The sequence below is a fragment of the Silene latifolia genome, chromosome 5, assembly GCF_048544455.1.
Source record: "Silene latifolia isolate original U9 population chromosome 5, ASM4854445v1, whole genome shotgun sequence".
Lineage (NCBI taxonomy): Eukaryota > Viridiplantae > Streptophyta > Magnoliopsida > Caryophyllales > Caryophyllaceae > Silene > Silene latifolia.
Genome location: NC_133530.1, coordinates 27,617,927 through 27,690,015, shown reverse-complemented (window position 1 = coordinate 27,690,015; position 72,089 = coordinate 27,617,927). Strand labels below are relative to the sequence as shown.

General features: G+C 37.7%; 5 protein-coding genes and 1 non-coding gene across 6 annotated transcripts; 3 read left to right on the top strand and 3 right to left on the bottom strand.

The window, feature by feature from the left end:
* Positions 1 to 3,264: 3,264 nt before the first annotated feature.
* Positions 3,265 to 4,338, bottom strand: LOC141655124 (uncharacterized). Its single transcript, XM_074462219.1, has one exon. It carries the CDS (start codon positions 4,336 to 4,338, stop codon positions 3,265 to 3,267), a length of 1,074 nt encoding a protein of 357 aa, XP_074318320.1.
* A 24-nt stretch (positions 4,339 to 4,362) lies between these two features.
* LOC141655123 (uncharacterized) lies at positions 4,363 to 5,442 on the bottom strand. Its single transcript, XM_074462218.1, has 2 exons — positions 5,204 to 5,442; positions 4,363 to 5,134 (listed from the first exon to the last, which is right to left on the bottom strand). Exons 1-2 carry the CDS (start codon positions 5,440 to 5,442, stop codon positions 4,363 to 4,365), a joined length of 1,011 nt encoding a protein of 336 aa, XP_074318319.1.
* Positions 5,443 to 28,362: 22,920 nt separating this feature from the next.
* On the top strand, positions 28,363 to 37,076 carry LOC141657120 (uncharacterized). Its single transcript, XM_074464255.1, has 13 exons — positions 28,363 to 28,508; positions 28,595 to 28,705; positions 29,019 to 29,171; positions 29,278 to 29,393; positions 30,430 to 30,584; positions 31,557 to 31,645; positions 32,010 to 32,556; positions 33,497 to 33,628; positions 34,436 to 34,566; positions 34,664 to 34,743; positions 35,320 to 35,431; positions 36,539 to 36,613; positions 36,698 to 37,076. Exons 2-13 carry the CDS (start codon positions 28,616 to 28,618, stop codon positions 36,836 to 36,838), a joined length of 1,821 nt encoding a protein of 606 aa, XP_074320356.1. The 5' UTR covers positions 28,363 to 28,508; positions 28,595 to 28,615; the 3' UTR covers positions 36,839 to 37,076.
* A 2,013-nt stretch (positions 37,077 to 39,089) lies between these two features.
* Positions 39,090 to 44,417, top strand: LOC141657118 (uncharacterized). The gene is made up of 6 exons (XM_074464253.1): positions 39,090 to 39,757; positions 40,786 to 40,997; positions 42,837 to 43,110; positions 43,202 to 43,287; positions 43,574 to 43,665; positions 43,754 to 44,417. Exons 1-6 carry the CDS (start codon positions 39,335 to 39,337, stop codon positions 44,008 to 44,010), a joined length of 1,344 nt encoding a protein of 447 aa, XP_074320354.1. The 5' UTR covers positions 39,090 to 39,334; the 3' UTR covers positions 44,011 to 44,417.
* A 1,724-nt stretch (positions 44,418 to 46,141) lies between these two features.
* On the bottom strand, positions 46,142 to 51,096 carry LOC141657119 (protein DEHYDRATION-INDUCED 19 homolog 4-like). Its single transcript, XM_074464254.1, has 6 exons — positions 50,897 to 51,096; positions 50,704 to 50,797; positions 50,080 to 50,219; positions 49,125 to 49,202; positions 47,797 to 48,059; positions 46,142 to 46,640 (listed from the first exon to the last, which is right to left on the bottom strand). The coding sequence occupies exons 2-6, from the start codon at positions 50,771 to 50,773 to the stop codon at positions 46,535 to 46,537; spliced, it is 657 nt and encodes a 218-aa protein (XP_074320355.1). The 5' UTR covers positions 50,774 to 50,797; positions 50,897 to 51,096; the 3' UTR covers positions 46,142 to 46,534.
* A 1,037-nt stretch (positions 51,097 to 52,133) lies between these two features.
* TRNAT-AGU (transfer RNA threonine (anticodon AGU)) lies at positions 52,134 to 52,207 on the top strand. Its single transcript has one exon. It is a non-coding gene; the product is annotated as a tRNA-Thr (tRNA).
* The last annotated feature ends 19,882 nt before the right edge of the window (positions 52,208 to 72,089 follow it).

Here is a 72,089-nt window from a genome sequence, read left to right as displayed (position 1 = left end):
GAAGTGTATTTTTAGGTTTATTTTGAATTGTATAATGAGGCGTCAGACCATGTGTACTATGAGATGCGTCCGCATCTTGATTGGGTGGGTAATAATTGGGTTGAGTTTTTTAGGTGATTTTTAGTTGGGGTTGACGTTTTGCTTTGAGCTGGGTTACAATTAGTTTGGTTAGTTATCTTTTTTGTATTGACTTTGTTCTTGCGAAAAGAAATGAATAAAATTTTAATTTTGCCACTTGAATTCCTATTTTGCAGCTTTAATTCATGTTGACCGAAATTATTTCAACAGGAATACCATATTGATTTGATCAAGTCCTCTATTTCGTAACAATTACGGAATACAAACCGAAAGGGTTTGCTGAAACCGCGGAGCCTTTTTACTGATCAAGTAATCTTTTTGTTTATAGTATAAGTTGCATGTACGCATAAATTCAGTAGTCCACGTTTTCGTGCTCTAATTTCTTGTTTAAAAAGGACCACCTAATTTGTCAACTATGAACTCATATGCGCATTGCCAAGTAGAATCTATCTCAGGTAGTCTTGTAATTTGTTCAAAAGAATTGATCTAATAAATACTTTACCATGAAATTGTCCCGTTGAAAAAGACTTTACCATGAAATTGTCCCTGGAGAGTAAATAATAAAACCAAGGTGAACATCACCATTGCCAGGTTCTTGATGAAAAGCAAAGAGCAACTTTTAAATTTGGTACATAATCATAAGAACCCCAAGTTGTTCCACCCAACATGTTTAGAGCTCATACTCCTATTTATGCCAAAACGAGTTGGTACGAGTATCAAATTAAGGTTCATTTCATCCTTCAGTAGATATCATTAATCTTTATTTCAAAAATAACCTTTCGGCAACTATACATAAATGTGTACAAGTGAAACTGCTCTCTGAAATAATCCTAATTTAATTTGTATGTTATTAAGCGAAAAGAAATAAACATTCAATACGGCATCTTACTTTGTACATAACCCGTCTTTATCACCCTTCACAAACTTGTTTTCCAAAAGAAGGCAAAAGCCTGTATTTCAATAATGGATATAGGTATTCATATATTCGTTGTACTGGTGATACACAGTATAATGTGAGACATCATTTGAGATGCTCCCAAATTCTTAACAAAATAAAACATTATTTAAAAATGTAGCCAACTGAAGCTGCACTCCGACGCTTCATGAATTGCTACGACGCAGCTGAGTGAGACTATGCTTGACAGATGCAACATAATGCGGAAAAACATTCATGGTTTCATATATGATCTTCACACCAGACAGACCAAAGTAATAGCGATCCCTAGGGTATCCATTCGAGGACATCCGATAAAGGAGCTTAAGTGCTTTGAGCAAACCAAATAGCCATTTCCGACTACTTCTTGGATAAGACAGTTTTAAACATTTCTATTGGAGACTTGCCGGAGTAGAAGCTAGCAAACTCAGTTTTTGTGAAAATCATTTCCGCAAGGTAGACCTGCGAGATATAGCATCATAAGCGTTTATTAATGTAAGGCATCTGAAGTTCACGGAAGTTTTATTTTTCAGTAGCAAGACTCTGACTTGTGCCATATAAATTTATGTTGTGTCATCAATGTTTCTACTTACGAAAAATACTAAATAGTCGAAACAAAAGGTAGTGCAAGTGTGCAGTAAAAAAAAGTAACTCGTAAATCGAGTGGAGGCGGGGGGGTAAATAGAAAAGGGTGAGAATAAGATGTGTTCTGAAGAGTGTTTGTGGTGTGGTTGAACGTCCGATATCAAAGTAACAGGTATCACACAAAATCAGATGCTGTCAGAAAATAGACAAAGGATAAACTCAGAAACTAACCGTAAGATGGACCCGTTCCATGTATAGGCTGCCAACAGGTGGAGGAGGATCAAAAGCCTTGTCCATTAACGGTTCAACGCCTAGCTTCATACCCAAATAGCAATCGTATATGGACACGAGGCAGGTAACAGGAGTTGTAGCAACCAGAAACTCCAAAGGCAATGCAGCTGAAAAAAGGCAGCGTAATTTTAAACACAACTATTGTGGAAAAACCTATACACATTCCAAGAAGACCATACAGGAAGTTGTAACACAGAACACATCAGACATTGTCGCTAAATTAATAACTCAGTACCTGTAAAAATTAGCACAGACAGTTAATTTTTAAAACTACATGCTACATCCGTATGGGTGTTAATCAATAAAATTTCCCGTTCTAAATTTAATTTGGCAACTATACAGACTAAATCAACTATCCATCAGTTCCTACAGGGCGGGATTCGAGTATGAAAACTGGCCAAACATTACCATACTTCACCAAAATAGACCTCCAAGGCGCCAACCCCCACAACTAACCTCGACTAACCTGCCCCTGCTGGCAGAGGCTAAATACCACCTGATTATTGGGAGTATATGTGATATTGTTTAGGCTTAATTAGTTGATAGCAATGCATTGATGTTGTGTCACATTGGTTTTCATTTTACAAGAAGTTAGGCCAGAAGAAAAGTAGATGTTACCTCTATTAAACAGGTAGTCGCTAGGTTGTTTTGTTTTTAGAGTTCATCAAAAATTTCTTTGTAAACGACATTTTTGGTTTCCTCCTCGCTCATGTCCAAGTCCTTTCGTGGAATACATATTTTCAACCCCTTGCGAGAGGTGACTCGTGATACTGCAACATACAATTGTCCGTGGCTGAAAACAGGTTCAGGTAAATAAACACCTACTTGCTCAAATGTCTGGCATTGACTTTTGTTAATCGTCATTGCAAAACAAACCCTAATAGGACTGCTTCCTCTTTATTGTAAAGGGCTATTTAGTTTCCGTTAGAGTCATTTCTATTCGTGGGATTGCAACCAATGTACCGACATTACTCCCCGTGATGACTTTGGCTTACAATGTCCGTGATCGTATCCGTACAACAATCAGTCTAGTTCCATTGCACATGCCGACAACTTGGTTTATATTCCACATCAATATTATTGGGCATCCAACCTTCAAATGTATCTCGTGGTTTGGCAAGCCTTGAAACCGGAGGGAATTCAAAAATTCCGTTGGGTATAAATTCTTCATGTTCCCTCCGTTGGTGAGTGGACAAATTCTATCCGCACTTTTTGCAATTACCTCGTCACCTAGTATTAGTCGTAGGATATATCGGTTAATCTCATCGACCACCTCATTTTGGGAGGCCAAAATTGCTCTACCTTGCAAATAATTGGGGTTTGTGTAGTTTTTAAGGAGTGCAGAGTAAATTGAATTGACGACTGTGCCGATGGGATCATTTGAAGTCGGTAGTAACAGATCTCTCGGTATTCCAATCCATGTTTTCTCGTCCTCCCCTTTCCTTTGCATTTGCGGGGATATTACCGTCACCAATATCTAGAAGCCATTTTGCAAAATCTTCCAATTCTTTGACGTCATTTTTTTCTTTGTCTTTTATAAGTCTTATATTCTTTTGCAGCTTAAGGACTACACAGTGGGGCCATATCTGTGCTGATTTGCTTATTGAGGCATCCATGATGTCTGCCCGTCCCTTGCCTGGAATGATTGGGAGTATTTGTCTAAAATCTCCACCTAGCACAGCGGTTTTACCTCCAAAGATTTTTTCCTTTGCCTCGGGGTCGTCTAGTTGCATGATATCACGAAAGGCTCTGTCAACGCCCTCAAAGGCATAACGGTGTACCATTGGTGCCTCGTCCCTTATAATTAGTGAAGCTTCTCTAATCAAGTGTGTGAGGTCTGTTCCTTGTTCTATTCTGCAACTTGTTGTGTCGGTTAACTTTATTGGTATCACGAACCTAGAGTGGGCTGTCCTACCGGATATTAACAGTAATGCAGCAATTCTAGAGGAGGCTACTGCAAGAACAATACGTCCTTCAGATCGTATCCTGGATATGAGTGCTCCCCAAAGGTATGTCTTGCATGTACCTCCGCTTCCATACACGAAGAATAGGCCACCAGTCTTTTGGTGAACTGCATCTAAGACACTGTCGTACACTTTTATTTGGTCAGCATTCAACCCAGTTTCAAGTTGTTCAACTTGAACTGCCATTTCCTCAGCATTATAATTTTGTTCCTCTAGTAGTAGCCTATTCCCACAATACTTTATCAAGGATTTATCCGGGGTTGGAAAATCTGCATATTGTTTTAAGCTACGGCTACTTCTATTGAGAATGATTTCAAGTTCCAACAGAGCGTAGTTTTGGATTTGTTCATCATTTAGTTTCACGTCTCTGTACCCGAGACGCCTTTGATCTCTAGGTAGAATGTCGTCTGACAAATCTTTCCAATGTGCAAGCCATAACTGCTTTGGGTCTGTGATCTCACAGAATAATAGCAAAGTTACAAACATTTCTCGTAGTTGTTGAGCAGTTGCCTAGCTCACTGTTTCATTTAAGGCAACATGCCATTCATCATCTCCGTCTAATAGGCCAAGAGCATTGCAAGCTGATTTGTATGTAGGGTGAACGACTTTATCAACAGTGCGAAGATCTGAAAAGCATTTTTCCCCCTTCACGATGTTCAGTAGTAGCCGTAAGTAATACGGCTCTCCGGAATTTGGATTAACAAAATATATCCTCCCGATTTTGAATCCCTTCTGCCGTCTTGTCCATTCTTTTCCGTTATTGTCCCAAACCCATTTGGTCAGGAATTCAGCGTATGTCAACTTGCATGCATCCTCGTGTTTTTGGTTAGTAGTCATCCACTCGGTAAGGGTGGTTCTTGCATCTCCCACCCTGTTTAGGACGTCATCGGGCGCCTTTGAGTCCTCAAAGAAGACATCTTGCTCGGATTCTAGGTGATACGTCAAGCGTTGGACAGGTGGCTGCTTATATTGGATTTCAAATGCAAACATCCGCCAACACGCTTGATCTTTGAGACATATCTCGCATTTAAGGAATGTTTCAATTTCATCCACTGGCTGTGCATTCACATTTCCATCATTTACACGGACTTCTTGTACACTTGCATGGGCCATGTCCGGTCCTTTAGACATATACTTGAATAGATATTTGACGGACCTGTGTTTGTTACACCATTCCACGTTGAAGTGTGCTTGGTATTTCACTAATAGATCAAGGTTGCGAGGGACCACTGATCTGTTATTAAGCGTATGCCTATTCTTCTCTGTTTCTCTGCCATCTTTTCTTCGACGATATATAGGGTATCAATCATCACTAACGGATGTATAAGGGCAAAAATCTCTCGGGTAATACTTTGAGCACTTTCCAGCAATCATACATGGGCAACTCGTGTTAGCTTCTCCACAAGGGCCGTGCAGCATGAATTGCACCACTGCCTCATATCTGGTTGGATCTTCACCTTTGTCCGGTAATTCGGCACCAATGATTTTATCAATATCCGATGGGTCAGTTTGCTTACTTTCAGGTCTCAAAAATAAGCATATGTGTGCATGCGGCAACCCTCTCTTCTGGAACTCCTGTAACACCCCCATATTCAGAGGAGCCTTAACTAGGCCTTTCTTAGCATATAAGGGCGTTACCATCTCGGTTGCCCGAGGTAAGTAATCATCAAAAGTCGATAAAAGAACATTTATAGTTATATTACAAGCGTTACAACTAACTTAACAAAATAAAGGTACAACTCATAGGCTACACTCTATTACTATCAAATCTCGTGAAGACTCATCCCTGCCCGGACTCCAGTTATCAACGACATCAACACCTGCTAAGACAGACTGCTCACCATAAGGGATCACGGCAGACACATAAAACAACAAGACAACTACACAAGGTCAGTACTGAGATAAGACATGACAAAACCAACAACATCTATCAACACGACACAACACAATCAGTCACACACACAAGCACACCCACTCCAATCAATCTCCGTCACCGACTATCCACTAGACCAGCCCTGCCAATGGGAGACCGCAGCCATACCCACCAAATCCCCGCTCATCATACCGAGCGATAACCCTTTCCCATTAATGTGCACATCCCCTCCCGTGGCGGGTTCCACAGAGGGTGAAACTAGGGCGTGAAGCCACTCCCGCAAGTGACTCCACTCAGCCGAGGGCGCACCTCGAGAACTAGAGACAAACAATCACAGATAGCTGCAATACAACAACGACCAACAGACTGTATACACCAACCGACTACCGCATATACGCTGCCACACAACACAACTACAATACAACAACCACAACACAACAAACGACACACTAGACCATCCACAGAAACTGAGTAGGCGAACCTACCTTTAAGCAACTGCAACCACTCCATGCCAACATACGAAATATCCAGCAATCAAGCAACACCTATATCCACAACACAATCATCTATCACTACCAAGCAAACCCTAACTGCAAAGACAAGGATACGGATGATGATGACGACATACCTACAAGAAGAAACCTGGCAAAAGACCGCTACCCGACTCAAGCTATGCTCTCCTAAGGCACATGAACTTTCAAAGGCTTCCATGGAGGTTATATGGTGAAGGGAAGGGAAAGAGGCGACCTAAGGATCTGAAGGAATTAGGCGGAAATGATTTGCGGATTTAACAAAACACGATTATAAACCCTCGCTGAAAACTCGTTACTCGATCGAGTGGCCCACATACTCGATCGAGTGTCCCCATACTCGATCGAGTGTCCCCTACTCGATCGAGTATCCAAGCTACTCGATCGAGTAGCCTATACTCTATCGAGTACCACACAACTCACAATCCAAGGTAACTTTGGTACGCACTTCTAAGGACTATTACCGCTCCCAAGGTCAGTCAATGCTGGTCAAAGGGTCTCTAAAAGGGCGGGTATTACAGTCTTCCCCCCTTAAAAAGAATTTCGTCCCCGAAGTTCAACTCACCCAACCAAGGCACGCAAAACGGAAACGAAACAACATCACTATCTTTTTTTTTTTTTTGCATAGGTTACTACTCCCCGGAGATACCATCCCCATGTCATAATCATCACTGTCTAACGCTTCATATAGATCGACCTCTACGAGCTACTACCTGAAATACCAACCGGCACAACACTACGAGATTACCCTTCACAAGCGACAACCATCAACACGAAACATACTATCAACACACTGTATGATTATACCACCATGTTACTCAACAACGTGATTCCATTCCAACACATGACATCATAGCTATCTCTTTGTGACCGTCTTTTAAAACTTACTATCAACTTTCACTTTGACATACAAGTTACTTCCACTAACAAGTGCAAACAATTAAACTTCCATACAAGAAATGTGACCAAAGTCGTAAAAAAAAAAAAAAACGTTATAAACAAACAACATAATTTCAAAATCGGCCTTTTTATTTTGCGACATTACTCTTCCCCTCTAAAAAGGAACTCCGTCCCCGAAGTTCACCATCAAATTACTACATATGTTACTTACTACCTATATCTTGACATATATCCAAACCATATTATTCATTATTGACATTACTCATAATACTCGTACAACCAGTAAACCATAAAGATATATGCAACCATATTCGAATAACTAGCCACCGTCAAGAAGGCATGTGTATAACATTTGCATATGTATATATGGAAGGACGCACTCCCGGTGAAATATAACTAGTAGACAATACGGATGTAAAATGAATGCAATAAAAACAATTACAACTTCACGATTCGTTACAAATACGCCTCTAAAAACCAAGCACGACCTCCAACATATGAAATTAACGGTTCAAACATGCTACTAATCATCAATAAACATGTTAAACATCAAAACATGTAACTATATAATCATCAAACAATTTTAATTCGTGAAAAGTTCCTGTAACAGTGCTACTCGATCGAGTATGTAGTGGTACTCGATCGAGTGCCCGCTACTCGATCGAGTGTCTTGTCTACTCGATCAAGTAGCCCTGAGATCAGAATACCTAATTTCTGTCACACTTGCAGCTACTCGACCGAATATGGGTACTCTGTCGAGTACCTACAGGTCAAAATTTTGGAAAATACATGTCATAACCCACATATATGTATATATAAATGTCACATAACGTGAGTCGGGATGACTTCCCGACTCCCAAAATCCTGCAATAAAGTCAAAGTAGCAAATCCGGCCTTATGGCCATCCATACAAATCCAAAATAAAAAGTTCTAACTAACAACAACTACCAACATCCAACACCATCGACCATAAACAAGGATAAAGAATAGGAGTATCACTCATGCTGCTGCTGCTGCTGCTGCTCCTCCATCAGCTCATCTCCACAACCATCTCATCCCGAGGTGCCCGCTCCCGATGACCCAATACCCGCATCAACCCCCGCTCCAGCTCCAGGACTCACATACCATGGGGTCAAGCCACCAAAAGCAAAGGACTGAGGTGTCCCTCAAGCTGACTGGTCCACCCTGTAAGAGTGGAAAACCCCACTATAGTCCCCAACTCCGCTCCACCACACTGGATGGGGTCCCTCGGTCCCAATCCCCTGAACATACGCCATCTCATGCATGTTCCGGAGTGTCAAGGTGGATGACACTCTCTCTGCCAAGTAGCTCGAACGCGTCTCCGGGGTGTCGAGGTAGGGGTAACAAGGAAAAGGGTGCTGCTGCGGTGGTGCTTCCGGCCGTGGTCTAGTCTCAGCGGTCCTCTCCCTCACTCGACGAGGTCCTCTCCCCAACCTGGGCCTCTCCTCCACTGCCGTCGCGTTCTCCCCCTTCTTCGGCTCGGGCATCACCTGGAGGATCGTGTCATCAATGAGGTACGTCCGCAACTGTCGAGGTCCATCATCATCCTCCTCCTCCTCATCGGAGTCCACATCTACTACCAGCGGGTCTAACGGCTCTGTCGGTGGGAAGTGCTCAGGAGCCGGAATCTTCATCCAGCTCATGCCCCACACCCTCCAAGCTAGGCTGCCATCAGCTAAAGTTCTCAACCATTTCAGGTCGAGGTAGTAGTCTCGGTCCATAATAGGCACCGGTGTAGCCAGAGGAACATACTCATAAGAAACCTCAAAGGAGGCAAGCTTTTCAGCTAGCCGAGTGGCGATATCACCACAACTCAAGTACTGGGTAGTGGAAGTAGCCATCAAGGCAAGGCCAGCACAGACCATGGCAGGAGCATTAAAGACCACCCTCTCGGTCCGCTCCGGGTTGAGGTAAGACATCGAAGCGGCATCTCATGATTGTTCAGTTTACTAATATCCGGTCTATCATAAAGGAGGTTCGAAATAGAACGAAGAAAGATCCTCAAGGTAACATGTTGAACATCATTAATCAACATGTTGCTTGAGGTGGGAGCTGGCTTTCCGGTAAGACAAGGCATTAGGCGGCAAACACCGCACCCAGAAGGGATCTCACTGATGGAATCCTTGGGAGGCTTGGCCAACCCAAGGCGAGACGCAAAAAGGTCCATGGTCAACAGGAAACTGGTGTTCATCAACCGAAACTCAACAGTTTGTGCAGCTGGCTCGTAATTAAACGAGCTCATAAACTCCAAAGTAAGAAAAGGGTAAGAATGCTTCCTCAGCCGATACAACCCCGTGAATCCCAAAGTCTCAAAGATGTGACGAACATTCGTCTCAATTCCCAAGTCAGTAAGAAGTGTGGTATCCACACAACGGGTAGGCCTCATTTTGCGTTTCTGTAACGCCACAAATCGCTCTCTCTGCTTAAAATATACAAACACCACCGAAGGGTGCTCCGGTACCACGGGTACTACGGGTCCACTACCTTCCCCAAGCTCGGGCTGTGAAGCCCTCCCCCTCTTACTCTGACGGGTCCCTATGCTTAGTCTCGGCATCTGTTTCAGCATACAATTTAAACAAACTTGCATAGGCATGTAAAGCACATAATTCATACAATCGAACTTTGAATACTCAGGTAGGTACACACTTTCACCAACAAATTCCCAATTTGATATGTATAAGTTCAGTTTATGGCATTCAGACAATCTCTATGACTGTGAAAAGTTTAACCTAATAAACATAATTTACTCAATCAATTCATCTATCATGGCTTGGCTCACATGCTACTTCATATACATACTTGATAGCATGTGAAATGTTCATATATGTTCATAGAAAGACAACTTAAAACATGTCATCATCGACCTTCAACTTTAGAAGCAAACAATTCAATTAGATTAGTCAGACGGTCTCTACAGCTGTAATAAATTGACATATTCATCAAGAATTAACATCACCATTACTATACTAAAGTTCATATCTTGTATATACATTTATACCCAACACTAAATCCCAAATATAGAAAACGAATTTCAATTTGGGGCACTTTTAAGACGGAGTTTTAAGGCAAGTTTTAAGATGAAAATCACCAAAATCCAACTCCTAGCATAGTATGTGTAACATATAGTACTTAATTACATCATCCAACATGTAGCAAACAACCAAAAATCAATTTTGATTTGGCAAACCCTAGAAAATTCGTCCCCAATTTTGCAATTTCTAGTCTATTTTTACAGCATTTAATCACCAACATTCATGAAAGGGAAGCATGTGAATCATATTACAACAACTACAAGCAATTTATGTTCATATAAATCAAAAATTTCAGATTACACCATCATTCTAACAAATTCAAAGTAATAAAAACATGTAAATAGGGAAGAAAATCATACCTTGATTAGATGGAAAGTAAAAGAACGAAATTAACAAGCAAACAACTCAACTAATCACCACCAACACAAGAAGATATGAGAGTTTTGTGAGAGATTTAGGGCTTAGGGTTCGAAATAAGGGGATAGAATGAGAGGAATAAGAAGAAATAAGGATTTTAAGAAACCCGTAAGAGGCTCTGTACTGTAGCCTACTCGATCGAGTGCCTAGGGTACTCGATCGAGTAGGTGCTATTTCGTCGATTAACTGCATAAAATTTCTATATCCCGACGTCATAGCTTCCTAACTAGATCGAGTGAGGTCTACTCGGTCTAGTAAGCACTCGCAGTCGGTCAAGTAAAGTTGAGTACTCGGTCAGAAATACGAAATAAATTGAAGATTCCTGCAAAAACAATATCGCGTGTCGATTCCAAACTATGTTCGGAATTCGTCACTAGTTATCATACTTGCTCATGTATTAACATTACTACTCAAGCATATCATACCGTCTCATCAGATAAGATTCATGTCATATTACGCTACAACAAGTTTACCCAACTCGGTTTACCTGCTACCGAGTCATTCATATGCATAATCACGTCATCATACCATATGTAAACTCGTTTTACCACATTGTTATCGGCTTATTCTCATGTTAATGCAAAACATATATTTAACGATAATTACTCTCATGTCATCCAAGTACATTCTACATAAACAAATTAAAGCTTAGCATGTTCCAGTTCCAATATAAACAATTTATTCCACACAATTAAACACCACGCAAGCGGAAAGTTTTAATCATCAAGTATTGTATATACGCAACACTAATTACCGATTCTCGTACTATATCTCAACACTTCCTTAAGTATCATCATTATAGCTACGGTAGAAATTATAAACTCATATAAGTTCGCTATTACTAACAACTTAAAGTAAACACCAACACGTCCACCTTTCATATTACAGCATACACTCCCGCACTTTCACGCATTTCTATTAAATAAAACTCTTTTTACATTTCTCATAATCATCTTATAAGCTCACTAATTCAACCAAAACTTCACCACACACAATCTAAACGCAACTACCATGCACATATCTACTTTAGCAAAGACTCGACCACAAATAGTTCCGACGCAATCAACATACACATTACATACATACACACGGACTCCACATTCCCATACCCTGTGACTGGCTTAAGTACAATGAGGCCAAGATTTTGAAAAGAGGGCGCATACTCACCCAAAACCTAGCATCAGCTCGGGCTCTCATCATACATACACCAGGTTCATCTTATTAGACTCACTACGTTCATTATTTTTATTGGTTACAGGTTCAAAAATCGTCTCTCTGATACCACTTTGTAACACCCCCATATTCAGAGGAGCCTTAACTAGGCCTTTCTTAGCATATAAGGGAGTTACCATCTCGATTGCCCAAGGTACGTAATCATCAAAAGTCGAAAAGAACATTTATAGTTATATTACAAGCGTTACAACTAACTTAACAAAATAAAGGTACAACTCATAGGCTACACTCTATTACTATCAAATCTCGTGAAGACTCATCCCTGCCCGGACTCCATCTATCAACGACATCAACACCTGCTAAGACAGACTGCTCACCATAAGGGATCACGGCAGACACATAAAACAACAAGATAACCACACAAGGTCAGTACTGAGATAAGACATGACAAAACCAACAACTTCTATCAACACGACACAACACAATCAGTCACACACACAAGCACACCCACTCCAATCAATCTCCGTCACCGACTGTCCACTAGACCACCACCAGCTGGGGACCGCAGCCGTACCCACCAAATCCCCGCTCATCATACCGAGTGATAACCCTGTCCCATTAATGTGCACATCCCCTCCTGTGGCGGGTTCCACAGAGGGCGAAACTAGGGCGTGAAGTCACTCCCGCAAATGACTCCACTCTGCCGAGGACGCACCTCGAGAACCAGAGACAAACAATCACAGACAGCTGCAATACAACAACGACCAACAGACTGTATACACCAACCGACTACCGCATATACGCTGCCACACAACACAACTACAATACAACAACCACAACACAACAAACGACACACTAGACCATCCACAGAAACTGAGTAGGCGAACCTACCTTTAAGCAACTGCAACCACTTCATGCCAACATACGAAATATCCAGCAATCAAACAACACCTATATCCACAACACAATCATCTATCACTACCAAGCAAACCCTAACTGCAAAGACAAGGATACGGATAATGATGACGACATACCTACAAGAAGAAACCTGGCAAAAGACCGCTACCCGACTCAAGCTATGCTCTCCTAAGGCACAAGAACCTTCAAAGGCTTCCATGTAGAGCTGATCATGGGTCGGGCCTATGCGGGCTTGGGCCGGGCCGGGATGATAAAAATGGCCCACATGTGCGGGTTGGGCCGGATCGGGCCAAATGAGAGGGCCTATTTAGCGAGCCCAAGCCCAGCCCTTATGGGCTAAATCGGGCTTTTCGGACCTAAATGGGCTTTTCGGGCCCTAAAATTTACGACTTACCGAACGAGATAAGTAATATAATACCTTCAACTTGTACTTTAAATGTGCCCTTAGTATAAAAAATCGTACAAAATATGATGAAATACATATGAATTAATCTCCAAAAATAGAATAAAAGACAATCATCGACACATTATAATGTTTTATCATATCTAGTAGATATGATTTATGTTACGTGAACATCGCTTTTAAATCTCAATAAATATATACATGAGTTTATAAGGAATTATATATAAAATTTACGCTACTTAAACAAATTTAATAAATATGGGCCGGACCGGGCCAAAATTTGGGCCAAATGTTTGGCCCAAACCCGCCCAAAAGTACATTGGGCTTTTTTGGGCCGACCCATGGGCTTTTTTGGGCCAAAATAAAAGGCCCAAGCCCTTCGAAAAAGCGGGCTGGACCGGGTCGGGTTAATGGGCTTGGGCCATTTGATCACCTTTACTTCCATGGAGGTTATATGGTGAAGGGAAGGGAAAGAGGCGACCTAAGGATCTGAAGGAATTAGGCGGAAATGATTTGCGGATTTAACAAAACACGATTATAAACCCTCGCTGAAAACCCGTTACTCGATCGAGTGGCCCACATACTCGATCGAGTGTCCCCTACTCGATCGAGTATCCAAGCTACTCGATCGAGTAGCCTCTACTCTATCGAGTACCACACAACTCACAACCCAAGGTAACTTTGGTACGCACTTCTAAGGACTATTACCGCTCCCAAGGTCAGTCAATGCTGGTCAAAGGGTCTCTAAAAGGGCGGGTATTACAAGTCCGCTGTATAAATAACTGGGTAACATTAACAAAGTTAGTGGTATTAAATTATTAGACACACTTTCTCCACTTAGACGATGCAGTTTTTGTTTAGGAAAAGTGAAGGGGATAAAGGCAATCAATTTAAAAATAGGGTTGGGTGAAAAGTTAAAAATCTGGGAAATAATTGAAATATTGCTTTATCCCGGTTTCCAGATGGTTTGTTTTGAAATAGATGGGTTAGTTCGTTGAACTTGGGATTCATCTAGTATAGTACTAACAGAGAAAAATGAACTAAGTTATTAAATAGTGTAGACACCTTTTCGTTACGGTGTTTTTGATATTTAGTTGTTGTATTTTTTTACTGAAAATTGTACGATTGCTGCAATATGGTATATAATGTGATGAGAATAAGAGGTATTACATATAATTGATGATAAATATGATACCTGCGAGAGTTTCACCAAAGAAAGCTCTTTTTGTCAAGTCTAGTATGAGTTCGTCTTGCTTTATTTTGAACACTCTAGAAAGGATGTCAGGACGATCCTCCGGCCGTTGTCCAGGGATAGATTTTAGGAATTCCGAAATCTCCTCCCATTTTGGGTTGCATGTGAAAGTGATGAACAAATTTGGAGGGCCTGCCCATCGTCATATAGCCAAGCCATCTTGGTATAGTTGGAAGAGATTTCTAAAACAGTTCGGATAAGATGGTGGAAGGATAATGCGTTGACCAATTGATGCAGGCGTTACTTCTCCAGCGGCTACTGCATCGGTTAGCCCACAGAGCGTATATTTCCTAATTGCTTTTTGGTTGTGTCGAACATAATCCAACCGAGTCTCCTCAACACACGTAAATGCATCTCACATGAACTGTTGCCTTAACCTACCGCACAGTACGCAAATCCGGTCAGTAAGTTCCCCATCTTTCCACCGTTCTTGGAACCTGTAAGCGTAGTACTCGCGCATTGTAATGGTTTTCCTTTTCTTTCTACTAGTAGTTGCCGCATATGAATGCTCTATCCCTAGTCTATACCCGTCCTCACCGTATGGAAAAATTAATGGATACTGCATTGCCATAAATTTAGGGTGAATTTTAGAGATTCGTTGAAGCCCTGTTGTGCGTTCTTGGATTACGATATCTCGGGCACCTTTTTCAGTTTCTCCGTAATGGCAACAAACTCGTCCCCTATTGGCGGATTAAATTGTCAGTCATCTTTGCTACGGCCAGCGTAGAGTCGTAGTTGAACAGGTTCTAGATCCACGTCAGACATCCGTTCTCTAGCCATTTTGCAGAATTTTGCGATGTCGTTGTGTTCGTACATCATTTCGGATAAGCTGTCAACAATGTCCGGTTGCAGGTTGTTTTTCCCTTCGCCACTCAACGATGTCACACAGTTTGTTAATTCATTTTTGTGTCGTGAAAGTATAATTGCATGAACCTTGATTGTTTACCTACTGAAGGTAGGAGGGAGCCAATATTATGGTGGTTTTGGCCACCAAGTCTAAAGCAATAAGACGCACCACCTTTGTTCACAGCGTTGTCGACCCTTCCACCCATGGATGTGAATGCGTATATAGTGTTGTACGAATGGATCAGCCTTCTGAATTCGGTGCAGCGTGGCCCTCCCAACGGATTTAATAAGCTCTTCAATAGTTCAGGTGGTTGTTTGAGTACTGTGAGTTTGACTTTCCCCTTCTGGCAGCATATATTGAACTTTGGCCTTTTATTTTTGGGTTTCTCGCCTACATATTCTTTTTCCCAGACCACGGCGTCATAGAACTCACAAAGTTCAGTTGGCAGCCCAAAGCACCAAGCTTTTAAATATTTCCTTGTCATTTGGATGGAGTTAATATTTCAAGTCTGATGCTTGGTTAATTTATTATAACTAAGGAGAATCAGATGACTGATTACATCATTGCTTTAGCAATAGCTAATGTTGTAGTTTATTATAAACAGGAGTAAATATTGAAATAGAAAAAACAAATGAAAGGACGGGAATTTCTTATGAATGCTTACTGAAGTCTTGGAAATGAAACAGAATAATTAGTCAGCGGCCATAAAGGTTAAAGCAGTAATGAGTACTCAGACTTAACTGTTACTCTTATAGGTCGGTGTTCCCCTAGGCGGAAAAAGTAGTAAATAATGCAGGGTAAACAACATACTTGTGTTTGAGGTGCTCGATGTCTGGTTGAGGACGGAAATTGCATCTGCGGGTCCTGTTTTTTGCGCAAAAATTAATTAAAGTGATTTGTTCATTAAAGTAGCTCACTGAGTCATTTATTAAGTTTGGTAATTGTTGTAGATTATACCTCCTGCGCTTATATCAGGTCGTAAGGCTTCTGTTGTCTCGGGGGCGATCTCTGTGGCACAATGTTGTGGGTTTGCAGAGAGTTTAGCCTTTCGTGGGCGGCCAATCCGGCAACGACTGAGGCCCTTCTGGCGTCTACCTATTTAATTTAAGGAGCACAGGAAAACCACGGCGAGTGAACGGGTTAAGGTAAAATAGCCTTTACTAAATGTCGGGTGCCAAAGGGTCCGGGATAAATGAAGTAAAACGTACTTGTAGCGTTCTTCGTGGTCGGAGAAGAAGGTGGTTCGCCCTTTGTAGGGGCGGTATAGTTCTCAGCAGCACCTGTTATTTGTTATTCATTACAACTATACTCATTAACTGGCCAAATTGAACTGTCACGCATAAATAAATTTTAGTCACTTACCAGTTTCATTCATGTCAGTTTCAGTTTCATTCATGTCACCTATGGGATTCACAGCTGGTTCAGTTCCGCAGAAAACAGGTTTGTCAACAGGTACACTTGTTCCAATGCGTGGTCGACCTCTCTTACGGGGTCTATAATCCGGGTCATGAGCGTCTTTGTTTGGTTTACTGAGCTGATATTTGGATTGGCAGAAGTGTTTGATGACATGTCGTAGGTACTTTGCCTCATGGGTGGGAGGTGGGAGGAATTCGCGGAGTTATCGGTTTTCGAGGAGTGTCTTGGTTCAATGTGCATAGGGTCGGTAGTGGCAGTTGTTGAACCAAATTTGTATTACCAAGTTAGGCTGTGTTGGTGACTAGTACATAATGTATAACAAATTAATAAAGTTGTACGAAAACCGTACCTGGGTATAGGTCGCACATTGCAGCAGCCGGGGGTAACATGTCAGGGATGAACGGATCTGAAACGTTTTCAGGCCTTGGTTTTCGTGGACGGCCTCTTTTACGGTAACTTTGTTCCATTGCAATTCTGCCTGATAAATTATAGACAAAAATATTGATCAATCTCATTCCGCATATTATATATCATTTGTCTTGCATTCGGAAAGCCAAAACGTCCATCATATTTTTTTACTTATTTTGCTTTTTTCCGTATTACCCTATTAGATTGATGGCCCTGTCCTTTACCATATCTAACCTCATTTCTCCATTTTTCTTCTCAATTTCCTCCTTATTCTCAAGTAAATTTGTTTTTTCTTCAATTAGTTTAGTAAGTTTGTATAATTCTAACCTAAGTAAATCAGTAAGAGGCAGAGTACTAACCCGCTACAAGTTTGAAACAGGGAGTCGATAGCCAACAGAATTCGAATTTATTTGCTTCAATTGTTCTCACGCTGATTCTGTCCGGATTTTGTGGCACTGCAACAAATTAAAGCGAAATAACATATAAGTTTGCGCCTTAAATTTAGAAAAAAGCAAGCTAACTTAAAATTACCGGCACAAGTTTGGTTCCAGCTTCAATTCCATCCTTTCCAATCTTGAAAGCTGTCTGAACAACTGCTTTAGAAAAGCGGATATAGGTACGACGGTTAAAACATAACAGCTGAAATCAAAATAGTTTTTAAACAGAACAGTAAGCACAGACAGATAGCAAGGTCAATATGGCAGTCACAACTGGTCGACTGGAACGCCCTAGTCCAGCATCTTTCGAACCCCAACCCTCCACATCCCGACCCCTTGTAAGTGATAGTAACTTTGTGTGTAGTCGAAAAAGCGGGTGCCCAAACACAATCAATGCCATATTCATACAGCATAATCAATTAAAACCACATACTGAACTTGGCAGAATAATGGACCATCAATCTCCCAAAATGTAATTTGGTCAGAATGCTCTATCCTATATCAATTTGCCACCCCTTAAATTCCACACTCAGTAAGGTTGGCTATCAATACCCTCCAAATAATCCGAAATACGGAAAAAAGAAAATAAAATCATAATACTCCATCCGTCCAAATCATTTGTTTATCTATGATTACAATATCCCTCACGAAGAATTAAAAAAAGGTAAGCAAATGATTGGGACGGGACGGAGGGAGTATCAATTACTAAATTACACCATCAAACCGTAAAATTGTTATTTTCACCGGAACATAATCCAGTTTAACTCATCTGTTGTATGCATCAGAAAACGCATATAAGTTTGCGCCTTAAATTTACCGTAAGTCAAATTCAAAGAGCACTAAATTACAACTACAAAATTATAATAAGCATTTACATGTCTATATCATATACGAAACAAAGGAAGGCAGAGTACTAACCCGCTACAAGTTTGAAGCAGGTAGTCGATATCCAATGAAATTCGAAATTATTGGCTTCAATTGTTGTCACACTGTTTCTGTCCGGATTTTGTGGCACTGCAACAAATTGAAGCGAAATAACTATCAATCAATTTCAATATAGAAACAGATGAAAGATTGGGGGATATTGTTGTGACTTGATAGCGACTAATGGTGATTTCGGTTTCGGGCAGAGGTATACGAAGAGGTTGAAGATTAAGGGTCGTTTTTTGTATTGTTTTATGAAATATAATAACTGTGATTCTGATGAATTTGACAACCAAACCATTATAATTAGTATGCACTCAATACGAGCATTCAATTGGATTTAGCAGTTTAACTGAGGAGGAAGATGAAGGAACAAAGGAATATTGTTTGGTTTAGGCGGTTGGTTTTTTAATTTTAATGACTTTCCTTAAGTAGTAGGAAATATAAGGTGGCAGTTGATGTGGAAAACACGTGGGAAACGGAAGTCCAGCTGGCTTTTTTCAATCCTACGTGGATTTGTCCGCTTGGCGTTTATTAGCCATTTTAGAGGAGGCTTTTAATAATATTTATAGATAAATAGGGTCATTTGATAACCAAAGTTATGAGATGTAGATAAAAGGTTTGCATCATTTTTTTTTTATGTATGTGTGTGTGTTTGCGACTTCTATATTTTTTTAAAAAAATTTATTTAGTTATAATCATGTGACACATGACAATCAAAAATGACTTTTTTTTATGGCAAGTGGCTTAGTGAGAGTTAGTATTGCCTTTTTATAATATTGTATAGATAGATGTGACATGGAACTATTTATTTGAAAATTAAAATAGTGGTACAAAATTAACTCTATTAGTTGTATAGTCAATACTTCGGTAGTCCGTTTTTTTTTTACAAAGTATATTACGAAAGTACGTAATTGTATTGACAATTCTAGTGTCACAACTTTAACATCATCGTTATATAAACTTAAGAATACAAGGATCAATATTCACATTAGCTAAACATAATTGTACTTTTGTATTATATTTTTAATTTACATACCTTAAACTTAAAAACCAATAAAATATTTTAACACTCAATTCTTTAATAAAAAATAAAACCTCAAAATTCTACATACCCTAAACTTATAAACCACCAAAATATTTTAAAGCTCAATTATGTAAAAAAAAACTCAAAATTAAAATTTCATCTGTTACTTTTATATTTTATTGTTGTTAATTAATTTACTCTTAAAATGAAAAGACAAAGCTTAATGTTTCTTATGCTCACACATTTATGTTTAATGTTCCAAATTCTTTTTTTTTTCTTTTAAAAAAAAAGATGGTGATGATATGGCATGCTAAATCTCTATTAAAAAGGAAAATGCTAAGTTTTGATGCTTTTGATTGTCTTTTTATAATATTTATAAAAACCAATGAAATAATTTAAAACTCAATTCTTTAATAAAAAATAAAACCTCAAAATTCTACATACCCTAAATTTAAAAACCAACAAAATATTTTATAGCTCAATTCTTTAAAAAAAAAACCTCAAAATTAAAATTTCATCAGTTACTTTTATATTTTATTGTTGTTAATTAATTTACTTTTAAAATGAAAAGACAAAGATTAATGTTTTATTATGCTCACGCATTTATGTTTAATGTTCCAAATTCTTTTTACTTTTTTTTGTCTTTAAAAAAAAGATGGTGATGATGTGACATGCTAAATCTCTATTAAAAAGGGGAATAATGAGTTTTGATACTTTTGATTGTCTTTTTATAATATTTATAGATAGATTGTCTTTTTATAATATTTATAGATGTGACCAAATACAAGAGTAAGGCATTTGCGTTTAAATGATGGATACTATCGGTAATTCATGTAGATTTGACAAACAAGTCGGATCATGTTCATGTCTGTATCAACTTTAAATGGGCATCACCCCCTCATCCCGAATTGGGTATACATAAACATGCCATTTTGTCTTAACCTAACCCGACTCATTTGGTTGTTCTACAACCCAACCCACCATGTCTGTATCGACTTTTTACCCGCTTAACTCGTTTAACTCCTTAACCCCCCAAAAATGTCATTTTACTTTAAGTTTGCTTATTATCATCCAAATAATACGTTACATAATAATTTATTTCTCTGACATGATAAATGTTGACATAACGTATACTTATAATTTCGTTAAGACATCCTAGTGCATTTTATATTTATATAATTTTAATATAGTTAAATTACGTTAAAAAAATGAAGTATAACAAAACAAATTGAAAAGATTGGATTATGAATTTGTTGGAAACTTTCATACACAATATAATTAGGGTTGGGTTTGAATTTGGGTCCAACATGTGCATATGGGTTTGAGTTTTGTCATGTAAGAGCATCCGTAAAGGTGATGTGCCTCATATTTTATCTATCTTTCTCTTATCCGTCCATCTCATTTTCCCATAACTTTTTCATTTATCCTCCCCAATTTATATCTACATTTATGCAACAATGGGCTCTCCAATAATATTAATTTACACCTAAAATTTTGGGAACCTCTCCAAAAGTATACAAATTATCCTTACTTTTTTCTTGAGGACCTTCCAGAAAAATAGTGAAACCTCATATTATGGGAAGGTATGTGTAATGGTGAGGTTCCCAATTTAATGTGAGAGAAGGCATTTGGGAAAATAAGTTTCCTATTGTAACATCCTCTTCTTATCCGGCCAAGGTAATTGGGAGATATTACCTTCTCGGTTTTCCGAGGTGGTGAATCGGAATTACAATAAAGAAACATTTATTATAAATAACAAGTTTAGTGATTACAAACCATTAACTAATGAATAAAATACAACTCAATGCTACTATGCTCATTTAACTAGCTACACTCGTCTCGTAACTCATCAAGCTCGTCCCGTCTCCCGCGTACTATCCAACAATTTGTACCTAACCTGCTCCCCATATGACCAAAGGATATCACATGGATCAACACAGGCCACCCCAAAAGAGACAGGTGACAAATACACAGACACAATAAAAACTCAGTTTCAATAAACAAATAAAAGATGACACGACTCAATTGTGAACATGCAACATGACTACTAATGTGAATGAGATGCTCTCAAACCACTACCACTACCACGGTACCGGGACACGCCCAGACATACCGACAACCATAAGGGTACTGGGACATGCCCAGACATACCAACAACCACAAAAAGTGCCGGACACGCCCCGGACGTACGGTCCGAAGCCAACCGGATCCCCTGCCAGACGTTGTGTCTCAACCACACGAGTCCCTCCGCAACTCAATCTATTAATGTGCACATCCCTCTTGGAGTTGGAAGCTCTAAGAGGCGACTTAAGCGTAAGACAGTCTCCCAAACGTCTTATGTCTCCAAAACAACAACAACAATAACAACAAATCCTCCAACATATATGATAATAACCAATACATTAACCACAACCAACATATCATCATAATCATCCTCTTAATTATGTGATTACCACTAAACATGTTATAATGCAAATACCCTAATTATGCAAGACTAACTACAACATCACATAAACAACATCACATTATTGAAACCGAGTAGGATTAACCTACCTTTTAGCAATCTCCTTAAGCTACTCGAATCCGGACCAAAACCGTCTCATCCTATACAAATCACATAATAATTATCACAATAAATCCTATACTAATATACACTACAAAGATCCTTATTATTACCCCTTAATTACCCCAAATACACATACTAATCACTAATTAATTACCCATAATGAATTCCCCAAAAGTTAGGGTTTAATAGACTAGAAAATGGTAGATATTTACTTACTAGGTGAAGAAGATGAAGAGGAAGGTGGTAGATCTTCCAACCCTAGCTTGAATCCCAATTCCCAAGATGAAGGTGTTTGTGAGGGTTTAAACTTTAGTGAATTTTGTAAATAACCCCCAATTATGTTCTAAGTTTTACAAATAACCCCCATTTATGTTCGTTTTTACTAATTACCGCCTTAAATACTACTTAATCCCCTAAATTACCACCTAATATTGATTACGCTCACGACTTTTATAAAACCCGATCTATATACGACATTCCGTCTTAAACTTTTACAATATACCTAAACTACCCTTATTATCCTATTAACTCCCTCTCCCCCAAACTAACAGCATACTTCTTCATTTACCCCAAATCCATCATCGATGAAAATCCCCAAATCCTTCATCGTTCAAAATCCCCAATTGAAATCGACAAACCCTAATTGAATTTCATTTACTTCCTCTCCCAAATCAAATCGACAAACCTGACTCAACTATCAATTGTTCATCCATCTCTTTATCACAGGTATTTCTTCTGCGTTTTCCCCAATTTAATACCTAATTTCAATTTTAATTGCATTTTAAATCCAGTAATTTCGGTATTGAAGGTCGCGTGTTAAGCAGATATTTGATACCATATATTCAGGTTGCAGATATGGCCTTCAATACCACTTAGAATAAACGTATGATTAGCTCTATAAAAAATTAACAGCATAAAAAAAATCACGAATTTGACGGTCTAGAATGTAGCTAGAATTTGACACGAATTAATTTAAGTTAGCATATTTGTCTTCCATAATGTAAACACAGGCCATGTTCAGTTGTGAAATGGCTTTAATATTCATAACTCGAGTTGATTTCTGTAGTTATCATTTCAGGTGATTGTAAATGGCGTCAAGAATTAAGGTAGAAAATTATAGTGTTGGAAAATGCAAGTGTGGAGTCCCAGCTGCTATTTGTACATCTTATACACAAAGAAATTACGGGAGAAGGTTTGAGGGATGCAAATTTTACAAGGCAAATTCCGATATGCGCGGTTGCGGACATTTCAAGTGGATTGATGAAGCAGAAAAGCAATGGGAGAAGGACGTAATCATGGAGATATTAGCATCCAAGAAGAATATGGACAAGGCTTACATAGATTTGGTTAAGAGAAATGAGAAACAAGCAAAGGGTTTGATGATCCTATGTATTGCAATTGTCTGTGGATGTGTTCTTGTGTGTATTAGTAAGCTAGGCTAGTTACTTTTAGGTTTGTCTGTGGATGTGTTTTTGTGTATTAGTAAGCATGGTTAGTTACTTTTGGGTAGCAATGTAACTGTTGTGTAATCCACTTTGAATGAATGACAAGAATTTCATTTGCACATTTTTTGTCATTGAACCTCACAGCAGTAAACACAGGCCATTCATAGCATTGAATGACAACAATGTTCAGGTGACTTTTATTTTGCCATTCATAGCATTGAAAGTACCAAATGCTTTAACTCAGCTCCAAAAAGCGTAAAAAGTTCACAAAGAATATGATTGTAAATGAAGAAGAGAGTTGTTCATTAAGTGAAAAAGAGAGTTGTTCATTAAGTGAAAAAGAGCTGCAATGATCAAATTGTACTGACAAATGTACAATTCACCACGAATCTGCTATTACAAATCACAACACCTAACAAATTAAACAAGTCCTATTACATTCATAGTTGAGTTCCGTTGCCACTCATTTGACTTAGAAATTCTCGGTGTTGAGCCTTAGTTGCTTTCCTCTGTTCCCTTTTGTTCCTTGCAGCCTTCACCCATTCTGAGTTACTAGAAGGTCTACCACCTTTGCTTCTTGTGATGGGGTCAGACAAAGAATTCTTACATCCCTTGATGTTATGTCCTAGTGTACCACACCTACTACACTTGTTGGACTTCTTGATCCTTTTTACTTGTGACCCTTCACCATGTTCTTTTCTCCTTTTTTTCTTTGACGGTCTGCCCGGCATGCGTCTCATTAGCGGTGGGAGAGGCTCCTCTTGGTCGGCTTTCTCCCAATGTGCTACCCCAGGCATAGGGTCTATTGCAGGTGTGTAGGCTAATAAATATTTGTCCTTTGAATAGGCTTGGTCAACATAATCTTCAGGAATGTGTCTTTGTTCAAGTATACAAGCCATTGCATGAACGCAAGGGATTCCACTCAACTCCCAGTGTTTGCAATTACACACTTGATTTATTAAATTGACTGTGAATGAACCACCCTTGTAGTCAACCTCAAAATTGGTGTTTATGGATGGGTAGATTTGACAATACCTTCTCTCAGCTATAAGCCTCTTAAAGCATTTGTCAATATATGGCATAAATGGCTTCGCATACTTGCTAGCCCCTTCCCTTTTTTCATAGTGTCTCTTCATTATATATCTTCTCATCCACTCCATTTGAGTCAGAATCGGCTTATCTCTTGCATCCTTCAACACGGCATTGAAGGATTCACATAGGTTATTGGTAATCATGCTACTCTTGCAAGTGGTTCTGAAAGCATGTCGGCTCCAATGCTTGGGTGGAATGGCCTTGACATACTCATAGGCAGGCTGACTAAGAAATTTGATGCCCTCAAGAGCTGCCAAATACTCAACCTACAACATTGAAATTTTTTTCAGTAGCTATTCAGTAGCTATGCAGACAAACTGAAATTTTTTTCAGTAGCTATGCAGACAAGCTGCTGGGATAGACGCTCAGACAGTTGCACAAGAAACGACAACTGCAGCTACTTTCAAATATTCCCTGTACACCACCATGTAACATAGCCACCACTTAAAGAACAGATGATCGTCCCTTCCCCCAAAATGTTCTAACATTTCAACGAGAATACATGGGAAACAAACACGGAGTTCAGTGCTTTACTAACTCCACATCTCCACCTCAATATAGGTTCATATCAGACAGAGTAACTAATACTGACCATCATAAATAACTGAAGTAGCTATAAAGAGGTAATTTTTTTCAGTAGCTATAAAGAGGTAATTTTTTTCAGTAGCTATAAAGAGGTAATTTTTTTCAGTAATTATTCCTTACCTCTGTTGTGGCCCATGCTGCTTGCCAAAAACTATCTTTGAATGCTTGGCCACCAAATTGTAGCTTGAAATTTGCCCAAATGTGCCTAACACAGTATCTAATCTCAGCTTTAGGGACAATTATATTCATTGCATCAAGAAGTCCCTGGCATCATTCAGTACTTATTCATTAATATTTGATAAATATTTGACAAATAATGGCCAAGTAAAAATAAAATTTTAGGATAAGAACGAAAAGAATGTTACCTTTTGCCTATCAGACATCATTGTAAGACCTTCACCCTCCTCAAAGCCTATGTCTTTCACCAACAAATCAAGAAACCACTTCCAAGAGTCGGCATTCTCCACCTCCACAACAGCCCATGCAACAGGAAAAAGGTTGTTATTCCCATCCATAGCCACTGCCGCCAAACACATCCCAGGGTACATTCCTTTTAAATGACAACCATCCACCCCAATAAGAGGCCTACACCCACTTTTAAACCCTTCCTTACAAGCAGCAAGACAAATATACATCCTCTGAAACACTGGAGGTGGTCTGTCAACCCTATCAACCATTACATATGAGCTTGAACCTGGGTTGTATTTAATAATGGTTTTAGCATAATCCCATACCCTACTATACTGCTCATCAGAGTTACCCCATATTATCATTTTTGCCCTAGCTCTTGCTACCCAGCACTTATGATACCCAACATCAACACCTAGGTCTAATTTTACCCTATCTTGAGTAGCCTTCAATCTCCAATGTGGGTCAGACCTCCAAACTTCCAGGTATTTATCCGCCAAAAATTCAGCAGTAACCATTCTGTTTTGGGTTATATAAACACATATGTGCTCCAAGTTCATAGTCTTTATCTGAAAAGTCATGTCATCATCCTCCATTTTGGTGGCATGCAACCTGAATAAACATTTTCTTTTATAACCACAGGTACACCTAGGCAACCTTGACCTCTTAGCATTCCAAGGGCATTTACATCTGTGTTTACAATACATAGTCACCCTTGCACTCTCATTGTGAGAAAAGTAAGGTTCATACCCATTCTCAATGGCATGTTGCCTTATAGCCTTCCTAAACTCATACACTGATGGAAATTTAAACCCAACCCTAAGCACTATGGGTTTGCCAAAGTCTATATCAGGGTTAAATGTGTCATAAGGGTCAGACTCTTGATCTGAACCACCCACACTATTGTCATCATCAGAAGCTAAATTAGTGTCCTCTCCTACCTGAACATTCAAATCATCAACATTAAGAATGTTACTTCTAACCCTGTTTCTTGTCTCTCTAGTTTTTGCACATGATTGATTAAGGTTCTTATTCACTGTATCAATCAGTGATTCATCAATTATATCAGTGAACAACTCTTCATCCTCCACAAAATCACCACCAACTTCATTATTGCCAATATCAGGTTCACTTAACTGACTATCCTCAGTCCAATAACCATCATCAAATCCATTACCACCATCAAAGTCCTCATCAAACTCTTCGTCAACTTCATTCTCAAACTCAGACACCACTTGTTTACCCTTTTGCTTATCAGACAACAACACATCACCATTACTTCCCTCATTTTCCCCCTCATAAATTTCAGTCAGTTTTCTCCTAGTTGGTAGTTTTTCTAACCTTCTAACAGGTTCCAAAATAGGTGAGGTTGCAAGCCTAGGTGACCTCCTAAGTGAGTTAGGACTGGTTGCAGACATAGGACTTCTCCTTAATGACATAGGGTTGTCCATCATTTGAACACTAGGATCAGTTACACTGTCCATCATTGTAACTGACCCTTTTCTAGCACCAATGAAATAAATGTCAAGTTTATTATCTTTATCCCTCGATTTCAACAAGTTTATCATTTGGCTGTCACTATTCAATCTTTGCATCCCAGTTGCCAAGCTCTTACCTTTTAGCTTAAAATAAGTTTCAAAAGGCTGACCACCCATAAGCTTTGACCCAGTGTTCATTACATCATTATAGGAGAATCTATTAGACACAAATCCAAATTGTAAACTTGATATTCCCTCAGCATAAACAATTTTCCCATTTTTATTAGTCTCAAATTTACCACCATGGTAGTATCTAATATCAAATGTGAAATTATCAATAGAATCATACATCCTACATAAACAATAAGCAAAAATACCGAAATTACTGGATTTAAAATGCAATTGAAATTGAAATTAGGTATTAAATTGGGGAAAACGCAGAAGAAATACCTGTGATAAAGAGAGGGATGAACAATTGATAGTTGAGTCAGTTTTGTCGATTTGATTTGGGAGAGGAAGTAAATGAAATTCAATTAGGGTTTGTCGATTTCAATTGGGGATTTTGAACGATGAAGGATTTGGGGATTTTCATCGATGATGGATTTGGGGTAAATGAAGAAGTATGCTGTTAGTTTGGGGGAGAGGGAGTTAATAGGATAATAAGGGTAGTTTAGGTATATTGTAAAAGTTTAAGACGGAATGTCGTATATAGATCGGGTTTTATAAAAGTCGTGAGCGTAATCAACATTAGGTGGTAATTTCGGGGATTAAGTAGTATTTAAGGCGGTAATTAGTAAAAACGAACATAAATGGGGGTTATTTGTAAAAATTAGAACATAATTGGGGGTTATTTACAAAATTCACTAAACTTTAATGAGAAGGGACAATTTGGAGAGAAAAGGAGGAATGTGGAAATGATTTTAGGGTTAGGGAAGAAAGGGGGTTTAATCCCGTGTTTCTAAAAACATCGTCACTTGACCGAGTGCCGCACTCGACCGAGTAGCACTCCACTTGGTTGAGTGGACTTACTCGGTCGAGTGTACCTTTTACTAGACCGAGTGGACCCACTAGATCCGCTGTAACACCACTTGGTCTAGGCTCAGGTCTAGTGTAAGGTTATCCTTCCCTTTCGAGTGTCCTCTTATCGGTTTAAAGGTCCTCTCACGCATTCCAAGGTCTAAGTACAGATCTCACAAAGATCGGGTATTACATCCACATTTACGAATGCTCTAAGACCCGACTCAAAAAGTTTCAAACGCTTTTATAATTGATAGTAGACACCCCGATTTTGAAAAATGAAATAAACGTAATTTATTTTTTTCGGAAGATAAAAATAAACGTAAATTAAGTTGATTCCCGACCCAGGGTGTCAAGACAGTTACCATTGTCTGTCTCCCTCCAAAAACCGCAGTCCAAAACCTCCGTAAAACCCTAGAAGACATAGCACCCAAAAATTTGAAACAAAACCTTAATTAAATATCGAGAAACATCATTTGAAGAACAGGTAATTTCTTAACAACCCTATTAACTAATTCATACATTTTAATTTCTTTTATTGTTGTTAATAAGTATCAGTATTTGTTTATGCAGTTGTTATTCCCTCAAAAATCAATGGGTTCTTCAAATATCAGAGATTTGTTGACTTGTTTTAGCCCTTCTCTTGATTTCTTTGCCATTACTTCTGGGGATGGTCGTATTAAGGTATATTAATTCATCATTTAAGTTGATTAAAGTACCCTTTTAGTTAATTGGATTAATTCATATGTTTGTTCATTTTAATGTGTTTTTTGAAACTAATTTTTGAAATAAATTGGTGGGTATTTGTTTATTTTTGTATATAAATCAACCCCGAAATTTGCGGGAGCCATTGACGCATTGGGGTGATGTTGTTGTCGTATTTTTTTAAGGCTTTTAGTTGGGTTTATGGGTCGACCCCCGGTTGGATCGGGGGCAAACGCCTATGTTTTGAAATTAAGACAATTGTTAAAAAGTTATCATCTTTCTGGGATTTCAGATATGGGATACTGTAAAAGGACAGCTACAAACTGAATTTTCTGATATTGCGTCGAGTAGTGGATCAAATTTGTTTGCTAAGCCAGAGGAAAGAGGGCACCTTTCTATCGATTACACTTGCATGAAGTGGGTCTCGTGCGACGCGAATGGGAAGGTATTGTGTTTGGATTTATGGGATTACAGTATTACATTTCTGGTTTGTTTAAGTTTTTTTTTTACGCTGATGTGAATGAGTTGGGGGGTTGTTTTCCGGATGGCAGAAAAAGAGGAAGCGAGCCACGTCACTGTTAGTATTGGGAACAGGCAGTGGGGATGTGATGGCACTCAATGTATCAGGTGGTCAATTGAAGTGGAAGATCAGTGATTGTCATCCGGGGTGAGTATTTCCTTGTTAATGTAGTTGGGAGAACATCGTAATCCCTCGTTATAAGAACTTTGAATAGGGGAATAAATTTTATTTTGTTTGAGCTTGAATTGACCAGTTATACAATTTCATATGCCGTGGGTAGAGCTGTAGAGGTCTTTATGATATCAGTCTTTTTGACCTATTACTTACCTCTATTTGTTTTTGCTCTTCCCATCGATATATTCCAAGACACGAGTTTATTTTCTGTGCGTTTGTTCTTATTTAGTATGACCTTCAAAAACCTATATGAGTTGATTTTGAGGAGCTCCTAACAATTTGAATAACTTGGTATCAGATAGGGACGTAGTCTATATGATAGCAGTCTTTTTAGCATAATATTTCCCTCTATTTTTTTTTTGTTGTCTTCACAACCATACATTTCTAGACAGAAGTTTACTTTCTGTGCATTCGTTTTGTTTAGTGTAACCTTCTGATTTTTCGCATGTACTGATCTACCGGGACAAAATATATATACGTTGCTTTTGAGGATCTCCAAGCCATCAGAATTAACTTAGTATCAGTTAAGGTCATGGGAGAGTAGGAGATGAATGTTAATAGCATTTTTCTAGCTTGTGTCTGATGTATAGATTTTAAGCAAGTAATATGATGTGTACCAAAAAAAAGCAAGTAATATGATAGAAAATGCTCCAACTGATTTGTGATTCTCTAGGAGTTGAACGAATCCTTTAATTCAGCTTTTTCAGATAGTCTATCAGCCCGTCGTCCTTGTCATGTAATCGATATTAATCATATGGTATTGTGCTTTGGTATAAGACGATCCAGTATCTCTATGTTATTTCTGATGATGAATGCAGTTAGTTGTACATTTCATGTTAAGTATCTCATTTCATTTATTTGGATATGAGTATTATGCACGCAATATTCATTGCCTCCTATGCTAAGGTATGTTAAGCTGTTGATAGATTCTCCGGATGAGAATCTATTGTTGTCAGATGTATATGACTGTTAGTGACGATGTCTAAATATTTGCAATTAATTGATATAGGGGGGTTAGTGCAATTGCCTCTGCTATTCAAGGTTCGTGTGTATATACTGCTGGTGCTGATGGGATGGTCTGTGAGATTGATTCCTTGAATGGGAATTTGTTGAGAAAGTTTAAAGCTTCTACCAAAGCGGTGTCCAGCATATGTGTCTCATCAGGTATGTAGACTAATACTGCAAGTTTGTAATGTTTCTCTTCTCTGTAACCTTTATTTTCGCCATTGTGGTATTGTTCTTTTTTTTGTTAGAACTTTTTCTTACTGGTTTAGCATTGTTTGCCATTGTATCTTCCACCCAGGGTTTGCGTTAAGATTTATCTACTTTTTTTTTTCCAGCTGTAGGAAATAAACCTTGATTTTTATGCTTCATAGGAATAGTCTGGCTTTATCAAGTGTTTTATTTCCCATTTTGGTAATAGATTGGATAATATGTTTTGAGGTTTATGGCTTTAAGCTGCGGACGAATCACCTAAATTTAACCACTTCTCTTTAGAATTTGTTTTTAGCCTTTTGTTGCTACGAGCTAGGCACAAGACTCCTCGGTGATTTACCATTAGTTTGATTCTTCAGATTCATATAACTAGGTCGTCAGGGATCCAATAAACTCATATCCTAGATAAATACTCCCTCCATTGAACTCCACATTGCACTTTTGCTTTTTCACGTTTGCCAACGCGTGTTTTATGTCGTAAATATCTTTAGCTACATATTTGCAAAAGTTATAAAAGTTAGTATATATTTTTAATGCACTCCTAAAGACGAATCAAACAAGATGACACATGTATTTAGAGAAAATTGGATTTGAATGCTCACTTGTGAATAGTGTATAAAATAGAAAGGTGCAAAGTGGAGTTGAATGGAGGGAGTACCATTTTCTTATTTACCCCCAGATAAAATCAATCTTAGCCTGTTACCTCAATTTTCCATTCCCATGTCTACAACAAAGGAAGGCACTGTGTCAGTGTGTCTCTCATTTGAGCAGAAACTGATTGTTCTCTTATATGCATCATTATTTATGAAAGTCCTAAGTGCAGTTTTTTTTACAAGTGGCTTGAGAGTTTTGATATTGAATATGAGTATGTGAATTTTGTATGTTCTTTTCATATTGAGATTAAATGTTGTCTTTGAACAGATGGAAAGATAATTGCCACTGCAGCTGCTCAAATGAAGATATTTGGTAGTGCAGATCTCAAAAAGATTCAGAAGTTTACAGGCCATCCTGTATGTTCCATATCTTCTGTTTGCTATCATCTCATACTATATTTTGAAACATCCCTTTTGCTGTTGGCACATATATCTAGGAGAGCAAGTTGGGTAGACAATTGTTAAAGGGTAGAATAGGGGTTGAAATTGTCCGATTTGCTTTTGGAACTATTTTTAAGGAGCATGCATTAGTTTAATTCAAAATGTTAAGGGTGTAAAAGAGGCATTTGAAATCCAAAAAGCTGCCAAATTTAGTAATGGGGAAACTCTGTTAAATTGGCCCTGAAGGGAAATGAGGCAATTTTAGAGATTGCTGCACTCTAGTACTCTACGACTTTATGAGCTCTTCAATGTAGTCTCACATAGCTTGTAATGTTTGTAGGATGCTGTTCGTTGTATGACCATGAGTGAAGATGGGAAATACGTCCTCTCTTCAGCTGCTGGCGAGAGATATGTTTCAGTGTGGAGAGGAGATGGAAGCAAGAAGAAGTCTGCAAGTTGTAATCTTACGATGGAACACCCTCCTGTGTTTCTCGATTGCAAGCACATGGATAATGGTGGAGCAGATGGAATGGGTTTCTATGTTTTAGCCATTTCAGAGGTGGGTGTATGCTACTTTTGGTATGGGGCGGATGTCGAGGAGCTTTCGAAGGCAAAACCGACGAAAATCTCATTATCACTGGGTGAAAACCCTATGAAAATCCAGAAAGGTGCCTCTGCTGCCATATTTGCGGCAAGAATGCAAAGTGTAGTTGAGCCAGGATCTATTTATGTGTTTCTTGCCCAAGGTTTCCTGATAAAACCTACATTTGAGAAAATTGTTGTCAATCATGGCGAAGATTTGAGGCTAAACGCCTCTAGGGATGGACTACTTCTGCCAGTGAGCCAGCCTCGAAAACCTAAGAAACAACTGGAGCTACAAACTGGAGGTGAATTTCTCTTGATTGAACTTTAGTTGCTCTAAGTTGTTTGCTTGTGGCTTCGATGCACCAGCATTCTGCCTATGGTGCCGACTAGAATACTGCATGATCTTATAACATATCATCAAGTAGATGACATTGTGCATTCATGCCCTTATTATTTGATCGGTTGATATGTTAGAATCCAACAATGTTCAACAATGCCATTTGCGTTTTTAAATGTTCCTGAAAGCCCTTCAAGTTCCTTCTCATGCGTCATAATTTTAATACATCTAATGGCGCGCTTTATTTCGAGGCTTATGAAACTGCAAAACGATTGAGACCATTAAACTATATACAATGATTTTCTCCCCTTGTAGACACGCTTATTAAGTACTACTATCCTGTCTTAAGAGAATAATTTAACACAGTAAGTTTATCCATGTTCTTTCTCCTTGTTATGCATGTCTGTGGAGTGTCTTGTTGCTAACTTGACATCTTGTTTGAAACGCTTTAATGAAGACCCAATTACTAGAGGTATTATACTCATGGTATTATCTTTCGCCTCGGATAACCCGTTGCGACTGAGTTATCAAGGTTTTGAAGGTTACCCCGACCTCATTTTGAGGTCGTATCTGTTGCATTTACACCGCGAGTGATCGAGATCAGCCCGTGATGACTAATGCCGAGACCAGCCTGGAACTGAGATATTATAATAATAATAATAATAATAATAATAATAATAATATGACCTAGCGACTCTTGTGAATTAATTGTCTAGACGATTTGAATGGTGGTTAGAGTATAATTGGTCGTTTCACTTACACCGCAATTTCTGGTTGTTTTTTTGATCTTTTCCAAGTAGCTTTCCTGGTTAACTGCTTTAAAATTTTGTCGGCCCAACTTCGACAGCATTTATTTTGGTTTCTGGAATCGTACATGATATTATTTATGTTTCTGTTGTTAACAGCCACAGCATTGGACCGTTCCAACGCAGAAGGAGCTTTGCTACCAGCACCAAAGATTCTTGATCTTGACAAAGTAAAGCAACATCAACCTCTTGCGCCTCACTATAGTCAAGCAGTAATCAGTGATGGCCAAGGTGAATTCATTTTTTCCGGTTTAGGGAGAGTTTTCTGGATATGGCTGCCTAGTATTTTATCCTCGTATTGTGAGTTACTCTTGGGATAGAAGTTTATATGAATGTCTGACTTCAGATTTATGGCAACCATAGACCCTTTCTTTTCTCTGTTATTTTAGTTGATTGCTGAAGTAGATAGTGTGGAGACACATTAAGTGAAATGTCTGTAGATGTTTCTGCTGTTTTAAAATTTCGAAAGATTGTGTCAAGGTCCTAAGACATATTTGATGTGAAGACCTCTGTATATTTTTTTTTTTTCTGTTGGAGAGGTTTTGCGCTTCTCCAATCACTTCAATGTTATACATGGCATAAATTTCAGTACGGGTCACCCTGGAAACAGCTTCTCTGAGATCAATATAGGGGTAAGGCTGCATACATCAGACGACCTCTTCGAGCAGGAGCCTTTTAAGACACTATGGTAATGTTGTTTGGAGAAAAAAGTTGGAAATGGGAAATTTACTCCACTCAACGCGGGAAGCAAAATTCCCAGGTCATTGGGGTGCTTGTGGTAAAAAAATCTCATATTTGACATGCTTAAACATGCTATTAGGTTATTTAAGCGTTGTGCTCTTTTATGTCTGGCATTTAAGGCTTTTCGTGGATTGGCTCCATGTAGTATCTAACTATCTATGAATATGTCTTTAAGTTGCTCTTTCTCCTGCCTTTACTAAATAGTGTTCTCTTTGTAGCTGTCTTTTTAATAATACTGTCGAGTGCCCTTATAGACAATACAACGGTGTTAATAATGGTATTTGGCTGACTCTACAGCATCTCCCATGGAGGATCAACTTAGATCTTTGGGGATACTTGGTCATCTGGATAATTCTACGGCCAAATCCTTGAAAAAATCCACCCTTTTGAAGGATATTGATCTTGAAACTATAATCCCACCAAAAAAGGTTGATACACTTTTGCACACAGCTATTTTATGCTCTTGAACACATCTGTTGGTAACCTTTACTTTTCTTGATCATATGATTTTTGTTTATTATACAGATGAAGGCAGTTGTCTTGTCTATGCCCTCGAGTGACGCTTTCAAGACGCTAAATGTTTTGCTAGACTTGTGGCAGTCGAGGTACTTTCCTCAGCTTTGTGACTGAGTTTTCTCAACTCTTATAAAAAAGATTAGCTGAACATAGGATTGTACCTTAATCCTTGACTTTCCATTACATTTTCGTTCTTCCTTTTTGTTTTTCATCTTCCCTTTTTTTATTCGCATTTTGAGGTGTGCGTTCACCCATGGACGGTTCGAAAGGATGATTCATGTCCGCCGACCCCAAATCATTTTGGGATTAAGGCTCTGATGTTGTTGTTGTATAATGTCAGCAATATCTGGAGATTTTAACTAGTGCTTCAAAAAGGGTCAATAATACTATTTTTGTAAAGCCTATTACGAGACCTCTTGATGTAATCCTTAACAAATCCCCACCAAGCCACAAACTTGTTCTTAGCTTTTGCTTTATCACCGCTGATCTTTGTAAAAAGGAATGGGAAATCTCTTTGTTGGTGAAACAGGAGCTACATACGTTTACTATCGACGTTTCGGCTCTGTTGCTTGGAAGATGCTCCCTCATTCTTTTTAGTAAAAAAAAATATGTTTTTTGATAAAAACACAGAAGTTCCATACATATATTTTATTTTGTTTCTACAGGTCATGCAGTGGAAAATATGTTCTCCCATGGGTTTATTGTATACTAGTACATCATGGTCATCAGATTATGTCTGAAGAACCTGGAAATGCTGCAATTAGTTATTTGTACAAGGTCTGGCTCTACTCATTTTCCTTTTTGCACTTTTATTTACCATGTTATGATGATACTGGGCCTTTGTTGTGAGCTTATAACATGTCCCTTGGCCGCAAAGGGCAGATTGTGATACACAAACATATGACTGAGAATCATGTATTAGCCTTGTTGGATGCTTCTGCATGATATTCCCTCCATCTCCTTTATATTGTCCTCTTTTGAGTTTTGACTTTGTTAGTCAATGTTGATCGTTGATTTGTTCTTGGCTCACTAAATCGTATAGTTAGACACACAGCTTTATTAGAAGATGATACGATAAAATTTGTTTTGATAATTCTAACATGGCACATTTGACAATGTAAGTTTACAAGTATACATATATTTGGAGAAGTTAATGGTCAAAGCTACCCATCAAAATGAAAATGACGACAATATAAATGAGATGGAGATGGTATATCATATTGGCTTCTCAAAGTAATATTCTGTGGAGTTGAGTCACATCTTTTAGTTTGACAACTGACATGGTAAACTGTAACCATCATCAGGGGTAGTTAGTCTTCTGATTTTCCGAGTATTGTGATGGTATCCAAATCTACTCTAGTGCTCATTGTCGCAATAGAATTAAGTCGCATAATTGAGCCGTTAGTTACTTCTGCTATATATGTTGCTCAGACTTGGGGATGACAAGATTCTGGACTCTCCGCATCCTTGGACCCAATTACTGACGGGTTGTACCAGAATCTTAAAAGTATAGACTCTATGTGCATCCCATTGGCGAAGAAAATAATCTGGTTTTGATCTCATCTTTGACATCTAGTTCTGCAAAAATAGAGAAATTTCACTAATTCAGGTTGGATCATTTGTACTGATGGATCCTAATCTGCGAAATTGAGACACTGCAGATATGGGTCAACGCTGGAACTAGATCAAACACGATTAGGTCTAGATTCGACCCATTGCATTTCCTAGTTAGACTAGGTTAAAAGTATACATGGGTGAGTGCCCAAGTGTTGTACTCGTCTAATTATGAAACAAAAATCTCATGTTCTTTGCTTAAAATGAATTGTATACATAGTTTGTTTTTCTTTTGACATGGGCTGAATTTTGCTTGCGTACATGTTCCAGATTGCTAAGACCAAAGGGTCTCCTACTCAATCGCTATTGCAGTTATCAGGTCGTTTGCAGCTTGTGATAGCACAGGTTTGTGACACCATCCTCTTTAAATTGTTCTTATATATGCATAAAATAGAAGTAATACTTAATGTTTTACGCGTACTGCAACAGATTGACAAGGCTACCGAGCTGAAGAGTCATCCTGAAAATGAGATGGTTGAAAGCGAAGATGATGACGATAGTGTCGATGAAGTTCTTTTTGGAGACGATGATGATGATGCCCAAACTAGTGACGAAGACAACGATCAGTAAGATAGGGGCTCAATGCTCTCTAATTTTTTGTTACTTGTCACCTGTCTAAGAAACAACACTTGTATTTTGTGAAACTAGCTTAGGAGCGAGGGTTTTTGTTTCAATGCTCTCGCTCTCCCTCTTTCCGCTAGTTCTTTGTTACCCTTTCTTAGGGGCATAGGGACTTAGATTTGTATTCGATTTCTCAAACTTTAAATTAATTCCTATTTATATGTAACTTCCTTTTTTCTCACCTCAATTTTTTTTTTCTTTATTTATGGTGCTTTTCCGTTTCCGTGTGTCAACGATCCCTGAGGGATGTGAAGTTGAAAGCTAGACAAATTTATGGCCGGGATAAAGCATTTAGAGAAGACTCGTGAATGTTAATTAGCTAAACCGTAATCAGATAGAACTCATGACAGTTTTGAAATTTGTTATCGTTAGAACTCTCTTTACGACTTCTAGTTGAGAAAGAGACAAATCTTATAAACACGCTCACAACTCACAAGTCACAACTCTATTTTTGGGTTTCAAATGAGACGCAATTAGGAAGGCTAATACATTATAGAAGGGAGGAGGTTCCGAATTTGTGGCCTATTGTCGCAACTTTTGAAGGTGTGGTGTGGGCACCATGATCTCATTTCATCTCTAGGTATGGGCCAGGTATACAAATCACTATACTTTAATAAACGCGCCATAATCCAGGGACCATCATATAGGGTCAATAGGGATACAAATGAACTCTAGCCACAAACTCATTGGCTCGGTGGAGTCACCTAAATTGTTCATCATTGGGTCCTTCAATCATTGAATTATATCTCTCACATGTCAAATATAAGAGGAATACTATCTACCTTCTCCTCTCACAATCGATTAAAATATCGTTTATTTTGCTTCTTCTACTTGTCTTGTGACCCCACCCGATATATATTAATTAAATCGGTTGTGAGAGGGTGAAGAGAGAAGGTTGGAGAGAAGGTCAGAAAGAGAAGGTTGGTAGCACTCCTCCAAATGTAATGTCATTTCCTTCATTTCCTCTAATTTTTATATATTTTATAAGGCAATTTGTCATTTGTAACGGACATTATTCTTCACAACTCACAAGCTTGTGACGAATAGTGACCCTCTCGCACATTTGCAAGTGGGAGGGCAAGTGAGAGGAATATGGAGCGCCCCACTTGCATATTGTGATAGAGTCACTATCCGTCACAAGCAAGATGCTTTGATTTTATAATTATCGGTATAGCTAGTTGGTTTTGAATAATAAAGATAACTGTACTACCTAATGGATTTATAAATATTTCTTAATGATTCATTTTTCCGTGAATGAAAAGAGTCGGATTTGGAGAAATTTACCTATTAAGTTGTCTTCAGTATTATGAAGAAGATTGTTCCGTTGGTGATAGAGAATAGAGATATTTTGGACAAGAACATTAAAAGAAAACACTTCTAATGTATAGAAAGAATGACTTTAGAGATCTTAACAAAACGATTATAATGATTAATGACCAAAATGTATATATAGTTAGAAGGAAGTAAACATTGGCAGGTCATACAAATGTAAATACATTCAATTTGATTTATTCTAAATGAAGAAAGTGGTAAATAAACTACTACGTTTCGAGTTTTTCTTAAATATCAGTCATAACAATAATCATGTACAACGCGCCATTAAGAACTTGGAACGGGATAACTCTCTCTTAATGAAGTTTCATACCTCTTTCTCGTTCATAAAATCTCATTATAGACGACACATATCCGTCTATAATTAAAGACGGACCAAATACAATACCACATACCTAATAGGACAAACAACAAGTGGGGTGATAGGGACAGAAAATATCACCACTTTCAAGCTATTTGACCCGACTTTAACTATAGACGGATAGACGGATATATCCGTCTATAGCAAGACTAGTTGTTTCTCTTTATCCTTCATATAAGATCCAAAACGGAATACTTGTACAACTTATTTTTAGCTTTTCTTGTAAAATGAAAAACAATGTTGTGTACAAGATAACCCTAAATATTACCTATATGATCTGCACAAATTCTCTGAGACGACATATCCGTCTTAAGTTTAAGACGAGTCAAATATCACTCCCTACTTATATCTATAAGACAAATATATTATTTTTTCCCACGCATTCTTATATACACAAGTGGTATGTACAAATGTACTTAACCCATTTTAAGTTTAAGACGGATAATACCGTTTTAAGGGAGACTTACGGATTGATTTATACTCAATCACTCAACTGTCAACAATATTATCTCCCATACACTGGATCTTCTATTTTCTCAAACGACTGACTGACTGACTAATCCTTAATTTTATATTCTGTGTAAAATCCTGAACCCCTTAATAAAAAAAATCCCCCATTGGAAACCCTAGATATCATCCAAACTCAACTAAAACCCTAGAAACACAAAACTCAAATCACAAATCCGAGATCTGATTCACTAATTTCTGAGATTAATTCCTTCGAATTAGGGTTCGATCAATCGCGAATTGAAATGTCTACGGCGTCGTTTGGTCGGTGTAAGAGCGGTGATCGATTTTACTATCCTCCTGGTCGCCGACAACAACAACAACAGCAACAGCAAGTATTGTTGGAGCAAAAGCATAAACAGGAAGAAAAAGAAGTAATTAGGCCACAAAAACAGCAAAATCAGCAACACAATCATCAGTTTAATCAGAATCGGAATAATTTCAGACGGCAAAAGTCGGTACCGACGCCGCCGGAGGCGGAAGTGACGGTGGCTCCGTTGGAGAAGCAGGCGTCGAGAAATCGAGCGGAGTTAGATGATTGCGCTTCGACAGCGACGAATACGACGGTGGTGACACCGATTCCGTCGGTTTCGACAACAAGTTCGACGAACTTCGATCGGTTTTTGGAGCATACGACTCCATTGGTCGCACCTCAGTACTTCTCCAAGGTTTACTTTGAAAAATTTTGCTGGTTTGATGTTTTTAGGGTTTATTGCTGTGATTTATGTTGAATATTAGTGGAATTGAATTTAATTTTGTTGGTTGAAATGTAGAATTGGATGAATGATTTAGTTAGTGTTTTTTTATTGGTTGAATTTAGTTTGTTAGTAATGATTTAGTTGGTAGTATAGTTAGGTTAATGAGGTTCATTGTTAATTATTTGATGCAATTATTGTGGATTATTTAGTTGACATGCATCTCATTTAGGTATCTAGTATAATGACTATTAACATGGGATTGGATCAATTATTTCTTATCGATTTACTAATAGAAGTGGTTTGATTGCGAGTAATTGTTATGGGGCGATGGATGAAGAATACGAAGGAAGTAGGAAGTAGGAGTTGTGGTCGGTAGACAAAGTAGATGAAAATCGGGTAAAAACTATCCAATCAAGGGGCTTATAATAGTTACTGACTTCTCCTTGGGTTATTTTGTTATCCTCCATCTGGGAGCAATAATTCTTCGCCAACACCATTCATCCTCTCCGCATATCTTCTATTTATGACCATTAGTTTTCTTCTTTTCCCCTCAGATCTGAGCTCCATTACCCTTGTAAGAAGTTCACCCAATGCCCAAGTATTAGTTGAATTGGTTCATTTTTAGTGGCGGTGGATGAAAAAATACCAACGAAAGTAGGAGATGGTAGTGGTGCGGGTGTAGGAAGTAAATGAAAATAGGTTAAATATTAGTATCCCTTAAAGGGGATAGTAGTTACCGACTTGATGACTCCGCCCTAGGGTAATGTATTACCTACCCTCCTCCTCTATGGGAGCGATAGTTCCCCGCTCACCCCCTTCACCATCAGTTTCCTCCTTTTTCTCCTTAGATTTGAGCTTCTTTACCCTTGTAAAAAGTACACCCAATGCAAGTGAATCCTGAGTTTTAGATTGAATTTGGTTTGAATTAGTTCTTTTTTTTTGTGGCTACTATAGTTGATTGTTTATTGATGTTAATTTTGCCAATTTTGTTAATGTAGACTAGTACAAAAGGGTGGAAAACTCACGGGAACGAGTTTCGGCCGTACTTTGTGCTTGGAGATCTTTGGGAATCATTCAAGGAGTGGAGTGCGTACGGGGCTGGAGTGCCCCTCTTGTTAAATGGGAGTGACTCTGTTGTGCAGTACTATGTCCCATATTTGTCAGGCATACAATTGTACATAGACCCCTCAAAGCCCTCCCCTGGATCCAGGTTAGCTATTTTTGGTTATCACTAGCTCACTACTAATGCATTATCTTACATTTGTGGCATGGTCTTTCACTGTTTATTCTGTAATTTCTACTATAGAGTTTTGAAACTGTCAGCAAAACGGTTATGCATTGGTGAGGCAAAGATCTAGATAATGTGAAAAACTGAGTTTCTAATCGCGATTGCATAATTGTTGGCTGAGAGGAAGCAGCAAATAATTCCCTTTACTGAAGGATGTCTAATAAATACCATTTGTTTTATGTCCACGTTTTGCATTGCTTAGTAAAATGTATTTGATTCTTATTACAGCCTTTCTGATGTAGAGCTGGCAATTGTTTTTTCCTATTGAAAATGGTTCAAAATTTCATTATCCATATAGTTATATTTGTGACACGCCGTGCTCTCGACTTATATCCTACTGTCCTAGTCTTTGCGTGGAGTGTTTTTTCTGCTTTGAATGGAGCAGCCTTGTCTCATATAGTATGTTTAGAGCTATAAGTGATTCTTTCTAAATGTTCATTTGTTCTCGGCGTATTGTTTTAGATATAACTGGTTGTTTGTTTTGGCCTCAAGTTTTCACCTTTTACCTAAGCTGAACTAGTAGTCTTCTCTCTCAGTATTAATTCGGACACTCAACCGTGTAGAACAGTGTTTGATTTGAGCAGCAAATGGATTTCTTTTATGTGAAAACTGGAAATTGGTGATCCAATTTATTTTTATTGCTTATGATGTATGATAATAAAATTAAGAGATTTTTTTCAACTCATAAGACATGACGCATCTTTTTCCAATTGGATGCTTATGGAGTTGTGGGCGAGCCCCCTTTTTTGCCTGGGTTATGGCTGTAAATCTGTGTTACTTCGACTCTCCGACACTGTGTCGTGTCTGACACGTGTCGGACACGGCTATTTTGGGTGAATTTTCCTATGTTGTGGTCTAAATTGAAGTGTCAAAGTGTCGTGTAGGTGTCTGACACGCGACACGGCAGTTAAGTAAGGTGTCAGACTGTCGGAGTAACATAGCTGTAAATCTGTAATAACATTGACCAATATGGTGAGGGCTAGGCTATACTTGCATGATGTGACTAAGTGACAATTCTCAGAAGCTAGAGTAAGGCTTTTTGAAGGGTGTGTGGGCGTTCTTAATTGTGTCTGTGTTTGTGAAAAATGAGATTGTGATTCTTTTAGCTTAACGGCCTCAGAACAATCAGCAAAAAGCTTCCTCATAAGTTCATAAGGTGGAACTACGTAAAAGTTTTTTTTTTACATTGCTGATTTGTTGTGACGTTTGTCATACACTCTGCATGATTTTTTAAGCTTTAATGGAAGACCCTCCTTGTAGATGCATTGACAAAATTGTAAAGCTTAGGTTTCAGTAAAAAATTGTTTGTGCAGAAAATACTTTATTACTTTAAGTTTCATAAAAGAAACATTCTTTTGGCCAATGAAAGCATTGTCCCCCTTTTGTTTAAGGGATGTGAGATCGCTGGAGTAGTTGGTTGTGCTGTAATAAAGGAAATAGTAGTCTGATACTCTGATAGGATGTCATGGATTAATGATTTGGCTATGTTACAACATTAACCATGCTCAGATGCATGTTAAGTTAATTGGATATTTGAAGGATAAGTTATCCGGTAATGTTGGGTGTCTTGGAGATTCTTCTTTGGACATGTACTTTTGGATAGACTATAGACTGAGATGAGGGTTGTTTAGGCTACACATCTTTGCTTGCATAATATTATTTTGTGAGGAAGCTTGTTTGAGTTTGAGATGGCTTCTCATGGCTAACAAACAGGTTTAATGATACAATGTTGCTTGCTTGTTTCCCTATTTACGTGAACAGAAGGCCAGGAGTGGAGAGTGATGAGTCATCTAGAGAAACTAGCAGTAATGGCAGCAGTGACTGTGAAATAGAAAGAGGACTGAAGCCTAATGGTGTGTGGAAACAGCAGGAACTCGCAGATTCAAATCCCCAAGGAGTGACAGGACTCTCAAGAGGTCAACTCTTAAATGGTTCATCAAGCGATGAAGGGGAATCTTCCAGTTCTCAAAGTGTTCTTGTGTTTGAGTATTTTGAGCATGATTCTCCTTTCATTCGGGAACCTTTGGCTGACAAGGCTAGTACAACTACTCAAACTGTTCTCTTGTTCCTTGCCTTACTGTTTCTATTTCCTTGCTTCTCTTCTGACTCTTATATTCATACAACAGATTTCACTTCTTGCGTCTCGTTTCCCAGAGCTGAAGACCTATCAGAGCCACGAGTTGTCTTTATCAAGTTGGATGTCTGTTGCATGGTATGAAAATGGGTCGCTCAGCTGCAGTCTATGCAACTCTTGACACAAACTTTCGTTATGGGTCATCCGAAAACCTCCTCTATGTTGTCTACTACTACGTGCAGTAGTAAAGTGTCAATGGTTGTACGATACGTTTTTCATTATTGGTCATTTAGTACAGTCTCTTTGTGTTTGACACAGGGGTCAGGCTGTTTACACTAATACAATGCTGTTGTCCAATTTTGTTTATTGAAAAGTTTTTTATTTCGAGGAATCTTACATTGTATACTTTCTTGCCTGATTTTAGGTATCCAATATACAGAATACCCACTGGTCCGACCCTCCAGAACGTTGATTCTTGCTTTTTGACATTTCACTTCCTGTCAACACCCATTAGTGGTATGTGTTTCACTGTATTCTGTCCAAAAAAGCTCGAGTGCGTTGTGATTTTGGTGACTTACGCCTGACTGCTTCCTCGTTTTCACAGGGGGGCAGAATGAATGGCAATGTCACTTTGGTTCATGCCCGAGCTACTTTCCAAATGGCTTTGATATGGCTGTCAAGCGACCACTGCCAATATTTGGAATGGCATACTACAAGTTCAAAACCCCGATGTGGGATCAAAACGGAGTTGATGAATCTCTGAAAGTCAATTCTCTTTTGCAAGCTGCTGACGAGTGGCTTCGGCATCTAAACGTAAACCTTCCTGACTACAATTTCTTTGCCTCTCACGGCCGCAGATGAGAGAAGATCACTCTGGCTTCAGTTATTATTAACAATGTCAGGTGGAAGAGCACCATCTCAAGGCTTCTTGCTCAAAAGGTGCGCCTGAATTTTGCATTTGTTGTATTTTGAGATGAACTCTTGATACTTACCTGCAAGCTCATTTGGCGAAGAGGATGAAGATTTATATTGTGTTGATTTGATTAAATAACTCGCTTTGCCGGAACCTTTCTGATGTGAAACAGTTGTTTATGGAGGGATTCCTGTGTAATGTGAATCCATAGGCCTATGAAATACCTGTGGGCTTTTGTTTACCTGTGTGTGACTTTAGGCTATTATATGACGATAATGACAGAGAAGTAGATACGAGCAAGGTATTATTATTTGTACAAATACACTTTTCTTGAAATGGGTAAGCTTTTTATTTATGGCTTTATGTTATGACAGCTCTAAGTTTACTTCCCACTGAGCACCACATTCTATGCTTGGGAAAGTGTCCAAGAAAGGATGTGTACCTTTGTATTGTCTTTATATCCGACCATAAATATCCGTGAATGCTTGTTGGAATGGTTGTGAGCTATTTGTAGCCTACAATGGAAAAATAATTGTCTAGTGTGGTTTGGTGTCGGAAACAGTAGAGCATCCTTATGGTATGATAGATAATATTTATTCAGCTGATCATGTATATATGAACTGCTGCTGGGGTGTTTAACACAGGATGGCTCTCTGCCTCCGAGATGGGCCAAGGTTGCCTCTTACTCGCTGTCAGGTCAAATAGATGTCGGTTGTCAGGGGGACTAGGGTTGTTGCTACGTGGACGGCTCTGAGGAGGGTAGTTATCAGGGGGACTAGTCGGGAGGAGGTCTTTTGCCATTGATTTATGAAATATAAGGTTAGAACGAAAATTGTGTTTTGGAAAGATAATACTTGCCTTTATTTTTACCCATTGATGTGGAGATTGAAGACCTACTATAGAGGTGTTGAAATGTGAATGTGTTATCTTATTTTTATGTCCTCCCCTACTAACTTTAATGATCAACTCCGGTCACTAGTCTACATTATCGATAGATACAAGTGAAGTTGTGATTTTGGATTTCTAGTTTGTCATTTTAGGAAAGTGAACGATCGTGATGGGAAAATAATGGTTGGAAGTTGAATACTAAAGTCAAATTGGAGCAATATATATATTTATATATTTATATTACAAGTAAATGTAAATTGTATGTTTCATCTTGTTCCATTCTGCGTCTCACATAGTAATTGTCTAATCGGCAGAACACTTAAAATGCGAAGATTATGGTCAAGTGTATGGGATTATGAATCCGCAATATTTGGAAAAAGGAGGTTTGGAATAACTTGCTATAGGCTTTATAGCCTAAGAATTTCACGGTGCACGCAAATTTAAAAATTTAAGTCGCCCTACTATAAGATTTTCCAAAAATTATTATCCATTTTTAATCAGAATAGGTAGGGGTGTTCAGAATTTATTGTTTTAATAACTATCGAAAAACCTAATAACCGTGCATTTTTAAGGTTCGATTAACTGAACCGTTTCGACAAAGTGGTTCGCTGAACCGAACTGTTAACTTTATTATGGAAATGGTTCGGTTAAGGTTCGGAATTTTAGAAAACCGGTTAACCGAACCAAACCGTTTCACAAAAAAATAAGCAAAAAATTAAAATATTATATCAAAAAACTCTTATTTCATTTAATTTTTTTAGTGTATCCAAATTTAAAATTTCTTAAATTGATTAATGCTAAAATTTAGCTAATTAACTTTATTTTCGGTATAATATATAATGAAAATTTAATTAAATTACTAAAAAAATTTAACGTAAATTAGAAAAAAAGTATAATGTAGAACAATTGTCGGTTAACCGGTAACCGAACCGCTAATAACCGTTTAAAGTGGTTAACCTAACCGTTTATAACCATTAAAAACGATGCGGTTTAGGTTCGGAGTTTTGCCGAGCCGAACCGAACCGTGTGCGAACCGAATTAAATTATAGGTTCGGTGAACCGAACCACGAACGAACCCCCCTAAGAATAGGCAGGCTATAAAGGACAAGGAAACAATTTAGCAAACTACATAAAAATTTGCAGTGTCCAGAGTCAACTAGTCAAGTAAATCAGTAACCCCAAAAAAAAAAATTTGTTAGCCGAGTTTAAATGTATTTATCGCAACGAAATTGTCTAAACAAACCCGAGACAAGAGCAATCAAATTACAAATAAGTGCCCGGCAACTAAAGAAAGAGATTAGAGAAACTATATGTTTTTTCCACCACCACTTTATTTAACACGATTAAATACAATAAAGCACTACCATAGTGCAATAAGAACTAAAGATATTATCACTCAAGTCTTCTCTTGACGTTGGTACATTGCTCGACTTTTTTCTTCCTACGAAGCTTGAGCAACACGACATTACAATAGAAACTAAGTTTGTTCTCTCAGTCTCTCTCTACATTAGCGCATTTGCTCTCAACTTTTCCACCCCTACAGTGCCTTATGCTTCACGGTGCTCGATTACTTCTGTTGGGCTCTTATAAGATGTCGTCCAGCATTGTGGAGAAGAGCAAGCCTTGAACAAACTCGCATTTCCTGGCCTTTTCTTCTTGATCCTTTTTAGATAATGCAGGTTGCTGAACACTGTTTCAAATTTACACAAGATCTCAAATCAGTTTAAATCTCCCCATTACACATCAATGATTTCCTAAACATCAAACACGTTAGTTGTTCGATATTCAAACATTCTAATACTTTTCGCCCACAAGATTTTCATATTGAAACATTCTAATAGTATTCGCAGACAAGATAGCCCTAGTGCTTCTTGATCTGATATGCAGTAGTCGTATCTCAGTGTTAAAAATACAAATAGATTGTCTCCATATGCCCACAATGATGAAAAGTGCATCCTAAAATGCATCAACACTTGGCTAATGCACAAGCAGCACAGAGAGTTTTACGAACCATTTCGCTTCAAATCATTATGTCATTATAAAAATGATTGACGTTGTGCATTCTTTAATGTACCAGCATTCAAGTTTATACATCTCCGTATCTGGTATGCCACTGACACTGATAGTTCCTCAATTTTTACTACACGAGGGATGCGATACTATCTACCTTCTCCAACTTTCTCTTGAACACTCCCCCCTCAAGCCACTTAGAATGATATGATGAATACTTTTGCAAGATCTCATATAATGAGATCCAAAAAATAATACCAACTAAATAATACTACTCTGTAACACAGTTTTGCCGGAGATAGAGAGAATTGAGATAGTGTTGGGTGGTAGAAACTGTGAAGAGTCTTGGAGGAGTGGAGGAGGGTGATAGTGGAAGGGGAGAGGTGAGAGGTGGAGTGATGGCCGTTGGAGATTACTGAGAATCTGAACGGAGTTGGCATTGCGAAGAGAGAAGTGAAAGAAAGGGTTACGTAATTAACGAGGTCTCAGAGTGAAGAAGCCTTGCCCTAGAACTAACCAAACAATATAACTTACTTTTGTAGATGCCAAGTGATGGGGTTAAAAAAAAGGTAATGAAACAAGAAGGTTGATAGCATTCGTCTTTGCAGTGAATAGAAAAGACTAGATAGTCACGTCTTCATAGTGTATCTCTAAATACATTTGCGAGTAGTTAATGATCAAAATTAAATCCACCGACAGCGAAAAAACAAAATGTCGAAATATAAATACGACAGGGCAATACATGTTATCATGCCATAAAAAAGATCATGCTACCAAGTATCAACACAAATATATAGTGTATGTCCCACAGAGAAAAATGGAAGAAAAAATATTACCTTTCTATGCTCTTCTCCACCATTGTCTCTGGAAGTGAGCATTCGGCCTTGGAAGAATGAGATTCCTCCTTGCCAAGATCGTCTGCAGTGTTCGAGCTATATATAAAAGAGGACAAGAGAGGATCGGGGTCTGGATTTGAGGAAGAAAGCCCGAAAGACGATCCCCCAAAGAGGGATTGCCGATTTCCTTCTCGCAATTCCTTTCTCAGTATATTGAACATTGAATTTGAAGCACCTCTACGTAATCTTCTCCTTCGTTGAACGTGATAGTTACGTTAAGGAGATACAACAAAAAAAATGATAGATAACCACGTTAGGGGTCACCCATGGAATTAATAGAGAAATATTCAGTATATAATTAATTAACCACGGCAAAGGATGGTTGAGTTGTTATAAAGTACCCCGTAGCACAACACTCCGTACACCACATTAATGATATCACGTTAACACACTACCATAAAAACACTATCATATTCGCCTAAACACGCTACCAAATTCCAACATAATGAATATGACATGACAGATTACAAATAATTACTTGAAAAACAAATGTGATTCTAGGCGTGTCAATTTTTTTTATCAATATGGTGAATATCATGATTAATTTGGTGAATATCATGCTTAATTTGGTGAATATCAAAACTCATTTTGGTGAGATGCCATACTAGTGGCCTCCCAGGAACATCGTAAAATTTTACCTGAATTGTGCTTTTAATCTAGCAAGTAGAAACACAAAATAGGGTTCTCCATTCTCTAGTACAATAATATAAAGATAGCTCGCAAACTTGCAACATATACAGAACAAGATGACAAAAGTTCCAGTTCCGTCCAAAAAAAAGATAGGAAAAGTTTGGTGATCCTCAAGAAAGACACACACATTTCAAATGAAGGTGAGCAAGATAAAACAATTACTCTAAACCGTTAAATATATTAAAGAAACTAAAGGTGCTCGATAACCTACCAAACTTAAGACTAGAGGTTTCTTAAGTTTGGTAGACTGTCGGAGATCTCCTAATCATGGCTAAACATTTTAAGTAACAAAGCTACACACCTTTAGTATTTGAGAAGATCTTATTATCATCTATACTAAACAAAACAAAGCGCTGCAAAGCACCACACAAGCAGACCGCGGTAGAGATCTAGGGAAAACAATCCGGGATTTGAACATGACAAATCAAAGAGCTTCTCGGTAATTCACCTCCTGGACTATAAGTGCTTGTCAGAGAGTTTTGCATAATGACTACTACAAATGCTTGTCAGAGAGTTTTGCATAATGACTAGATGTTCAGTAAGCATCGTTCAAATTAAGAAAGCTGTCAAAAGGATATTTTTAATATATTCCCATGTTGCATTGTAATATGACCAACCATATCTACTCCCACCCTCTTCACGCAAATAGGACAAACCTGCAAAAACAGTGAAACAAAAAAATTATCAAAACCAGTAAACACTAGGCTTCAAAGTCCATGCTTCTCAGAAGGGATACAAGACATAAAGGGAAACTTTTGTGATCTAATAAAAGTTTTTTCATCAGAAAAAATGTTCGACAAGGGCTACATATTGAGTAAGCTTTGGAAGCAGTGACCAGACTTCAATTACTTTCGGCCTTTAAGAGAATCCATACCATCTCAAACGGGGAACAGCCAACTCAAGTATCAAACTACCAATCCATCAACTATATAATAATATACGAACAAAAGAATACCTAACAAGCACAACAGTCAAGAGCTTATTTAACTTAAAACTATAACATCAAAGTGTCCGAGAAAACAGCGGGCAAACATCAAAATCCTATTTAGAAACTTCACCCAACTGCTCAATTTCCCTTTCAAAAATGACTAAACTTGTCATGTTTTGCAGAAACGCATCGACACTGACAAAACCAGCAATTGAAAATGTCTCAAAACTTGTCATGTTTTGTGGAAATGTCGATAGTAGCAAAATCAGCAATTCTCTATTAGACTATACTAAGTCGCAGAATAGAAGTTATAAATTCCAGCAATAACCAATCAAAAATGTCAGCTGCCCACGACCAAATGTTATGACCATACATTCCCAATATCTAACAATAAAAAAAACGGAGTCTAATGACAATTTAAGCCCATTTGGGTAGTTAAATATTAAACAAGCATCAGAAAGCATGAGCATTATCTAAACAAATACAGCGTACAATGAAGCAAGAACAAGATATCGATGCATACTACATTTCCAATAAGTTGTACACGTATCATCCATCAGAATGCATAGATAGCTTAGGAGGGATGAAGGTGTTGAGATAATTACCCCATTTTTCAATTCTACTTGATGCTCTTCATCCATATGGCAAAAGAGGCCTACAATATCAAACTCATCGGCACAAAACGGACACGAAAACTCTTCCTTGTAATCATCCCCAGCCTCTAAATCATCTCCCAAATACGCATCTGCTTCATATCCAATCAAAATCCCCTTATTAGCAACAAATTATACCATCATTTTTATTTAAACCTAACCCACAATACCCTTCACATCATTATAACAAAATAAATAAAAAGATCACATCTTTCATGATTGAAGTTCTAAAATCAACAAAATTCACCTTTTCCCAGGTGGGTTTCCTTAATTACACAAAAACTTCGATCATCTTTACCATTTTTTTGCTAACAAACACAACAAAATTGTAACAAATATATACTTTCCTTAAACAGCTTAAGCATATACAAAGATATGATCTTTTATATGCCGTAAATCCCACTAATCATCTAAAAAAAATAGAAAAAAAAATAATTACTCCCTCCGTGCCAATCATTTGTTTATCTTTGATTAAAATACGGCTAACAACGAAAATAAAAAGTAAACAAATGACGGAGACGGAAAGAGTACAAATAAAAAACACAATAAAAGATGAGGAAATGAGTAGAAACAAACCAGATCGTAATTGATAGCGTCTGAAAGAAGATGAAGATAACTTTGAACTCCATAAATCACCACCGTCCATTATTTAAATTACCCTTTTTACCCTCTGATAAATATGAATAGATGATGATGATGATCTTCAAAAACCCAGAAAAATTAACCTCTTAATTTTACTGAAAGATTGAAACTTTGGAGAAATAATTACCTTAAAACACAGTAGTTAGGTAGGAAACCCTAAGAATGATAGTGGGTTTGAGGGTTTGATGAATTTAATAAATCGATTTAGGTGAATGAAGAGAAATGTCCAGGAAATGGGAGAAGAGAGAGAGAGATAGACAACACACTCTCTACCCACTTTCCCCTCCTACATTGGACACTTGATATAGCTTACATTAATTATTAGCCGATTTAGTAATTATGTGTAAAACCGTCTTATATATAATTACGTGGAATTTACGTAAAATTCTTTTAAAGTTTCATTTTACAAAGTTTTTTGTGGGTGAAGTTGTATAAAAGAGAAATTTATTTTCTATAATGAAAAATTTTATCTGAAAATTTTCTGTGATAATAATTTTACGGAATTATTTTTTCACATATAGATTTTACTCTTTCACGTACACTTTTTCATTAAATTTTCATCTAATACCCTCTTTACTAAAACCTAAGCAAATTCACTCTAATATCAAACATTTTTCCTAAAACTTAATCTAATTGCTCAAATACTCGAAAGATGGATCCTAATTTTTTAATTCATAAAATTAATTTACTTGGTAGAAAAATTATTAATATTATTTGTGAGGTTCTCCACTAAAATAAAATAAAATTGTAAGACAGTGTATCACTATTTTCTTAATTAATGGCGGCATAGTGGACAAAATGAATTTGCTTAATTAATGACGGCACAATGGACATAACAACATGAAATCGATTATTGTACTCAGTCAAGAACCTTTATCAATCGCTACAAAACTCCAACAGAGAAATAACATGTAATCGATGATTGCTATACTTACTAGTAGTACTATACATAAGTTAACGATTTATACCATACAACTGACACAATTGCGTGGCCCGGAGTCCGAGATAGAGGGCATCAGAACATGGAGGTTATTAGGTCGGAAGGAGGATAGACCGGTGGGTGAAGAGGAAAAGAGTGGATAATTGTTTACGTTTTTGGGTAGTGGAGATGATAAAAATGACAAGGATAAAATCGTAAAAAATATATATGAAAGGACTACCCTAATTTTATTGTAAAATCGTCTCAAATTGAAAATTTGAATAATCTTAGGAAATGTGCGTCCTTAGTTTAGGTGTAAATGTGTGTAATAATAATTCGGAGTACAATATTTTTGGCCGTGTAGCCGCCTTAGTTTGTTTGTGACTGACGCCAATGTCATCTAAAACCTGAATCAAAAATGTTTAGCGTCACTTAGTGAACACAAGCTCTCGTAGCTCAGTTGGTTAGAGCACCCGTTTAGTAAGCGGGAGGTCTTGAGTTCGACTCTCAACGAGAGCATTATAACTTTTTATTTGTTTTTTCTATGAGCCGTGTTTGTGTGTTTTGTCTCATTATTAGTGTATGATGTACTTATAAAGTTGGTAAATAATTTAACACAAATACGCATAAATTGCGAGTTAATGATTGTTTATCTTGTATATTCGTAAAGATTCCATAAAAAATGTACTGGAAGTATTCTTTATAAATATGCCAAATAAAAAAATGTTGGTTTAAGATGTGAGTTACTCAAGTATTAGAGCAAGTCCAATGGTAAGCTAGTTTTAACTAGCTTACCATTACCACATAATATTTTAAGCTAGTTTATTTTTGAGCTACTAATTCATTTTAATGGTTTAGCCTAAATTTTAACTAGATTGACTCATATATTAATTAATCAAACTAATTTCTATTGGTTGTATTTTTGTAGTAGGGTCATTTTAATTTCTTACTAAATTAACGAACTAGTTCTTTGTTTTTAATTTCACCCTACGTATCTTGTCAATGGTTTAGCCACTTGTTTGGAATTTTAAGAAATTGCAAGCAAGTCCCTAAGCCAAACCATTGGACTTGCTCTTGTGATGTATCTTTATATATACTAGTATTGGTGCCCGGCTTCGCCCGGGCTACCTCTACTTATCATTAATTTTTTTTTTTTCATTAAATAAAATTAGTTAAAGTTGCATAACCCATAAATTTATCATTAATATATTTTTCTATTTTTATCTTAAAATTACGGTGAAATAAATTTTGAGACAAATTCAATACTCCCGCTATTAATATTTTACTCTTGTTAATGAAACAATAGTAATAACATTTCACTACTTGCCCGTAATCATTGTTACTTTCACTACTCCCATTGTAATTATTATTCTTTCACTCTCGCCGCATTAATATTGATAATTTCACTACTCCCGCCGTAATTATTGTTACTTTCACTATTCTTTGCATTAATATTGATTATTTCACTACTCCCGTTGTTGTTTCTACCACTTTCACTAATCTCGCTAATAATATTGTTACTTTTACTATTCAAATGAGTGATTACTATCATATAACTATATCCAATGTTACTAAAATTCTTTTCTTTAAAGACGAAATTACTTTTACTACTTAGGCATGCAATTTTAAGAGGATTATATATTTATATAAATATATTACATATATGCATTAAATCAAATCGAAAGAATTATGCAATATTATATATTATGGAATCTAACTTGAAATATTTATAACCTACTTATATTATATTTTTGTATGTTAAATAATTAACATCTCTATACATCTAATATGCTATAAAGTTCAATAAAATTGCATAGATTTTAAATTTAATATATAATTTTATGATGATAATAATTAATATCATAAGTGTGCATGTTTATACTAATTAATTATTTTATTTTAAGGAAATTGACCATCTTCTATAAATATTTAGGAAAATTACCAAACATCTTTTTTCTTTTAGTCTCCTTGAAATTGACCATCTTAATTAATTATTTTATTTCAAGGAAATTGACCATCTTAATTAACTATTTTATTTTAAGGAAATTGACCATATTTTAGTCTCTTACAAATGTTTAGGAAAATTACCAAGTTTCTATATAATTTAATTTTAACCCAAACTATATAATATTTGCATTGAGATCCCTTAATCGGGTCCATCACACGGTGCTAGTGATTTAAAACTATATAGTATAATTAATTTGTATAACTTTCTTTAATTACATTGAAGTCCCTTGGTTTCTGGATTTAATATATAGTATTGATTAGGTGTTTCATCATGTAATACATTCGTAAAAGTATTTTAATTCTTCAACGGTGGTGGAATAATCAAGAAAAATAAATACTCCCTCCTATTCAGAATAACTGTCCCATTTTCCATTTTCGTCTATTCACATAACTGTCTCATTTGTCATATTTGGACATGTTTTTTTACTTTCCTATTCTTGGCTCCCCTAACCCATCATCTATATATATATATATATATATATATATATATATATATATATATATATATATATATATATATATATATATAAGAGAGTTTTTTCGAGCGATCCGAGAGCGTCCACATCATCAAAAATCAATTTAGGAAAGTATAATTTTTGATGTAAAAAATAAAGTGGAAAATCTTTTAATTATTATAATATGTATATTTCCTAAATTATATTCAAGTGATATTTCCAATTTTTAAATCAAACTTTTACATTTCATTTGGCAAAAAAATATTGCTAAAAAAATTATGAAAATAATATAATTAGCTTGGTGTTAAAAAATGCTATCATTAGAGTATAAATTTCATATTATTTGCACATATTAAAGATGATGTACTTCTTAATACGTAAAATTGTGTACTTTTTAGTATGTTTTGTCCCACATTGGAAAATAAGTAGGTGTGGTGAATATATTACATATAAATAGTAGAATTGTCTCACACTGAAAGATTAGTATAAGGTGATGTGATCCTATGATTATAAATAGGATGCATATTTGGAACTTATGTATCCAGCCAAAAATTTTTGAGTGTCATAAATATTGTTTTAAAGAGCTCTTAAGATTTTTTATCATTATCTACGATTTGATATAAAAAATAAAGTGGAAATCGTTGGGAACTACCCGGGAAAGAGTTAAGAACATGAACAAGAAAGTCAAAAAATAACTAAAGGTTTTACTAATGGTAATCTCCTGACACAATACAAAACTAAAGATTTTACTAATGGTTGTCTTCTGAATGCAGTAATAGAGCGTTAAGTGATTTCAAAGAAAAATAATATGTATTTCTTGGTATGTTATATCTTTCACATTGAAAAATAATGTAGGCATTATGAACATACTACGTCTAAATAAGTAAATTATGTATCTCACATTGAAATAATAGTATACGGTAGGGTGATTCTATAAATATAAATAGATATGTCCCATATATATACATTTTCTATATTATATTAAAGTGATGTTTATAATTTTGATATAAAAACTTTATATTTCATTTGGAAAAAAAAGTATCGTATGAAAATTATATAATTAGATCGTGACAAAAAAATGCTATCATTAGAGTGTATATTGTATTGTATTGTATTTTCTCATTATTAAATCGGGTTGATGTCAAAATAGGTGCAAAAAAAAATGGTGTACTTAGTATGTTATTTGTCCTATATTGAAAAGTAACGTAAGTGTGGTGAATATACTATGTATAAATATTAGAATTGTCCCACATCGGAAGATTATCATAAGGCATGGTGATCTTATGATTATAAATAGAAGTCATAGCCCAAAATCTTTTGATTCGCTTAAGTATTATGAGGGATAACTCTTAAAAGAGTTTGTATTACTGTCTCTACAATAATGGTTTCTAACCTAAGTTAATGTTTGGAAAATCTTTTAGTTATTATAATATATACTATGTATTTCTTATTTTATATTCAAGTAATGTTTCTAATTTTTATATAAAAACTTTTAAATTTCATTTGACAAAATAATGTAGGTAAAAAAATTATGAAAATAATATTATTAGATTCATGGTAAGAAATGCTATCGTTAGAGTATATATAGATTTCATATAATTTGCACATATTAAAGATGGTGTATTTCATAGTATGTTATATCTCCCACATTGAAAAATAATATAGGTATGATAAATATACTACATATAAAAAATAGAATTTTCCCATATCGAAATATAGCATAAGGTGGGTGATTCTATGAGCATCCTTGGAACTTAGGCATCAACCCAAAATCTTTTGAGTCGCTTAAGTATTGTCTTGTAGAGCTCTTAAAAGTTTATATCATTATATTTTCTACCTATAGATTTTATATGTCCCATATTGAAAAATAATGTAGGTGTGGTAAATATACTATGTTTAAATAATATAATTAGAATTGTGTTAAAAAATATTCTATCATTAGAGTATAGGTTCTTATCATTTGCACATATTTTAATTATGATAAAAAAAAATAGAAAACAAACGTCCATGGTAGCATGTGTAATCTATCAAAGTTCAAGTTTACCATGAGAAATTTCCAATATTATAATGATATAGTTAATAAAATTTGCATTTAAAAGAGAGATATCCGTACCAATAAAACAATAAAGGGGTATTATTTTTTAATTGTTATTTTATTGTCACGCCATCAAACTTAACGTCCATTTAACAGCCTTTACATTAGGGGGTACCATGGACAAAAAAATGGAACCTCAGGGATACTATAGGCAGATTTTTAAAAGTAGGGATAACATGGAAAATTTAACAAAATTAAGGGGTACCACGGGAAATTTCCGTATCTCAATTATGTTAAATTTTTTTTTGAAGAAAAACAACGTACAAATATTAATGAAGAGTACTCGATCATATTATTAAATTTAAATATAATTATTAGATATAATGAGCAGCAATTATCTGTATTCGGTATTCGAGATCTGGTTAGATGTCCAACTAAGTACAAAAAAGATGGAGTAATTCTGAGTATGTTATTTGTCCCACATTGAAAAATAATGCAGGTTTGATAAACATATATTACGTATAAATATTAGAATTGTCCTACATCAGAAAAAAATCCAATTTTTGTGAATATATTACTTATAAATAGTAGAATTGTTCCACATCGAAAGATTAGTATAAGGTGGGGTGATTATATGATTATAAATAAGAGTTAACCCACGTATATATTAATCTTTTTTTTTTTGAAAGAGATATTTTAATAATATGTAAACAAATCATTGGACATATAATGTAAACATTAAACGCTTATAACATTTTTTTTTTTTTTGCATTATAAATAAGCTAATTACCCCGTTGCAACGCACGGGCATTTAAACTAGTATTCAATATTTTTCATTATTTTAACTCAATTTCTTAATTTTCGTGTCATTGTCCAATTGAGACAGTTATTCCAAATAGGAGGGAGTAGTAATTAATCGATTTGTGAGAGAAGAAGAGTTGAAAGGATATAGCAAAATTCGAACACGTATATATAAGTGTAAAAAAATGCTTTTTGACGGTCTTGGCAGGCAGCTGAAGTTTTCAAGCCCCGAATTGTCAGGGACAATTAGCATTTAGCAGGTTGCATGCGGGCTGGAGATGTCTTTAGCGTTCACCATGGGTCGGATCTACTATACAAATTCTTGTTTAAGATGTTTATATTGATTTTTAACTTAAAATGGATCAAATATGGTAGATTAGACAAAGGAAAATGCATGAGGATTAAAAAATGTGTATCCTATATATATATATACTACCTTCATTCAACTCCACACTACCATTATCTATTTTGTACACTATTCATAGTTAAAACATTCAATTTCATTTTTCTCCAATACATAAGTGAAAATATATTCATGTGGGATCTTGTTTTATTCGTCTTTACGAGTACATTAAAAATATCTAACTTTTATATTTTTCGTAAATACGTAGCTAACGATATTCAGCGCGTAAAAGATGCGTTGGCAAACGTGAAAAAAGAAAGTGGTAGTATGAAGTTGAATGGAGGGAGTATATGTAAGTGAGAGTATATTTAACTTGTTCTTGTCGTTCTAAAAGAGACAGGTTTTGATTTCAGCTCATATCATTTTAGTTCAATTCAACTCATCTATACACAAATTACATGTTCTTTTTCGCTTAAAAAAACTGAACTGAATTTAATGGAGCTGAATGCCTGAATCAAACTTGAAGTGAAGTGAATAAAGCTAAATTGAAATGAAATATGCTGAAATTAAGTCCAAAAAAACAAGGTTAAATTAACTTTTATTTCAGTTTAATTCCGTTCAATTCAGTTAAATTCAATTCAATTAAACTTAGCTCCATTTATTTAAGTTCAATTCATCTCCAATTTTTTTTTTTTTAAGTTGAGCTCATATCAACTGAAAATAACAGAGACGTACATACTACTGTATCATAGATCCAATGAGAAAGCACCTTATGTTATTGACGTGTAATATTATATTTGAAACCGTACTTGGATTAGTTAAGTGGGCCAAGTATGGAAGAGGAAAAGTAAATGTGTCGGTTTGGAAAGAGTTCATGAACATTTTGATGGGCCTTATATCTCATTTGCTTGCTGGATAATAGCTGGTTCTCACCTTTTCCCATAATTCCAAAACTACACCCTACTTCCTAAGGTTAATCTCATTTTTACTCCATAAACTAGTAAATTTCTCTTAATACCATATCTCGAACCGCAAATTCTCATTTGTGACGGTTGATATCCGTCACAAGCTTGTGACAGGTTAAATAAAACCCATATGGGAGGATAAAGACAAGTCGTTTGTGATTCCCTATGCATTTTACTTTTTGTCTTATCTACCCATGTGGGTGATATTTGACACGTCACAAGCTTGTGATGGATATATCCGTCAAAAGTGAGACCTATTGATCTCGAACAAGTACGAAAATGATTTAAATAAGTTTATGATACAAATATGAAAGCGATTTAAATAAGTTTATGATGTTTGTAATAAGTCTTGAGCCCGTACTTTTAAAGATGAACGAACGAGATAAGAATTGCGAGGATATTTGATAAGCTTAGAAATTGAATCATGAGATTCTTTTTCGAAATAGAACTATATCTCGAACAATGACTGCTTAAGTTACTGGCTTATTTAACTGAAACTTAAATCAAATATCGGAAGTACTGTCTCAAATCTGTAATTTTGATCAAACCTTGACCAAACAAATGTAATATACAAATGCAAAAAACATGGTTTAACTACCATATTATAAAGCGCGTGAAAGTAATGTGAAAGATTATTGTGAAGGGAAAGACTAACATATTTTTTCCTTAGATTTAAACAAGGTCAGTTCGAACCTTGTGTAAAAAAGCATTTAGGACCTGAATGACAAACAACATATTAGGCGAAATTACTAGATTTCAGCTTAAATAATAGGAGTACTTTGACCAATCATTCTACTAATTTCATGTGTTTGGTTAATAACATATTCAGATAACATATTGACCTGAATCTACTGTTTTTGAATATGCTGCTATTAGCAGCATATTGAGTTTATATATGAAAATGACAAATTTGTCGTACAATCTGTGATGCGAAATAAATCTCAACAGAAATAGATTCGCAGGAAATGAACAAACTGAACAGATTGAACAGTCGGACGGACTGCTCTTTTTAACGATTCTGGGTTTAATTAACGGAATTGGAGATTTTTATGTGTTTTTTTGTTTGATTTGTAAATACCAAAAACAATAAAAGGGATAAGCAGGCACCAAGTTAGACCTATAACTTGATGAACGAGATTAGCTAACCAAGACCTATTGGTTCCAATCGAGTAACAATTAGGAAAGGCGTCATAATTAATCACTAGTTTTGGATCGAACGCATCAATCCGACTCAGTAATTACACAAGCCAAAATACCAAACAAGCAACAACTTTCTTTTTCTTGTTTTTCTTGTTCATTTTATTCATAACCAACCAAGGCTTTATATAGCCTGATTGAATCATCTAAGAGAAGTGAAGAGTTTGAGTAATCACTCTCCACATAATTACAACATTAAAGCTAGGAATGAAAAGTCTTAAGTTAAATGCAACAATTAAATATTAGATAAACTTAAAATCTTATTTTAACAAAAATAATCTGAAATGTTAATAAAAATGTCTAACTTGGACCGTTCCCTCCTTAAAATGTGTGACCGACCAAGAAAATCATTGACTTGAATCGATTCATTGATTTGAATCGCATCATCCGCCCTTTCTTCAAAAAGAATCGTCTCGATTCTTGTGCCTTCCAATGTCGAGATGAAATACTGGTTTGTGCCCATTATTTGCTGCCCAATTCCCACAACGACATGTAACGTGCCTGAGTCAAATATCTTGGACATTTGTCGCTGGTTCCAAAGACATATGTCGCCCTTGGATGTTTGATAGGGATGTGGTGCATCGGGGGAGGAGTAATGAATATGAATTGAGGGATAAGGGTAAAAAAATTATGCTGAAACCAATGTCCTCTCAAACGATTCGATCTATGGGCACTAAAAAAAAAAAAAGGCAACTATGTTGGTTAAGGAGCGAGAAATTGAGCAGGCCCTTAATGACGGGGAGTTAATTTATTTACTCGTCGCCGTTAGGGATGTCAGCGGGGCGGGTACAAGTGGGTACCGCCCCGCACCCGCCCCAGTTGGGGCGGGGATGGGTAGAGCTTTGACGGGTGGTGGGGCGGGTATGAAAATTGTACCCGCCATGGGTAATGGGGCGGGGATGGATTTTGCATCTTACCCACCTCATACCCGCCTACCCGCCAATCATTAAAAAAATTAATACGATTATGACAATTTTCTAAATCTTATTTACTTATAATTAAGATATAATGTTAATAATAGCTGTTTTATAATTTTTTTTTACTAATTTCTTTGATAAAAAACTAAAATTATAAACATAAATTCAAAAAAAATGGAAATTAATAGTGATTAAATCAACTTTTGCGAAAAAATTTATCGAGTAAAATTATGGTGTAGCGGGTTAATGGGTAAGCGAGGCGGGTATGGTTTTATATTTCCGTCCGTTGGGGCGGGGATGGTTTTAGAAACTTGTACCCGCCACGGGTGGTGGGGCGGGGATGGGTACGAGTTTTTCTTGGTGGGTACGGGTACGGGGGAGCCTATATCCACCACCGCCCCGCCCCAATGACATCCCTAGTTGCCGTGGAAGGGTCAGCCGGAGAGCCGAGTTCAAAAGAAGCAGGCCCTATTTCAGATTTATTGCTAGAATATAAAGACGTGTTTCCCGAAGAATTACCACCCGGCTTGCCTCCTATTCGCGGTATTGAACATTGCATTGACCTTGTTCCAGGAGCCCCGCTGCCGAATAAGGCGGCTTATCGCTGTAATCCAGAGGAAACCAAGGAGTTGCAGAGACAAATTGATGAATTGGTGAGTCGAGGGTATGTTCGAGAATTCATGAGTCCTTGCGCTGTACCGGTGTTACTTGTGCCAAAAAAGATGGGTCATGGCGTATGTGTATCGACTCCCGAGCTGTTAATAATATCACAATTAAGTACCGGTTTTCTATGCCGAGACTTGATGACATGCTAGACGAATTACATGGGTCACGAATGTTCTCAAAAATAGATTTACGGAGCGGATACCATCAAATTCGTATGCGTGAAGGAGATGAGTGGAGGACCGCCTTCAAAACTAAACACGGTTTATACGAATGGACCGTCATGCCATTTGGTCTTACCAATGCACCTAGCACTTTTATGTGTCTAATGAATAAGGTATTAAGACCATTCTTGGGTAAATTTGTTGTTGTGTACCTTGACAATATTTTGGTATATAGCAAAAATGTAGACGATCATTTACAGCATTTGCGGCTCGTATTTGAGGTGCTTCGAAACCAGAAACTCTTTGGGAAACAAGAAAATGTTCGTTTACGGTGGACATCATACTATTTTTTGGGTACGTGGTGTCGAAGGACGGTGTGTCCGTAGATAGAGGGCAAAATTGAAGCTATCAAGACATGGCCTGTTCCTACAAATGTAAGTGAGGTGCGTTATTTCCATGGTCTAGCGTCATTTTATAGACGGTTCATAAGCAATTTTAGTTTAATCATGAGTCCTATTACTAATTGCTTAAAGAAGGGGATATTTGTGTGGTCTGACGATGCTCAAAGAGCATTTGAACTGATTAAAGAACGTTTCTGCGCGGCTCCAATTCTAGCCCTGCCAGATTTTACTCACCCGTTTGAAGTCGAGTGCGATGCAAGTGGGTCGGGTATTGGGGCTGTTTTGATCCAAGGAAAGAGACCCGTTGCTTATTTTTCGGAAAAATTGGGAGGGGCTAGGTTGAACTATTGTACTTATGATAAAGAATTTTATGCGATTGTTAGAGCCCTTAGCCATTGGAGTCACTACTTGCGCCCCAACCATTTCATTTTGCATTCGGATCACGAGTCACTTAAATATATAAATGGTCCACAAAAATTGAATCCACGTCATGCTAAATGGGTCAAATTTTTGCAATCTTTTCACTTCTCTTTGAAGTATAAGAATGGCAAAAGCAACGTGGTCGCCGACGCTTTGTCTCGAAGGTATACTTTATTAACCACGCTAAGTGCTCAATTATTGGGTTTTGAAGTGCTAAAAAAATGTTATTCAAACGATGAGGATTTTGGGAAAATAATTGGCAATATAAAAGAAAGGGCAAGTGACGGGTTTTTTGTGACACCCCCATATACTAAGGAGTCTTAACCAGACCTTCCTTAGAATATAAGAGCATCACCATCTCGGTTACCCGAGGTAAGTAATCATCAAAAGTTGATAAAAGAACAATTACAGTTATTTTACAAGTGTTACAGCCAAACTACTAAAAGGAAAAGATACAACTCGTGAAGCTATATACTACTACTGCTATTACTCGTGAAAACTCATCCCTGCCGAGACTCCATCTACCATCCGAGACAACACCTGCTAAGACGAACTGCTCACCATAAGGGATCACGGCAGACACAACAGAACAAACAAGAGAAACCACACAAGGTCAGTAACTCGGACAAGATACAACAATCATTACTAACATATTACAACCACAACCAAACACACACACAATCACAACCACTCCAACCAATCTCCGTCACCGACTGTCCACTAGACCAGCCCTGCCAGTGGGGGACCGCAGCCGTTTCCACCTAAGCCCCGCTCATCATACCGAGCGATAACCCTGTCCCATTAATGTGCACATCCCTTCCCGTGGCGGGTTCCACGGAGGGCGGAACTAGGGCGTGAAGCCACTCCCGCAAGTGACTCCACTCAGCCGAGGACGCACCTCGAGAACCAAAGACAATCAATCACAGACATATGCAATACAACAACCACCAACAAAACAGCATACACCAACCGATTACCTTGTATACTCAACCACACGGTCACAACAACAATACAATAACCGACACACTAGACAATCAACAGAAACTGAGTAGGCGAACCTACCTTTAACCAAAAGCAGCGATTCCTCGATCAACCATACGACATCAACCAAGTAAGCAATCCCTAAACAAACAGTATACAAGCCTATTACTACCAATATAACCCTACAAGGAACACAAAGATAAAGATGATGACGATGACATACCTACGCAACTCTCCACGGCGTTAAGACCGCTACCCGACTCAAGCAATCCATCCTCAAAGCACTAGCATCCTCAAAGGCTCCCATGGAAGGTATTTGGTGAAGGGAAAGGAGGGAGACGACATCTAGGTCTGAAAGAAGGAGGCAGAAATGATTTGCGGTTTTGACAAAACACGATTATAAACCCTCGCTGGAAAGACGCTACTTGATCGAGTAACTAACCTACTCGATAGAGTGGCCTCTACTCGATCGAGTGCCCAAGCCACTCGATCGAGTAACCTCTACTCTATCGAGTACCACCCATCCTCATATACTAACAAAACACTAGACAACTTTGGCACGCATTCCCAAGAACCTTCAGCTGTTCCCAAAGGTCGGTCAACGGATCCCTAAAAGGGCGGGTATTACAGTCTTCTCCCCTTAAAAAGAACTTCGTCCTCGAAGTTCGACTCATCCTCCCCCAAACCACACGACAAGAACCTAAGGTCGACGTCACCATTCTCCCGACACAGGTCCATTACTCTCTAGAGGCATTATCCCCCCTATGTCATCATCATCAATTGTCCAACACACAACATGTACCAACACGACTAACTCGATTGACGATTATACCACTACGCCGAACTCTTCAAACACGCAACTACAAGACTATATTTTCACCAGCCAACAACTACCAACACAAAACGTGTCACACAACAATAAAACATGTCACACAACAATCCTATTACAAATTCACACAATACATGATCCATAATCGCACAACCCCGCTACTGTTCTTGACATACTTATCTTCTTTTTATGACTATATTCTCATGGTAAATTACTCAACTTTTACTTAAACATACAAATTACTCATCAAACACTTAAGACAATTATAACTTCATGCTAGAAATATAACAGAGACAATAACAAACATTACAAACAAACAACAAAATTATTATAATATCGGCCTTTTTATTTTGCGACATTACTCTTCCCCTCTAAAAAAAGGAAATATATATATATATATATATATATATATATATATATATATGTTACCTTACGAGGATAATTATCAAGAACCATAAGAACATGCATATATCAATTGTACATAATGTAGTTATGGAAATTTTGCGAAATAAGTAACAAGTCTTCTCGATAATAAATAAGTTATGCTCTCCTGTAGATGTTGATAATGTAAAAAGAATGCAATAAAAGAAACTTTTGTGTCACAACTACTCCCACCAAATGTCATTTATAAGTAATAAGTTGACCCAAACACGTTACTATCCTTCAATAAGCATTATAACTATCGAAATATGCAAAATAGAGACAATCAAACAATTTTATTTACGAACAGTCCCTGTAGCAGCGCTACTCGATCGAGTGTACTGGGTACTCGATCGAGTTGGCCTTACTCGATCGAGTGTCTTAACTACTCGATTGAGTAGCCCGAGATCAGAATACTCTTTAATTGACGCAAGTGGGATTAGGTGTTCGATCAAAAGAGCTTCCTAATACGTACCCTCACCCCTTACTCCAGATATCTGTGAACACCCGTGTTCATTGGCATCCACGAGAGTCATTCTAGACATAGAATGCTAAGGGTAACGATTGCTTAGTGTTCATGTCTCTACTTTGTGTCTTGACATGACACGAGGTATTCGAACGGTTCCAATTTCCCATAAAAATTGGTGGCGACTCCATACAAAAATGCAAACGCTTGTTTTGTTTTCACCAAGCGCCCCCGTGGGCGGCCCGCTGTCCACAGTTTGGCGACTCCGCTGGGGATAATACACTTGCGTGTAGCCAAGGGTGAAACTTGAACAAGGTTAGGGAATAGTTTGTACAAGACAATTGTCGGTTTTCATAACTCGGTCTTCCTAGACTGTTTAATTCGGCCTTCCTAGGCCCAACCCAACCCTTTCGACCAATCGTCCCGTCTAAACGGTCCTAATTCTTAATTGGGCCTAAGGATGGATAGCGATTGACGTCATCCATACCATGATGCTTACTCTTGTTTGTATCAAGGGCCTTCACTACTTGAGGAAATGGACTAGGAATCGGCCTTACTCTTGTTTGGCACGAGCCTCTCCACAGACTTCGGGTTTGATGGTTCGGTATGGCAACCCACCCTTTAAACCAAAACCCTTCTAAATGCACTCAGCATCCCGTTATAATGCTTGTATAAATGTGTAAACCTTACGTGATCACCATTTCTAAACAAAACCATGACGAATTTTCAAAAAAATCAAAACCGTTTTTTTTCAAACAAAATTTCGAAAAAAGACTTCCAATTAGCGCAAAATCCGGTCAAAACTCTGTCCGTTTGTCGTGTCAAAATTCGGGCCACAAGCCCATTTCAAAACCTCACTTCGAGTCCACTCCTACAACTACACTACAGTTGACTAGGACACACATTTTCAAAGACCTCGTCTTTCTTCAAAACTCACTCAACACAAGTGGCACACACCCACTTCACGAGTCAAAACTTTTCCTCTTTTAGCAAGTGTGATAGAATGGTCGATCGTGTTTTGATTCGTCACCGATCTCTTATCCAGTTTCCAAGATGCCCGGATCAAGTGATGAAGCAAACTTCAACCAACTCCAGAATAGTAATGATCGAATCCTAGCCGCGCTAGCCCAAATGCAATCTACTCAAGAACAAACCTATGACCGCCTTGAGCTCATCGAAGGCCGTATCTATGCCGTAGAGGGAAGGTTGCCCACTCTTGAGAGTGAAGTACTACGTAACTCCGATGATGAATCTAGGGATGAGAATCCTCTCATGGGGACGACTGCAGCTGAGAAAAGACTCCAATACCTAGAGGAGCAATTGATGTACCTAAAGGGGGATGACATTTATAGGGAGAACAATCACAAGTATGAAGCCGTCAATTCCAAATTGCCAACTAACTTTAGTATGACGGATATCCCTAAGTTCAAGGGGCATGAGAACCCTTTGAATCACATCCGCGCCTTCAAGGATTACATGTCTATCAAAGGCATCAAACCCGAGATGTTCTTAAGGATCTTTCCTTCATCTCTTGACACCATCCCGAAGCAATGGTTCTACACTTTAGATCACAAGAAGGTCGCTACTTGGGAAGATGCCGCAATCGAGTTCTCTAAACAATATGCGGATAATGCCGAGATCCAAGTCAACATGCGTACTCTAGAGGTTCTTACCCAAAATGACAAAGAAGGATTCACCGACTTCCTAAGTAGGTGGAGGAAGACTAGCACCCAACTAGTTGAACGCCCGGATGAGGCTACTCTTGTGGAAAAGTTTGTGGATAATCTCAAACCCATCTATGGCAATCATTTGAGATATCAAAACATCAAGACTTTCAAGGACTTAACCGTATTAGGGACACGAATTGAAGATGACATCCGTAAAGGACTCTTGTCCAAAACGGTAGGTCGAGGATATCAAGGGTCCACAAGTCGTTCATACGGCTCTACTAGTAAGACCGATGAGGTTAACCTTCTCGAGCCATCCAAGAAAACTACCCCACCAAGGAAATTCACAAACCTTGGGGATACTTACTCCAACGCTCTAAAAAGGTTAATGAAGCAAGGTAAACTCCAACCCATTGGACCTACTCCCGAACCCGAAAGGAAGTCCAAGTTTTGGGACGAGAATTCATACTGCGAATACCATAGGGGCAAAGGGCACGACACAGAAAAATGCTACAAGTTGAAACACGTGCTTCAAGATATGATTGAAGACGGTCGACTCCCAATACCGCCGGGAGGTAAGCCCAACAACACTCAGAATCCTCTTGGAGTTCTAGTGATCACAAGTGATGAATCTACCTTAGATTGCTCACACCTCATTTCTCCCATCGAAAATGAAATACATGTAATCGAGAATGAAGGGCTCTACTCTACTATCTCCCCTACCATTTCCGACTTCATCACATGGGCAAGGAGTGTAGATAGGCAAGTTTGGGAATTAGAAAACATGGTAACAACCTTACGCAATCCCAACGCAATACCCGAAGAGCGCGTGCCACTAATCTTCTCTCAAAATGCCACCATGCAAGTAGTAGTCACCGTAGTTGATAAACTAGTTGACCAAATCATACGACTAGAAGGTGATATCATGAGAATGAGGGAACTAGCTGCAGTCAATGGGGTTTGGGCCGATGACGATGAGGACGAGTATCTCATTGAAAACTCTTTAGTCAAGGAAATAGTCCAAAATGGTGAAGACCAAGATGTGGATCACCTAACTCGTTCGGGTCGCCCATACCAAAGCACTACTCAAAACGGTCCAACCAACGTCATCACACCAAATGACAACGAAGATGACCCCACTGATCATTTGCTCAAGCAATTACAGAAAACAAAGGCTGATCTTTCAGTCTGGCAACTAGTAGCAAGCTCATTTCCACATCGCCAAGCTTTACTGCAAGCTTTGGCCAAACTAAATGTAGCACATAACTCTACTCCTGAAGATATAGTCAACTTGGTCTTCCAAGAATCACCTAAGCTAAGTAATCCTATTACTTTCTCGGGCGAAGACTTGCCACCTTTTGGCGCTAGTCACAACCTTGCTCTATACATCACTGTCATTTGTCTAAAGAAGAATGTGCCAATGACCTTGGTAGATGATGGCTCCGCGGTCAACGTCATACCCCTCAAAATGGCATACAAGCTAGGCATGAAAGAGTCGGATTGGACTCCTACCAATCAAGGTGTACGTGCATATGACGGTACACGACGAAAAGTGGTAGGACTTGCTAACCTAACCATAGCCACGGGACCAATCGAACGAAAGGTTAACTTCCAAATAGTGGACATCGAAGCTTCATTCAACATACTTCTGGGAAGGCCTTGGATTCACGCTTCCAAAGCGGTAACATCCACCCTTCATCAAAAGATCAAGATCCCACTAAATGGCAAAGTAGTGACGATCACTTCGTCACCCATCAAGGCAATAATCGAGAAGCAATCAAACAATCAAGTCCTTGTGGATCCCGTATACGAACTTGGAGGCTTCCAAAGTGTAAGCGTTATAGAAAGTGAGTTGGCACCCTTATACTATAATCTAGGAAGACCGAGTTATGAAAACCGACAATTGTCTTGTACAAACTATTCCCTAACCTTGTTCAAGTTTCACCCTTGGCTACACGTAAGTGTATTATCCCCAGCGGAGTCGCCAAACTGTGGACAGCGGGCCGCCCACGGGGGCGCTTGGTGAAAACGAAACAAGCATTTGCATTTTTGTATGGAGTCGCCACCAATTTTTATGGGAAATTGGAACCGTTCGAATACCTCGTGCCATGTCAAGACACAAAGTAGAGACATGAACACTAAGCAATCGTTACCCTTAGCATTCTATGTCTAGAATGACTCTCGTGGATGCCAATGAACACGGGTGTTCACAGATATCTGGAGTAAGGGGTGAGGGTACGTATTAGGAAGCTCTTTTGATCGAACACCTAATCCCGCCCGCTTCGATAGCGGCCTCTACTAATGATTAGGGAAGTTATTCGTACTTGATATATCGTCGGCTATATGCATGCAATGCAACATCCAAGTTTTAATCCTAACATGTGAGAATTTAACTAAGTCGGTTGACAATTAATTAGCATATAATTGGGTCGAAGTAGGATTTAATGCTCATTTACATGTGAAAGCATACAAATGCGATAAAAGAAATACAATAAATATAAATTACAATAATGAAAATTACAATAATTACATTGGATTAGGCGATTTATGTCGAAAATACCTTTAAAACGGATAATTTGATAAAAAGAGATAAAAGAATAAAATAAATAAACGAACAGGAATTAGCGTGATATTACGGGTAATAGTTAGTTAATACGTAAACTAATTAAACTATGTCAAGGCAGAAACGGAGTTCAGGGACAGAACTCAGCCAGGAACAGGCGCAGCAGAGCTGCGTCTTTTGGAATAGGCGCAGCAGACGCTGCGTCTGTTCCTTGGCTCAGTTCTGGCTGTGAAGCCGTAATTGCAAGCCGTTAATGTTAATTGGTGATTTTAATGATCGATTAAATTATTTACTCGGATGAAAGTGATTAGTAGGTTATTTAACATATGAATGGGTCATAAAAACAGTAAACATGGATGAGACGGATGCAAACGGATTAATTACAAGATGGAATAATGACAGGAGTGAAAAATATATTAACAAGCTAAACAAATTAAATCAATTAATTAAGTTAGATACGACGGATTAATGATGAATATGCGATGAATACGACAAAAGACAGATGAAAACTATATCAAAGACGAATTCCAGAAACCCAATATTGATGAATTGAATCTCTACAACCCGAAATTAAATTTAATGACGAAAACCCGCAAATATGAGATTATTAGGGATTTATGTCGGATTTGTGAATTAAACATGTTAATGAATGATGATTAAAATATACATGTGAATATATGCTATCATGACGAAGAATTAACAAGCGAACAAGCAAAAGAAAGATTTTGAACACGAATTACAGAGGACAAACGAAGAAGAAAAGAAGCAGGAACTGCGGCAGCCTCACGAAGAGGCGCAGCAGGAACTGCGCTCCTTCGAAGAGGCGCAGCAGTTGCTGCGTCTTTTCTCGACGGTTATCTACTGGAAATCCGTAAAAAAACAGGTTTTAACAAAGGGTTTTAGAAATCGGTTTTTATGGTACTTTCGACGTAAACCTTACAATTGACAATACGATAAGTAAAATACAATAAATAAAAGAGGAATTTACACCCTCAGACTTACATGTTGACGAAACGAGAAGGACTAAGATATCGATTAGTGATGCTCGGCGCGAATGCAAAGAAAGTGCCCTCGTAAGAGGAAAACGATTGATTAATTAAATTGATTAAGTGTAGTTGGTCAAATTGGTCGGTCATGCAACGGAGAGGCTGGTACCCGGAAAGATCCGAGCTTACGTGGTCGAAAGTTCAAGCACGTAGGCGCCAATAAGTAAGAACAAAGTCTAGAATGCAAAGGGAGAAGAGAAGGGCGGACACTCGCGTGAGAAATATGAGGAGCGAAGGCTCCTATTTATACTAATCACGTGAAGGAACTAGGGTTTCGGAGACTCTTTGGAAGTGAATCTTGGAAAGATATGAAAAAGATACGAAAAACACGCAGAAAAGGGCCTGGGAAGAGGCGCAGCAGCCACTGCGTCTCTTGGAAGAGGCGCAGCACCTGCTGCGTCTGTTCCCAGGAGGTTTCCTCCTGCTGAAGAAAGATTTCCATGTCTGAGTTATGGTAGGACGAAAATAATCCGGTTTTCCTTAATATCTTATATGAATATTACGGGATATTATTTGCCAAAAGATAAAGTTTATGAAATATGGAATAGAAATATTCGGAACATTCCAGAACATTCTGACTCGGGATTTAACAGCTATCAGAAAATGGAGACGGTTTTAGGCCCGGACTCCGGATGTACTCTAATTACTGCCAAAACGACCGTATCGGGACGTAGATGACAACTAAGAGGTCGACATTAATATTTGAGCAATCACTTGACGATAATCTTACGAACTAGCTGCAGTCAATGGGGTTTGGGCCGATGACGATGAGGACGAGTATCTCATTGAAAACTCTTTAGTCAAGGAAATAGTCCAAAATGGTGAAGACCAAGATGTGGATCACCTAACTCGTTCGGGTCGCCCATATCAAAGCACTACTCAAAACGGTCCAACCAACGTCATCACACCAAATGACAACGAAGATGACCCCACTGATCATTTGCTCAAGCAATTACAGAAAACAAAGGCTGATCTTTCAGTCTGGCAATTAGTAGCAAGCTCGTTTCCACATCGCCAAGCTTTACTGCAAACTTTGGCCAAACTAAATGTAGCACATAACTCTACTCCTGAAGATATAGTCAACTTGGTCTTCCAAGAATCACCTAAGCTAAGTAATCCTATTACTTTCTCGGACGAAGACTTGCCACCTTTTGGCGCTAGTCACAACCTTGCTCTATACATCACTGTCATTTGTCTAAAGAAGAATGTGCCAATGACCTTGGTAGATGATGGCTCCGCGGTCAACGTCATACCCCTCAAAACGGCATACAAGCTAGGCATGAAAGAGTCGGATTGGACTCCTACCAATCAAGGTGTACGTGCATATGACGGTACACGACGAAAAGTGGTAGGACTTGCTAACCTAACCATAGCCACGGGACCAATTGAACGAAAGGTTAACTTCCAAATAGTGGACATCGAAGCTTCATTCAACATACTTCTGGGAAGGCCTTGGATTCACGCTTCCAAAGCGGTAACATCCACCCTTCATCAAAAGATCAAGATCCCACTAAATGGCAAAGTAGTGACGATCACTTCGTCACCCATCAAGGCAATAATCGAGAAGCAATCAAACAATCAAGTCCTTGCGGATCCCGTATACGAACTTGGGGGCTTCCAAAGTGTAAGCGTTATAGAAAGTGAGTTGGCACCCTTATACTATAATCCCTACTCCAATCCCAGGGATACTTCCCTGGAATGCCTTTGAACCCTATTCGGAAGAATACCTTCTCGCCATACAAGGAAGGCAACTCAACGAGGATACCAGTTGGACTAGGATACAAACCTAGAAAAGAAGAGGTTCTCGAAATGCTTGCCCAAGTCCAAAACCGCAAGCACGTGGGAATCCAAATGACGCCATATCTCCCTACTTTAAATGGGTACTTTGTTCAAGAAGGAAGTTCAGAGCTTTTTCACGGGTTTCCCGAACCTTGGCACTATCTTGAGAGGAAGTTAGCCGGAATCGAGATCTTTCACGATTGCTACTTCATCCCTCCAGAAACGGTTCCTACCGCCAAAACCCGTCAAGCACCTTGCTTAGACGAACAAGCTGTTAGCCTA

What these genes read in the sequence shown, in the direction of transcription:
- LOC141655123 (XM_074462218.1), bottom strand. Translation starts at nt 5,442, where the DNA reads ATGGGGGTGTTACAGGAGTTCCAGAAGAGAGGGTTGCCGCATGCACAC. An exon ending in ATTGCTGGAAAGTGCTCAAA is followed by an intron (nt 5,135 to 5,203) that starts GTATTACCCGAG and finishes ATATCGTCGAAG; the next exon opens with AAAAGATGGCAGAGAAACAG.
- LOC141657119 (XM_074464254.1), bottom strand. Translation starts at nt 50,773, where the DNA reads ATGGACGGTGGTGATTTATGGAGTTCAAAGTTATCTTCATCTTCTTTC. An exon ending in AAGTAGAATTGAAAAATGGG is followed by an intron (nt 49,203 to 50,079) that starts GTAATTATCTCA and finishes CTGTTTTTGCAG; the next exon opens with GTTTGTCCTATTTGCGTGAA. An exon ending in GTGGAGAAGAGCATAGAAAG is followed by an intron (nt 46,641 to 47,796) that starts GTAATATTTTTT and finishes AATTTGAAACAG; the next exon opens with TGTTCAGCAACCTGCATTAT.
- LOC141655124 (XM_074462219.1), bottom strand. Translation starts at nt 4,338, where the DNA reads ATGTTTGTAACTTTGCTATTATTCTGTGAGATCACAGACCCAAAGCAG.
- LOC141657120 (XM_074464255.1), top strand. Translation starts at nt 28,616, where the DNA reads ATGGGTTCTTCAAATATCAGAGATTTGTTGACTTGTTTTAGCCCTTCT. An exon ending in ATCAGTGATTGTCATCCGGG is followed by an intron (nt 29,394 to 30,429) that starts GTGAGTATTTCC and finishes TAATTGATATAG; the next exon opens with GGGGGTTAGTGCAATTGCCT. An exon ending in ACTGGAGCTACAAACTGGAG is followed by an intron (nt 32,557 to 33,496) that starts GTGAATTTCTCT and finishes TGTTGTTAACAG; the next exon opens with CCACAGCATTGGACCGTTCC.
- LOC141657118 (XM_074464253.1), top strand. Translation starts at nt 39,335, where the DNA reads ATGTCTACGGCGTCGTTTGGTCGGTGTAAGAGCGGTGATCGATTTTAC. An exon ending in AAGCCCTCCCCTGGATCCAG is followed by an intron (nt 40,998 to 42,836) that starts GTTAGCTATTTT and finishes TTACGTGAACAG; the next exon opens with AAGGCCAGGAGTGGAGAGTG. An exon ending in CCTGTCAACACCCATTAGTG is followed by an intron (nt 43,666 to 43,753) that starts GTATGTGTTTCA and finishes TCGTTTTCACAG; the next exon opens with GGGGGCAGAATGAATGGCAA.